At 34.9% G+C, this 72,089-nt stretch overlaps 2 protein-coding genes and 1 pseudogene across 5 annotated transcripts; 2 read left to right on the top strand and 1 right to left on the bottom strand.

The window, feature by feature from the left end:
* The first annotated feature begins 30,004 nt into the window (after positions 1-30,004).
* LOC148554008 (uncharacterized) lies at positions 30,005-38,155 on the top strand. The gene is made up of 7 exons (XM_088494942.1): positions 30,005-30,442; positions 30,685-31,167; positions 31,850-31,915; positions 32,021-32,373; positions 32,419-33,533; positions 37,235-37,462; positions 37,620-38,155. Exons 1-7 carry the CDS (start codon positions 30,005-30,007, stop codon positions 38,153-38,155), a joined length of 3,219 nt encoding a protein of 1,072 aa, XP_088351068.1.
* Positions 38,156-42,606: 4,451 nt separating this feature from the next.
* LOC148554007 (uncharacterized) lies at positions 42,607-44,293 on the top strand (annotated as a pseudogene).
* A 994-nt stretch (positions 44,294-45,287) lies between these two features.
* Positions 45,288-49,915, bottom strand: LOC107610155 (histone deacetylase complex subunit). Of its 4 annotated transcripts, none has more exons than XM_016312243.3 (7): positions 49,507-49,915; positions 49,189-49,411; positions 47,920-48,046; positions 46,671-46,813; positions 46,486-46,548; positions 46,321-46,389; positions 45,288-45,908 (listed from the first exon to the last, which is right to left on the bottom strand). In XM_016312243.3, the coding sequence occupies exons 2-7, from the start codon at positions 49,387-49,389 to the stop codon at positions 45,837-45,839; spliced, it is 675 nt and encodes a 224-aa protein (XP_016167729.1). In that variant the 5' UTR covers positions 49,390-49,411; positions 49,507-49,915; the 3' UTR covers positions 45,288-45,836. The 4 variants fall into 4 exon arrangements, with proteins under 4 accessions (XP_016167729.1, XP_088349890.1, XP_016167730.1 ...); XM_088493764.1 differs by having other exon boundaries at positions 46,486-46,545; positions 49,507-49,753; XM_016312244.3 differs by having other exon boundaries at positions 46,486-46,545; positions 49,189-49,714.
* Positions 49,916-72,089: the final 22,174 nt, after the last annotated feature.

The following is a 72,089-nucleotide window of genomic DNA, read 5'->3' as shown; positions in this document are numbered from 1 at the left end:
ATTTATGGCACTCATATTGTCACAAAATAATAGAATATTAGAAGCATTCAACTTGTAATTGTAAGACCCAGAACTTTTGAAAAATTCTATTTTGAACTAATTTCAAATCATATATTTAATTACAGTTTTAATTTTAGAAACTATTTTATTGAGAATAATTAAAGGCAGTATTGATTAATTAGATTTGAAATAAATTAATATTTTTATCCAAACTCTATAATTATGAATTATTTTCCTATTTACAATTTAAAGTTTTAGAAATCTAAAAATAATGAGATTTAGCTATTTAAATTAGGATTTTGTCTAATTTTATAATTATTGAGTTATTCTCTATATTTAAGTTATAAAGTTAGTAGTTGTTAAATAATGAAAATTTTATATGACTTAATTTAAATACTTTATATTTTCATAATTCAATACTTTAAGTTTTAGGGATAAAGAAAATTAATTATATTACTATGTATTTTCAATTAGAGAAATTGATTAAGAATCAATCAGTATTTTTATATCACAAATAATATTTTGAAGTAATTTTAGAGATTAAATTAGTTTTTCAAATTAATACTCTATGCTCCAATTTTATTAAAATGACCTTACTCAAATTAAACCCAAAAACCCCCAATTTTATACACAAACCCTAATTTTCTACCCTAACCCACCCTCACCCTTCTCTCAGTGCCGCAGCCCCTTCCCTAAACCCTAACACTCATGACTCATCAGTTTCAGACAAAAGAAAAGAAAGGAAGAGGGAAAGAAGGAAAGTGGGATGAAGAGAGGAAGATCAGTGGGTGAAGGAGCGCCAGTGGAGGGGCGCCGGAGCTGGTGGGCCGCGCCGTTGTGTTGCCTTAGCCCTCATCAGGGAGCAGAGACGCGCGCAGCAGAGGAGAAGTTGTCACAACTGCGTCGTCGTCGCGCACAAGAGGAAGAGAAGGAGAGCGACGGGGAGAAGAGGAAGGCGTCGCCGCCGTTCGCGCCGTCACCTCCAGCCCGTGTCGCCGCCGTTCGTGTTGTCACCTCCAGCCCACGTCGTCGCCGTTCATGTTTGCTCTCCCGTCATGGAGTGCGTCGCCGTCAGGAGCCATAATGCAAGAGAGAAGAAGAGTTGTCGCATTCTGCCGCCAGATCTGCTGTTGCTGGAGCCTCTGGTCCCCGGGCATGCCCCTGTTGCCGGTGAACAAAGCTGTTGTCGCCAATAGCCACTGTCGGTAAGGGTTTTAGTTTGGTTGTCGTTCCTTTTGAATTTTCGGAAGCTTTTTTATCACTGCATATTTGTTACAGTCGCCGTCGCCAGAGTTCTAGTCACCGCTGTCGCTTGGGATGGCTGTCGGGGCTACCGCCAAACTGGTTCAGCGGCCCCCGCTGTTTTGTTCTTATTAGAGTAAGTGTTTATGTTTTGAAAAAATCCCTGCGTTAGTATTGTGTTATGTTTGGTTATAAACTCTGAGGTTCTGGTAGCGTAGGGTCGTGTTCTGAGCGTTGCATGTCACTTTTAAGTTGCTGTGTTACTACGGATGAGATCAGGGGCTGAGGTCTCAGTTGCCGTTGATTTTGGGGTGAGAGAAAAGAGTTCCGTTTGCGCGTTTGGTGTATGATTTCGACTTATCAAGGTAGGGGACTTTTTCAGAAACTAAACTTTATATTTCAAAGTTGCTATATATGGATATTTATGTGAAAAATGTGCTTTTTGTGATTGTATAAGTCTTATGTATTGTTTGGTTTTCTTTGATGGATATGAATGCTTGTTTGGCTGGATTGTTGCTAGGTTTTGTGAAATGGACTATTTTTGAAGTGTTTCTTTAAAGTTATTTCTTCTAAAGTTTTGACATCGAGTTTAATCCGTTGGAGATTGATTTGAGTTTGAGTTGATTTTCTGGAAATATGAAAATGGTATGCACTTTTGGATTTAGATTGATTTCGAACTGATTTGGTTTTGAACCCGTTAAAGAGGGTTGCAGAATGGTTTGGTCGGGACCCAGAAAGGGTGCAAAGTCCATGTTTTAGGGGAGGTGCTGCCGAATTTTCTATAAAATCTGAAACTTTGTTTGAAATGTTATTTAGAAATTTTGAATTTGAGAAATCGTATTATTTGATTTATTAAGAAAATAGTATGTTTCAAATTTAATTTAATTGAGAAAAACATATGTCTTGAGTTCAATTTATTCAGAAAAATAATTACTTTATAATTTTAAATCACTTAAGAAAAGTGTTGTCCTAAGGTCGATTTTATCTATAAAAAGAGTTTATGCTTTGAATTGGACTTAAGGAATTCGTTCAAAGGAGCTTTAATGAATTTACAAGAAAATGGACTTTGATTGAATGATGTCGTTTTGTGATGTTTTTGAAAAAGGTTGAAAGAATTGGTTTCTAAGAATGAAAATGAGATTGGTTTTGGATTTTAACTTGGTTTGGAATTACATGATTTGGTTTAGAAACATCCTTTTAATAACTCAAATTAAGGAAACAGTGATTGTTAAAAATCTTTACTGAATTTATGGAAATAAGGTCGGTTGTTTTTCCCTTAAAGTCTTGAGACCTTGCCGTGAATTTTAATTAATAACTTTTAATTTTAAAGTTATTGAGCGAATGGTTTGAAAATGAATGATTTTGAGTAGTTTAGAAGAGATTTTTAATTTGACATAGTTTTGAAGTCATTTGGGAGTTTTGGAAAGATGTTGCAAAAAGTGACTTTGTTGAGAAAGGAAATTGATTTGAGAAAAAGTGGTTTTATCCCACCTACAGTGAGGATGGTGGTTTTATCCCACTCATGTATTGATAAATTGTTTAGCAAGGACGGTGGTGTGATCCTGCTTGCATATTGTTTTGTGTGCGCAGTAAGGATGGTGGTTTAATCCTGCTGATAAACCCGAATTTTGTGGTTTATCTTGTGCTTAATTTGGGAGATTTTATCAACTTATCTCACATTTATTCAATGAAATAGCATGGTTTTGTAATTCTTCCTAAATTTGTGCTTAAGAGTGAAAACATGCTTTTTAGGCCTTAAAATAGCTAAATTTAATTCACCTTAATTCCATTCGATGCCTTGATATGTTTGTTGAGTGATTTCAGATTCATAAGGCAAGTATTGGATGAAAGAAGTGAAGAGAAAAGCATGAAAAGCGGATAAATCATGAAGAAATGAGCATTTGGAGAATTGAAGGCCACGCACACGCGTCACTCACGCATACACGTGAGAAGAGATTTGCAGGCCACGAGCACGCGTCACCCACGTGTATGCGTGAGAAGGAATTTTGCAAGCGATGCGCACGCGTCGTCCACGCGCGCACGTGACAAGTGACACGTGACCTCATTAAAGTGAATTCGCTGGGGGCGATTTTTGAGCTTTCCAGGCCCAAATCCAACTCGTTTCTGAGGCTATTTCATGCATAATTGAAGATTGGACAAGGAGGGAGCAATTAGATTAGCTTAGGATCATGTAGGTTAGTTTTCTAGAGAGAGAAGCTCCCTCTTCTCTCTAGAATTAGGGTTCTTAGGTTAATTTTCCTCTTAGATTTTGGTTTAATTCTTGTTTTTATCTAGTTTTCTTTACAATTTCTTGTTTCTACATCTTTATTCTTCTTAGTTTTCTTGTTAATTTTCCTTTTATGTCACTTTTATGTTTATGAGCATTTTGTTAATTTCCCATTTCCTTTAATGCAATTTTTTGTTTTATGTTCTTTGAATGCTTTCTTGAGTTGTTATTGTTAATTTCTTGCATTAGGTAGTTGTAGATTTTACTATTTCTTGCCATTTACCATGCTTTTTTTATGCCTTCCAAGTATTTGACAAAATGTTTGGTTGGATGTTAGAGTAGTTCTTGAGCATTCTTGACTTAGAAAGAGAAATTGGGCAATCTAGAGGCATTAATACCCAATTTAGATTGGTGATCTAGAGTTGTTAGTTAATATTATTTCTATTGACTCTAATCTCCTGCTAATTTAATTAGTAAGTTGATTAGGACTTATGGATTGAGATTAACTAGTCTTATTTGACTTTCTCTCAAGTGAAGATAACATTATACCTTCTTCCTATGTTGGAGATGACTAAATAGGATTAGCTCTTGTTAATCATTGTATGATCAATGACTAGGATAGAAAGCCTAGATTCTCAATCCTTGCCATGAATCTCTCTCTTTAGTTTCTGCTTTCTTTAGTTGCTTGCTTTACTTTTGTTGCCTTTTTAATTTCTTATTTTACCAACCCAACTCCCCTTGTATCTCATAACCAATAATTGAGCACTCGATTGCGATTCCTAGGGAGAATGACCCGAGACTAATACTCTCGATTATTTTTATTGGGTTGGACTTGTGACAACTAAAAATTAAACTTTGATTGAGCATTACTTGTCAGTTTGGAACTATACTTGCAACGAAGTTATTTTCTCTAACCGAGAAGAAATTCCTAACTAATGGTTTTGCTCTTTCAAGTTTTTGGTGCCGTTGCTGGAGAATTGCAATGTGTGCTTGTTATTGGTTATTGTATACATGTCAATATTGTGAATAGCTTGATTTTGGTTTGTTTGCTAGTTTTGCTAGTTGTAGCACTTTGCTTTCTTGTTTCTTATTAGTTTTTGTTTTCACTTGCTCTTGCGACTATGAATTCTCACTACTTTTGCTATGAGTTTAGTTCTAACTATGTTGTAGGGAATGGAAGCTACAATGACAACATGCATCAAGGATGGAGTAATCAAAGGTGTGAGGAGCCTCAAACATTTGATCAACCTTCATGGAAATAACCTCCACCAATGTATTATGATCAAGAGCCATACCATGATTCATGCCAATCTAATGTGTGTGGTGACCCTCATTGTGGTTGTCAACCACAGCCACCACATACATATGACCCATTTCCCCAACATAGTCCTCAACAACCATCATACTCACAAGCCCCCTACCACCAAATACCTCCATATGACCCTAATCCTTATCCACCATACCAACCACCTTATGAGACATATGAACCATACATAGAATCACAACAATTCCAACACAATTACTCCCAAGAGCCACCTTTATATACACCATCTCTATACCCTTACCAAGATGAACCACCTTCCAATTATGAATCCTTTCTCCCAAACAATGAACCTTCTCTTCCACCACCGCCTCCAATGGATGAAGCTCTCAATGCCTTCATGCTAGAACAACGAAGAGATATTAGCTCTTATATCCAAAGGCAAGAAAAGAAGCAAAAGGAGCTAAAGAAGCTAGAAGTCATGGTTGTTACTATGGCGGATGCCATTAACCACATGGCCTCCCACCTAAGCTTATGCATCCCAAGTACTCCCATTGATGAATGTGGAGGATCAAACAAGGAGCATAGTGAGGGAGTGAACTTGAAGCTTCAAGGTGAAGAAGAGGAGTTGAAGCGAGAATTGCCACAAGGGGAGGGAGTAGAGACAATTGAGCCGGAAGGAGTGGTTGAAGATTTAGGAGATATTGAAAGTCCATGGAAATGTAGAATTATAGAGCCCTCTTCCAAGAAGCTTGATATTGATGTTGAAGAGGGTGTACAACCTCCAATACATATCATGGTTGAAGACTTTGAAGAGGTTGATCAAGAGATGGATTCAATCATTGATGGGTTTCTATCTATAATTGAATCCTCTCCCATTGGACATGAAATTGAGGTCATAGAAGAATGTACACAACCTCACATACCCTTGGTAAGCAATGAAAAAGAAATGGAATTGGAAAAAAGCTACCAAGAGGAAGAGGTTGAAGTTGAAGAAGCTTGCAAGGAGGTGGAAGTTGTCAAGGAAGAACACAAGGGAGTGAAGCTTGCAAGACCATTGGAGACACCTCTCTCCATGCCATCACCATCCTTCCTTTCATTCAAGTAGATAAATCTCCTATCTCTAAGCTTTATTATCCCACTTGAATATGGTTTGCTCGAGACGGATTGTCAACTTAGAGCTCTTTGTGGCTTTAAGAGCAAAAGGGAGATGGTTAGTGGTTGGAAACATCACTCTAGGTTCATGATGGTTGCATGTTTAAAGTTTGATTGCAAGGTTTGGTGTAGAGCTAGATTGCTTGGGTCTAGGAGGATGTTTGGGTGCTTAAGTGAGAATTCCAAGGCTAAACCACTTGGAGGGAATCACCGTGATCAACTTGAAAATGGATGTGAAAACAAAGTGTGGGATCCCAGACTACAAAAAGAGGATCAATTTTGGGAGCTCATGGTTTTTGAAGAACTCCATCAAAGCTTGGAGCTATTGGAGATTCAAGCATTGGTGGATGTTCAAGGATGGATTCAAGCACAAGCCACCTTGATTAGAGCTCCCTATAAGTCCAACTTAAGGACAATAAATAAAAGTGCTAGGTGGGAGACACCCTATCATAGTAACACCTTTTCATTTTTCTCTTTTGTAAATATTGGTAAAATTAGTTTAATTTCATGTTTTATTTGGTTAGTTGAGTTTAATTGAGAGTCTAGTATGTTAAATAAGGTTTTATGGTATTTTGGTAGCTGTTTGGAGGTTTGGAATGCTTGATTTGGTGCAAGAACTTGGAAAAAATTTTGAAAAATAGAGCACCATGACGTATACGCGTGACCCCAAGTTTTTCGACCACTCACGCGTACACGTGACATCCAAATTTTTTAGGGCCAGTACAAAACCAGAGAGTTACGCGTGTAGTGTGCTGAGATTGTGCCTTTAGCACCATTTTGCCCCACACGTACACGTGACCCACGTGTACGCGTCACTTATCTCTCTTCACTCACGCGTGCGTGTCGCCGATGCGTACGCGTCGTAACTCACTTCTGCAACTCACGCGTATGCGTGACACGAAGTGTACGCGTGACCCTGCCTTGTTTCATCACTCTTCTTTTCTTTTCTTCTTTTTATTTCTTTCCTTCTCTGCTCTTCTTTTCTTTTCTTTCCCTCCTTCAACCATCACCCAACACTACCAATCACCATCTATCACCATCTCTTTTAGTTAGTTAGTTAGTTAGTTATTTAGTTAGTTCAATTTTTGTTTAATTTTCTATTTTTCATGATAGGTGTTGGATTATTACTTTTATTTGCTGTTTATTGCTGCTTGTTATTAACTTGATGCTATTTTAGCATAATTGTTGTTAATATTCATTGTTGGATCTCTTTTATTGAGGTTACAATTTGTTACTTAGTTTTGAGTTCTTAATGCTTAACCTTTTTTAATACTAAGTACATGTGACATTGCCTTCAAGCATCCTAACTCTTTTGAATTGAATGTTTTGGCCACCATGCATTCATCATCCATTGTTAGGTAATTGTGTATTATCAATGCATTCTTTTATTAGGTGATGCTTATTTATGATTGATCCTTATTTACATCACCTATTTCATGCATTGAGATTGTGGAATTGTGAAATTGGATCGAAAGCTTACCTAGTGACATATTTTTTAGCTTTGTAAAGCTTTGTGGACCATGTTTGCTATGTGATTGATTTTAATTTCTATCTTCTTTTTCCTAAGTTTTGTAAAACCCAGTTAATTTATGGCTAATTAACTCATAAATTAAAATATATTCTAGGAAGTGATAAATGAAGTTTTTATAGTTTAATGTGATAGAGAAATTCAAAACAAGAATTTCGACATCAATTTTAAAGAAATCGGCCCAAGATTGGGCCAAATGGGCCAAACCGAGCCAACCGGACCCAAGTTGGACCCGAGGGCCCAGCCAAGCCTCATTTATTAAAGGGAGTTCAGAACTCTCTCCCTTAAACAAACACACACACGCAGAAATTAAGAAAGGAAGGGGGGTGGGGGGACATGAAACCCTTGTTCCTATTCACCTTAAGCTTCAATTGATCATAACTTTTGATCCAGAGCTCCGATTGACGAGCCGTTTGCGGCCACGCGTCGGGCTTATCGAGCTCTTCAATTCTATTCAAATAAAACTGTAAGTAAATTGCATTTGCTTAGCTCCATTTCTGCTGGTATAGTCATTTCGGGTTTAAGGTTTGAGGAACTCAATTCCTTGATGATTTTCATGTTTTAGGGATTCACTAGACTTGATTCCTTGTGGGTATTGCTCAAGGATCAGTGGGTAAAGGTAAGGAAACTCCAAACCCTTGTAGTTGTCCAATTTCATGTGCCCTAGTGTTAAAATTGTTCAATTGTATGAACTAGTTGAGTTTATGTTGAATTAGAGTTGAAATTATCAAATTGGAGCTTGATTGAAGTCTTGGAAAGGCTTGGAGTGGACTTTTGGTGCTGGAAGATCCATTTGAAAGGTGTTGGAGCCTTGAAGGCTTGAGGAAAGTGAAATTGAAAGTGTTCCAGGTTGAGTGGAGAATCGGCCAAGGTATGGTTTCGGTTTCCTGTATCTAAAATGTAATGTGGTGTGAAAACTTAGGCTAGCGACCCATATGATAGGAATTGAATTTGTGATGATGGTTAATTGGTTGTTGAAATTGTTATATGATTATGTGATTATTGGTTTGAGATGAGTATTTGAGTAGTGGTTGGGTAATTATGAATGATAATAATTGTTGGTACAATATGTGAAAGTTGTATGTGATGTGGGTTTATGTGCTTGATGGATGATAATGGTGAGACTCTGTTGATGGACATGAGTTGAATGGGTTGAGGTGGATTGCATTATTATGTATGTGGTTATTGATTTTGGAGTTTTGATGAGATATGATATGCAAGATATATATGCCTTGGTGTATGTTTGATGGTTAGTGAAATATAGTGTTTTGTAGGTTATTGAAATATGAATGTTGAATGTGTGTTGAGATTGAATTATTGAGTTGTGGATTGGTTTGAGAAGTTGGAATATGCTTAATGTGAATGGTTGATTTTTTATTGGTGTAAAAGGGTGATTTGTGGCACAAAAGGTATGTTATGAAGTATATTGGAACTTGGTTTGGCTTAGGTATGATTTGGAAATGGAATATATAGTTAGACCGAAGATCCTTAAGTTAGTCGCCTATTTACATTTGTTATGGTTTAGTTATGTTTATGCACTTTGATTATAATTTGGAAGTTCTAGGATTGCCTTCGACTTTTCCAGGACATTACATGTTAGATATTTGGGCACTGTTACCATGCTGAGAACCTCCGATTCTCACCCATACGGATTTTGTGGTTTTCAGATGCAGGACGTGAGGCCTCTCGCTGAGGCATGCTGGAGACTTCCTTTTGGCGGAGATCCTTAGTCTTTTGGGTTTTATTTTGATCATATATAATTGTTAGATACTTATATTCTCCACTATATATATATATCTTGTATTACCTCCTCTTAGAGGTTATTTTGGAGAAACAGGATTTGTATGTTGTCTTTTGGGTTGTCTTTTGGGATTTCCTTACTATATATGTATGCATACTGTATGCTCGGACCGGTTAACTTCGCAAGCCGAGTCCCGAGTCTTGATATATGTATTTTGGTACTCTTTGTATATTTCTTCGCTTTAACTCACTCCTTGTCTGTTCGTTTACGTTATCGACCGGAGTGTTGCGCTTTTGACTTAAAACGGTTTTGATTTACCCACTTTTCTTCAAAGGCTCCTAGTTATGAACATTTTTGCAATACTATACGTACTAAATTTTATTTTAGAGGTCGTAATACCTCGCCACCTCTGTTTTATGACGTAAGCATAAAACTCTGTGTGGTAGGGTGTTACAAGTTTCATAGCACCTATGTGTTCCACCCTTATGTCACCTAAGTGTTGCAAACAAACTTCAATATGTGTCATTGTTTGATGTGTGAGTTCTATATTTCATTTGGTTCACTAAGTTCTCTTGCACATCAACCAATGACCATTCATTATCCAATTCACAATTGCTTGATTTTTGCTTGAATGCTGTAATGCCTTTTTATTGCTTGTTTGGTTGTCTTAACCTACAAGTTTCCTTTGAAGTATTTCAAGCACACTAGATTGAGTGAAGTGCATGCGTCTTTTATGTAACTGTGACATAGTTCTTCAATACTAGGGTGTGAGTTCTAAACCACGCGCAATCTTAGAATTCACACACCTATTTTTCATCAATGTCACACTAATTCACTCACTCAATCCTAGAAATTTACCTCATTCCAATAATTTACGCTTCCTTGCTTTTGTATTTTCTCATATTACTGTGTTATTTTCTATTTTTCATGGGTGAGTCATCATAAGCAAAAAAAAAATGGAAGCGAAAGAAAGAACACGCAGCAGCCGGTTGATCCACCAGCTGAAGGTGGCAATTTGGAAAGTCGCCACACCCCCTTGCTCATCTCTGAATGCATCGAGGATTGTGCAAACTTTTAAGTGTGGGGAGGTCGTCCGACCGATCGGCGTTTTTGGGTGACAAATTTCTAATCCCAACACTTTTGCATTTCATTCTTAGGTCTTTTAGGATTTTTAGTTGCATTTTCTTATTTTGCATATATATAATAAGCTTAGTCAAATTAATTAAATTTTTCGAGGATTTTATCTATAGGACACCCCAATTGAGTTAAGTAAAATTTTTTTTTAGAACTTGCTTGAATTATATATATTGTGGAACATGTTTTTGAGCTAAGAACACATAAGCATGTGAGTTTTGAGCCCAATTGTGTGGTTACATCATATAACCACTTATTTCCATTCTTGTGTGTATTATTCTCTCTCTATAATTATAATCCTTGATTTGTTTGATTCTTTATGTCCATTATTTCGTGTATGAATGCATTTATATGATTGAGCCCTTTATTTCATTTGAGCTCACTTACCCAAATAGCCTTACCTTTTATTTACCATTGTTAGCCCACTTTGAGCCTATGCTAAACTCCTTTTGTTCTTAATTTTAGCACACTACGAGCCTTAAGGTGAAAAATAATAAATGTCCCTTGTTTGGATCATTGATTAGCTTAGGCTAGTGAGAGTGTTCATCATTTAATTGTGGGAAAGTTGGGAACATTGGGTAGAGATAAAGTGTATTTTTATATTTTTGTCAAAATTTTGGGAATTGGGTACATACTCATGCATTAAATGTTTAAACCATATGCATTGGTATCTTTGTATATAATTCATCAAAAAGAAAAAAAAAAGAGAAAAACAAAAGAAAAAAATGTAGAAAAAAAAAAAAATATATATATATATAAAGAAAAAAATAAAAAAAAAGAAATAAAAAAGGGACAAAATGCACCAAAGTGAAGTTCAATAATAATCAATGCATATGGGTTGTGATAAAAAAGAGAATGCGTGAGTGTATGAAAAAGTGAGAATTATAGGTAGTTAGGTTTGTTTAGAATTTTATAGGTTGTTATATAGGTTAGGTGGGAAGTTTAAATTAATCAAAGATTCAAATTTCTTGTCCACTAATCAAATACAATCCTACCTTTATCCTAGCCCATTACAACCTATGGATAAGACCTCATGATATTTATATGCATGCATGGAATAATTGTTAATTGTTAGATAAAAAACAAATCTTGGAAAGCATGATTAGGGGAGAATTGAGTGAATCAACCCTATACACTTGAGTGACTAGAGCGGATACACATCCGGTGAGGGTTCGATTGCTCAATTACATGTTTTCACCTATTATCATCTCTTTTCTTCCAAGTTTGTAAACTATTTTTAATAACTCAATTCAATTGTAGGTTTGACATGGTTGTTAATACCTTTATCCCTCATATGCATATATGCTTTCTTGGAAGTTGATTTATTTTGACCAAGTAGTTGTATTCATTTAGATAGATGGTATGTAGGCAGATTGCATATAGATAGTTTACATTGAATAAATGTCGATCCCCTTTGTCTCTTTCTTGAGTTTAGCGTGAGGAAATGCTTAGTTTAAGTGTGGGGAGGTTTGATAAACCCCAAATTTGTGGTTTATCTTGTGCTTAATTTGGGAGATTTTATCAACTTATCTCACATTTATTCAATGAAATAGCATGGTTTTGTCATTCTCCCTAAATTTGTGCCTAAGAGTGAAAACATACTTTTTAGGCTTTAAAATAGCTAAATTTAATTCACCTTAATTCCATTCGATGCCTTGATATGTTTGTTGAGTGATTTCAGATTCATAAGGCAAGTATTGGATGGAAGAAGTGAAGAGAAAAGCATGAAAAGCGGATAATTCATGAAGAAATGAGCATTTGGAGAATTGAAGGCCACGCGCACGCGTCACTCACGCGTACACGTGAGAAGAGATTTTCAGGCCACGAGCACGTGTCACCCACGCGCATGCGTGAGAAGGAATTTTGCAAGCAATGCGCATGCGTCGTCTACACGCGCACGTGACAAGCGGCACGTGACCTCATTAAAGTGAATTCGCTGGGGGCGATTTCTGAGCTTTCCAGGCCCAAATCCAACTCGTTTCTGAGGCTATTTCATGCATAATTGAAAATTGGACAAGGGGGGAGCAATTAGATTAGCTTAGGATCATGTAGGTTAGTTTTCTAGAGAGAGAAGCTCCCTCTTCTTTCTAGAATTAGGGTTCTTAGGTTAATTTTCCTCTTAGATTTAGGTTTAATTCTTGTTTTCATCTAGTTTTCTTTACAATTTCTTGTTCCTACATCTTTATTCTTCTTAGTTTTCTTGTTAATTTTCCTTTTATGTCACTTTTATGTTTATGAGCATTTTTGTTAATTTTCCGTTTCCTTTAATGCAATTTTTATGTTTTATGTTCTTTTAATGCTTTCTTGAGTTGTTGTTGTTAATTTCTTACATTGGGTAGTTGTAGATTTTACTATTTCTTGTAATTTACCATGCTTTTCTTTTATGCCTTCCAAGTGTTTGACAAAATGCTTGGTTGGATGTTAGAGTAGTTCTTGAGAATTCTTGGCTTGGAAAGAGAAATTGGACAATCTTGAGACATTAATACCTAATTTAGATTGGTGATCTAGAGTTGTTAGTTAATATTATTTCCATTGACTCTAATCTCCTGCTAATTTAATTAATAAGTTGATTAGGACTTATGGATTGAGATTAACTAGTCTTATTTGACTTTCTCTCAAGTGAAGATAACATTATACCTTCTTCCTATGTTGGAAATGACTAAATAGGATTAGCTCTTGTTAATCATTGTATGATTAATGACTAGGATAGAAAGCCTAGATTCTCAATCCTTGCCATGAATCTCTCTCTTTAGTTATTGCTTTCTTTAGTTGCTTGCTTTACTTTTGTTGCCTTTTTAATTTCTTATTTTACTAACCCAACCCCCCTTGTATCTTATAACCAATAATTGAGCACTCGATTGCGATTCCTAGGGAGAACAACCCGGGACTAATACTCTCGGTTATTTTTATTGGGTTGGACTTGTGACAACCAAAAATTAAACTTTGATTGAGCATTACTTGTCGGTTTGGAACTATACTTACAATGAAGTTTTTTCCACTAACCGAGAAGAAATTTCTAACCAACGGTTTTGCTCTTTCACCCGCTTACTGTGGTTGCAAGGATAGTGGTTTAATCCCGATTGCGTGTTCCGAGCAAGGATGGTGGTTTAATCCCGCTTGTTTATGGAACCTATGAATAAGGATAGTGGTTTAATCCCGCTTATCCGAGTCAGGTCTGGCAACATAACCGACGTGTGAGCTCATGGCCAGTAGGACAGGCATGCATCATTTGCATCTATGTGACATTGATTGGGTGTGTTTATTGTATATGTGGTTTGCCTATGTGAATAATTATGTTTAACTGCTAATTGCTATACTTGATGTAACTGCTTTGATTGTGTTTGAACCTCCTTACTTGTATTTGTCACTGAAATTGGTTGGATTGTGGTGGATTGGATGTTGATTGAGTTGTTTGGTCCTGAGACCGTGTTTGATTATATGATGGGACTGAGGCTGTGGCTGGTATGTGTTTGAGGTCTAGTTCTGTATGGAAAATCAAACTAGTTCAACATAGACTTAATGAACCTATTCTTGGAACAGGTTGGTCATTCATACTGTCTAGGAAAATTTTTAAGATTTTACAAGAAAGGAAAAAGGTTTTGGGATTTGAAGGAGTTAACCAAGTTCTCTTTAGAAAGGGATTTTTAGATTTTTGAAAGTGAACTTTTGATTTTTGAAAAGACACGTAAGACGAGCAATGATCACTATATTTTAAAAATAGTTTTAATTTTACGTATCTTATTATGGCAATTCTGTAACCCTATAGTGAGAACCAGCGAGGACGATGTTCTCACTCCCCTACAGGTCTTTTCTTTTTCAGGATATGGACAACGAAGTTTGGAAGAGCTACTTTTCTGTTTACACGATATTTTTGTATTGTTTTAATATTTATGTTTCCCTCGCCTTTAACTTTGCAAGTTCTGTAAGAGGGATAGGATTTTGGTATGAAATGCTTGTAAAGTAATAATATGTATATATATATTCTTCGTAAGTATTGTAATTTGTATTGTAAGTATGGATTTATGTTTTCAAGAATATGGTCTTTGAAAAATACGGTTTAAAGTTTTAAACAGGCTCCTATTTTAGTATTAAGTATTTTAAGAGTCGTCGTAATACCCGAGCTATCAGAGTGGCGCAGCCGGAAGCGTGACATTTTGATAGTTAGGGTGTTACAGTAATCATTCAACTAAGTTTTCAACCATAATAATTGAGATAAACATGAAGAGACTGCAATGTACTCAGCTTCAGCAGTGGATAGGGCAACAATTGCTTGCTTCTTTCTTGACCACACATTGAGTGATTTTCCAAGAAAGCAAATGTCACTAGAGCTTCTTCTATAAACTCTATCCCCAATAAAATCTGCATTGCAATAATCCACTAATTGAAAGGAATTAGTTTTCAGATACTATAAATCATAATAAGTGGTACCATGCACATATCGGATGATTCTCTTCACTGTTGAGAGATGAGATTCCTTAGGCTTTTATTAGAATCCTGAGCACACTCCAACACTTTGAATGATATATGACGTTGAGGATGTAAGATACATTAAAGAGCCATCATTCCTCTATATCTAGTTTCATCTACATTTCTAGCACGCTCATCTTTGTCTAGCTTGATGTTTGGATGCATAGGAGTTCCCATTAGTTTAGCACATTCCAATCTAAACTTCTTGACAAGTTCCTTGGCATATTTTTCTTGATGAACAAAGATGTCATCAACAGTTTATTTAATTTAAAAGCCTAGAAAGAAAGAGATCTCTCCCATCATGCTCATATCAAATTCGCTAGTCATAAACTTAGCAAAATCTACACATAAATCTTCATTAGAAGAACCAAAAATGATATCATCAACATAAACTTGCAAAAGAATGAAATGATTATTGAAATTTTTAATAAATAAAGTGATATCGGTGGCTCCTCTTTGAAAATCATTTTTAAGTAAGAATGAGCTAAACCTTGCATACCAAGCTCAAGGAGCTTATCTCAAACCATATAAGGTTTTAGCAAGTTTGAAAACATAATTTGAAAAAGTTTTATTTTCAAATCCGGGAGGTTGAGCCACATAGACCTCTCTATCTATTATTCCATTTGAAATAAGTTGAAGCCACAATGAGCCGCATAGGCTAAGAGCAATCTAATGGCTTCCATTCGTGCTACAGGTGCAAATGATTCATTAAAATTAATTCCCTCTTCTTGATCATAACCTTGAGCAACAAGTCTTGCTTTGTTTCGAATAATGCTTCCATCTTCACTCAATTTATTTCTAAAAATCCATTTTGTACCAATGACTTTCTTTCCATTCGAATCAGGAACAAAGGTCTAGACTTGATTCTTTCAAATTGTTGCAGTTCTTCCTCCGTAGCCTTTACCTAAGATGGATCAGCAAGTATTTCTTGGACATTTTGAGGTTCAATCTTTGAGATGAGAGCTACATTATTTGATTCAGCTATTTTCAAAGATGATCTTGTAGTTACACCGTTGGAGCGATCACCAATGATGAATTCATCTGGATAGCTTTTCAAAAACTTCCATTCTCTATGCCTTTTTGTTTGAGTTGATGATTCAGTTTTATCTTGATCAGCATTTGCCTCAACTTCAAGATTAGAGGTTGTGACAGGAGATAATTCTAAGTTGTTTCCTGCAATATTGTTATTCTTAATGCTTTTAGGTGCAACTTCTTGTGAATTTGAATTGGATTGATCTATCTCAGCTGTCTTTGTCACTTCAACTCCAATTTCTGGACTATCTTCAATATAAACAATAGAAAAATTATTAGATTCACAAAATGTGACATGCATAATCTCCTCCACAGTCTTAGAATTCTTGTTATAAACTCTATAAGTCTTGCTATTAGTGGAGTAACCAAGAAAAACACCCTCATGTATCTTTGGATCAAATTTTTTCAAATTGTCTTTCAAGTTCAATATAAAAACTTGCATCTAAACACATGAAAATATTTGAGGTTGGGAAGGTGTCCTTTCCAAAATTTATAAGGTGTTTTCTTCAAAAACTTTCTTATGATTGTTCTACTTAAATTGTAATAAAATGTATTTACAGCTTCAGTCCATAAGAACTTTAGAACATCATATTCACATAACATAGCTCTAGCCATTTCTTGTAAACTTCTATTTCTCTTTTCCACAACACCATTTTGTTGGGGTGTTCTAGAACAAGAGAAGTTGTGTGATATGCCTAGTTCATCACAAAATGATTCAAAATATTGATTTTCAAATTCTTTATCATGATCACATCTTCCTTAGATTTGAAAGATAAAAAAAGATCAAGATACAACAATTTCAATGGCTTTTTAGTTGAAACCTCTTCCTTAGATTTGAAAGATATTTTTGTTTGTTTACCCATTTGACAAGCATCACAAATGATGTCCTTATCAAACTTAATGTTAGGAAGGCCTCTAACTAAGTTTCTTTTAACAAGTTTAGAGATTTGAAACATGCTAGCATGTTTTAATCTCTTATGTCAAATCCATGTTTTTTTATTCCATTGAAGAAAAATAAGTTACATTTTGAATCTTAATATCATCTAGAGTAAGACCACAGACATTGTCACATCTCTTTGCAACAAACAAAACAACCCCTGCTATTTCATCTATGACCCTACAATCTAACTTCTTAAAAGTTACCGCATAACCTATATCACACTATTGACTTATGCTTAGGAGATTATGCTTGAACCCATCTACTAAGAAAATATTATCTATGCAAGTTAATAAATCTTTGCCAATCTTACCAATGGCAATTATTTTACGTTTACCATTATCGTTGAAAGTCACAAATCCTCCATCATACTTGTTTAGTTTGATGAAGAATATAGACTTTTTGGTCATATGCCTTAAACATCCGCTATCAAGATATCATAAGTCTTTCTTCCTTGTGGATGCAAGGCAAACCTACATATTCTTCAAATCCATTTGGATCATCTTATGTGAAATCTTCTTAGTTTTCCAAGAGCATTATAATCATAAACAACTTTATATAACTTATTATCACCAAAAAATTTTAGGAAAATGAAGCATTGTTGAGGAATATGACCGTCTCTATTATATTTACAGCAATGGTTCCTATTTGTTAAATTTTGAGACTTGCTGAAAATATTGGGTTTAACATTCTTGGAAGAGGAAGCTTCAGATTTTTTAATATTGTTTAAAAATAGGTTTTCTTTCCTTTTTGAATCCAAGTCCAAATTTTTCAAAATCTGATCTTTGACAATAAAGTATTTTTGTCAAGATTTTGTGTGCCTTGAACAAATTTCGCTAAATCTTCATTCTTAATTTTCTCATGCAATCTCTCATTTTCAACAACTAGATCAATTAATACTGACCAAATGCTTGAGTTTGAATTTGTTCAATTCACCTCTTAAAGCTTCATTTTCTTATTTCAAAGAGTTATCATTATAATCTTCAGTAGCCTTCAATTTTTATAATAAAAATCTATTTTCTGTTTTCAATGCCTCATTTTCTTTCTTGCATTTAGCATATTTACCAAACATTTTTTTAATTCACAGTTAAATCATCAATAATAGCATGCAATTCGTTAATGGATAAATCAGAAAAATCTACCTCATTTGTGTCTTCATGATCAGCCATCAAACACATATAAGCTTTGTAACGACCAAACTTATAACATGTCATGATCATACTAAAAGTACGATGTTACTGACCTATTTTTCTTTATTATCTATTTAAAATTAAAGGAAAACAAGTTAGTAACATCTTACTTTTAGTACGATCATGACGTGCTAGAAGTTGGGTTACTACAAGTTTCTTAATCTGAATATTCTTCATCTTCAAAATCAAATTCATTCTCCAAATCCTCCAAGTTGCAATCATCACCTTTTTTTCATCCTTCCCTAACTTTTCGCTTTTCTTCATTTGAGGATAGTCAAACTTGTAGTGAATGGGCTCCTTGCAATAGTGACAAGTAAACTTGGATTGATCCTTTTTGAAATCTTTGGATAAAGTAGCTCATTTTCCTTTGCCTTTATATCTCATTAATCTCCTCAATTTTCTTGCAAAGAACACCATGTCATCATCTGATATGCTGTCATCAGATTCCTCTTCTTTGATCATCATTCTTGACTTCAATGCTACACTTTTTTTTTGTTATCTCTATCTTGAGACATGTAAGTAGCTTCATAGACTAGCAGCTTGCCTCTTAGCTCATCATAGGTGATTTTTATCAAATCATTTCTCTCGAAAATAGCTATGATTTTACTTTCCATTTCTTAGTGAGACTCCTCAAAGTCCTCCTCACTAGAGTTTCTTCGTTATAGCCTTTTCCCACAGCATCCAGATTTTTTATGATTATTGAGAACCTCTTGAACATCTTATCAATGTTTTCACCTCCTTCATGAAGAACATCTTGTACTCCTTCATCAGCATGTCTCACTACAAGAAAAATGTTGTATACTGTTTGATTTACCATCGGATTTAGCGGTGGAGGTTGGCGACAGATATACCGAAAGATTTGGCAATAAATTCGTCAGATAAAAAGTTACCGTAGGATTTGGTTTTCTGATGGTAAATTCGCAGGTAATAATTGGAGAAAAAAAAAGAAAATTTGCTGCGAACATTACCATTGGATTTAGGGGTAAAAAATTTGATGGTAAGGTAATTAAATGAAATGTGCTGTTTTGATCACTGGCTATGCGTTATCGGAAAATTTTTCCGATGGTAAATCCTCCAATAAAATTGTCCCTCACTTCTCTCCCCTTTCTCTTTCTCTCTCGCTGTCAGCCCCCATCGTCGCCTCAACGTTGCCGCATCCTACATCGTGCTCGTTCAACAGAATCGGCATCTCATACTCCACGCTTGTTCAACACTGTCGTGGCCTCCTCCAATCATTCTTCCCTCATCTTCACCGCGTCTAAAAAAAATTGTCAACACCACCAGCAGAACCGTTACAGCCTCGTCATTCCTTCCTTCCATCATTGCCACCTCTCGTTTGTCGTCACCTTGTGTATTAAGTCCCTTTCTCTTATTAGTTTCTTTTGAATTATTTTTCAACATTTGGGGGGTTTAGAGTTTGTTTAGTTGTTTGATTTTTTTGAAATTATTAATCTTCTGAGTTTGTATCTCTGTTGTTTTTTTAATTTAATTTAATTTGTGTGTGTATTGCAAGAATTCATGGTAAAAACATGTAAAGGTTCGGTTTCTGTGATTATTTGTGGGGATCAAGAAAAGCTAGCTTTGTGAAAATAAGTAAAGGTTCAGTTTACTATTTCAGTTTCTGTGCTTGTTTTATATTTTTTTTCTAATTGTTTTTAGTTTTGTGAAGTTTATTTTCATTTTAAACTTGAGGAAAAATGCCTTCTCTTTTTTTTTTGGATAGAAATGTTTTGAGGGATTGGAAGAAAATTAAAGCAAGGTATTTGTATTGGGGGAATATGTTTGAGAATTGTGAAGTTTTGAAAAATAAAGCAGGGTCTTTATGCAGATGTATCTTGTTTCTAGGGTCTATTGTTCTGCCTAGAAGTTGCTTCTTTGTTGTTTCATAACTTCTACATTTATTACTTTATTCTCTCTGTCATGAGGTCAGTATTATTAATTTCTATCTGATGCTCTTCAATTATTAATTTTTATCTGACTTTTGATGCATTTTCACTTTCATGAAATATTAATTTATTATAAACAAGTTTTATATCTTTGCTATTGACTTGCTTAAGAGTTATTGCAGTTGGAAGCCGATGTGATTTCGTTGGACGACCCATTGTTATGTGTGGATGATCTTGTAGACCAAGGTGAAGAAGTTTTTTATTTCTTTGGGCATGTAGATCATCATTTATTTGTATTTTGTCTTAGAATAAAGATTTAGTTTCTCACAGTGGACCTTGAGAACATATTCCTCCATTGTTTTCACTGCAAAAATACGTTAGCAATTGTTGTCATGCACTAAAACTAGTAAATGAATACATCTATAGCATCTCAATGTAAAGGAACTTAGTATAAGAAATTATAAAATTTTGAATTTTGTTAGTTTAGAAATTATTAAATTTAAATATTTAAAATTATATATTAAATTATATATTAAATCTTTGCCCCAAGCTGTGAAGCTTGACTCCTTGAAACCGGGCTCTAATACCAATTGATGGTAATGCTAGAACTTGAGAAGGAGGTTGAATCATGTTAGTTTCAAAAACTAAGTTCTTTAAGCTGTTTTCGTGGAAGCTGACGTTGCAAGAGATTTTTTACGTTTTGTCTCTAAAACCATAATAGAACAGAGCAGAGAAGGAGGAAATCACACAAGCATATATCCTGGTTCGGTTTTCATGTGCAATGAAACCTACATCTAATCTCCACCACAACCATAGTGGACTTTCAACTATAATTAAACCGATTACATGCACCAATACCAATTAATTATAACATATTTCATTTAGTATCTACCACTACGCTTCTAACCAAACCTAGTAACCACCAAGTGTTATCCCAATCTTGGAAAAGGGGAACCCAACCTAGTTCAATAGCCACCAAGTGCTATTCCAACTTGACAAGGGAAATTAATCCTAGTTCAACAATAACTAAATACTCAAAAAAATTCTTTTGACTTTTTCAATGTATCTTTCTTGCCTCTTTTCTCTCATGGTTTTTTAATTTTTTTTACCTCACCATGATTTACCTTTTTTTCAATTATAGAAAGATAATTATCAGATAGCCATAACAATAAAATCTAAAATGAAGCACAAAAATAAAGAAAAATATTTCTATAGACTGCAGCATGTATGAGATGATGCTCTAAATTGTTTACTCTATTTTCTTTGCTTTCAAATACTGTTGTGAGACTAACTATATAGTGTGAGGCTAGCTCTTCAATTTTGCTTCACCGCCTCTGTATTTTTTTATTCTGCCTGTTATCCCATTTTTCTTTCTGTGTGCCCTTCTTTTCATTTTGCTTCAATAATCTGCACCGTTGAGTCAAGCATAAGCTCCAAGTTTTATTTTCAGCCTTTGATTTGAATTAGAAAAAATAATCTCCAATTTATTCTTCTTTCTCGAATGGATGTAGCAGAAAATTGGTAGCCTCAACAAGCTCACTTTTGCATGCATAAGAATGGTAACATAGCTGCTACACCTTGCTTCTGATCCAATGCAGACTTTGATTTGTCTTAGGCTTCATTGTTTGACTTTTCCTTCCTTTCTCTTTTGATGCTAACATTTCGATATCTCTTTTTCATTCTAGCTTAAACCAATTCTGAAGCTTTCTTCTTTGACATGATGAATCCTTGTTTGCCTTGGTTAGAGATAAGCAACCATTGGTCTAAAGGCATGATCAAGCTGATTTTAGCTCATCATTTTTAGTATGGGGCTTGTGAGTATGGTGGTTGATGACTATATTGTGGAGAGGGTTCATAGGCATATGGTGGTGGATGTTGATAATCACAAGGAGGTCCACCATACCCATTAGATTGGTATGCGTCTTGGAATGACTCTTGCTCATAGCACAATTGGGAAGGTTATTGCCAAAAAGGTTGATCAAATCCTTGAGGCTCCTCCCATCTTTGATTGTTCCAATCCTTGATGCATGTTGTCATTGTAGTTTCCATTCCCTACAACATAGTTGTAACCACACATAGCCAAAAAGGTGAGAATTCATGGTGAAAAGGGAAAACAAAACAAAAGCTAACAAGAAACAAAGAAAGCAAAGTCCTACAACTAGCAAAACTAACAAACAAACCAAAAATCAAGCTATTCACAATATTGACATATATACAATAACCAATAACAAGCACACATTGCAACTCCCCGAAAACGGTGCTAAAAACTTGAAAGAGCAAAACTATCGGTTAAGAATTTCTTCTCGGTTAGAAGAGATAACTTCATTACAAGTATAGTTCCAAACCGACAAGTAATGCTCAATCAAAGTTTAATTTTGGTTGTCACGAGTCCAACCCAATAAAAATAACCGAGAGTATTAGTCCCGGGTCGTTCTCCCCAGGAATTGCAATCGAGTGCCTAATTATTGGTTATGAGTTAACAGGGGCTGGGTTGATAAAAGGGCAAGAAATTAAAAAGGCAATAAAAGTAAAGTAAACAATTAAAGAAAGCAAGTAATAAAGAGAGACATTCATGGCAAGGATTGAGAATATAGGCTTTCTATCCTAGTCATTAACTATCATACAATAATTCACAAGAGCTAATCCTATTCAGTCATCTCCAACATTGGAAAAAGGTATAATGTTATCTTCACATGAGAGAAAGTCAAATAAGACTAGTTAATCTCAATCCAAAAGTCCTAATCAACTCACTAATTGAATTAGCAAGAAATTAGAGTCAATGGAAATAATATTAACTAACAACTCTATATCACCAACATGAGTTGGGTAATAATGACTCAAGATTGTCCAATTTCTCTTTCCAAGCCAAGAATGCTCAAAAACTACTCTAACATCCTACCAAGCATTTTGTCAAATACTTGGAAGGCATAAGATAAAAGCATGGTAAATTGCAAGGAAGAATAAAATCTACAACTACCCAATGCACGAAAAGTAAGATTAACAACTCAATTAAACAATAAAGGAACATAAAACATAAATTGCATTAAAAGAAAATCCAAATCCAACAAGAGCTCATAAACATAAAAGAGGCTCAAGGGGAAATTAACAAGAAAACTAAGAAGAACAAAGATATAAGAACAAGAAATTGTAAAGAAAACAAGATGAAAACAAGAATTAAAACCTAAATTAAAGAGAGTTTAACCTATTTCTAACCTAATTCTAGAGAGAAGGAGTTTCTCTCTCTAGAAAACTAACTAAAGTATGATCCTACCTAATCTAATTGCTCCCCTCTTTGACCCATCTTGAATTCTGCATGAAATAGTCTCAGAAATGAGTTGGATTTGGGCTTGGGAAGCTCAGAAATTGCCCCCAGCGAATTCACTTTAATGAGGTCACGTGATGCTTGTGACACGTACGCATGTGTCACGCGTACGCCTCGTCTGGCTTTTTCTTGACATGCGTACGCGTCGCCTGGACGACCTGCTCTTCACACGTGCACGTCCGTCACGCATGCGCGTCGCTCTAAATACTTCAAATGCTTATTTCTTCATGAATTCTCCACTTTGCATGCTTTTCTCTTCACCTCTTCCATCCAATACTTGCCTTATGAACCTGAAATCACTCAACAAATATATCAAGGCATCAAATGGAATTAAAATGAATTAAATTTAGCTATTTAAAGGTCTAAAAATCATGTTTTCACACTTAAGCACAAATTTAGGGAGAATTATAAAACCATGCTATTTCATTGAATAAATGTGAGATAAGTTGATAAAATCTCCTAAATTAAGCACAAGATAAACTACAAAATTGGGGTTTATCAATTTTCATTGGGTTGAACCTTTGATTGTGAGCATTGTAGAATGTTTGTTGATGCTCTAAGCTATGGGCTTGTATGCTTCTTGGTTTTGCACCTACTAGACTAATTAAACTTGCTAGCACATATTTGGGCTTTTAAACCAATAATAAATGTTTGTCATCATATATCACTATATCAAAATCAATTCTAACTCAACAATAAGTAATCTTGTTGAGATCATTAGCTTCAGATATGACGATGCTCATGATCTCCCATTGCTTGGTAAGACTTCTTAAGATTTTCTTAATAAGTTCTACTTCAGATAAGTGTTTTTCCATTGCATCATGGTTACTAATGATTATGGAGAATCTTTCAAGCAAAGCATCAATTGATTCATTTTCCATCATGAACAACATTTTATATTCCTTCATAAGCTTGTTAATACGAGTTTCTCAAACTTGTTCAGTTCCTTCATGAGTGAGCAGCAACTTGTCCCATATCTCCTTTGCGGTTTTGCACCTTGAGACTTTTTTAAATTCTTCAAAGCTAATAGCACAATGTATCATATTGATAGCTTTGGCGTTAGCTCCACTTTCTTCTTTTCTTTAGTCATCCATTCAGAATCTTCCTTTGGAACAACATTGCCTTCGATGTTGCATTTGGTATGAATATCTGAGCAATTCACAATGATCTTTCATATGTTGTAATTAGTTGATTGCATGAAAATTTTTTCCAATAAGAATAGTTGGTTCTATTGAAGAAAAGAGGTTTATAATATGATTGTCCTTTGGTCAATGTGTAAGTCACAAAGGTTTCCATGGATCTTTTACTCCAAGCTATTAAGCTTGCCCCTTGAACCTAAACTCTGATGTCAATTGAAGGTTTTCAAGTGAGTTAAGAATGGGGGTGAATCAAGAAAACATAAGTGATAAATACTTTTTCAGATTATAAAGCAAAAATGATAAATAAGAGATTATTTTCATTTTTGTCTCGTCCCACGGTAGGAGAATAAAACAAAAATATAAGTTGCAGATTTTGGGGAAAAAGAAGAGTAACACCACGATATATCATGGTTCAACCATGAAGTGCAACGTGACCTACGTCCAGTCTCCACCACAACAATGATAGAATTTTCACTATAATCAAGATTGATTACAAATACAATTTCCAAGAAACTTACACTCTTGTAAACCACCTAAGCTACCCCAAGCTTAGTAAATCGCCTAACTGCTAACCCCACCTAGTTAAAAGGAGCCAAGTGCACTCTAATCCAACACACTTTCGAAATCAAAACTCTCAATCAAAGGTTAAATGGCTTTTGTATGCACTACTTTCTTTGTCTTTTATATCTCTCAAAGTAAGTTTGAATCTAGACAAAAAAGAAGTAAGAACACACTCAAAAACAAGGAAAACAATGGCTGTTTTTTATAGTCTTCAATATGCACGAAAGTAGTTGCCTTCATCCTTGACGATTCATCAATATATAGAGTTTCATATCTCTTCTTTATTGTAGGAATAATTTTCCTTTTACATCAACTAGATGTTGTACTATTTATGTTTGAGGCTATTGGCATTGAATGAGAATACATTCCTTGTTTAGCTTGATAAAAAAGTAGCAGTTATTCAATCCATATATGAAGTGATTCTTGCTTATAAAGAATCAATCATGTGTTGTTTTTACTTGAATCATGGATTACTTGATTGTGATCTTTGATTGCCAATCTATTAATATTTACAATGCTCATAAAGAAAATAAGTATATTAGGATATTATTAATTATGTTTATCATCACAAGGAACCAAATCAATTCCTAACTCAACAGTTTGGTTGAAGTGAAAGGGGTGCATTGTGGGATAGGGTTAGAGTTTGGGACTTCTACTAGGAAGGTGGTGATAGAAGTACGTAGGTTGGGGTGGTGGTGAGTTAGAAATTATGGGTAGAGTAAGGACAAAATTTGAGGTTTGTTAGATTAGGTTAAAAGGGTAACTTGAGAGTTTTTTTTTTTTTAGGGTTTCGATAGTTTTTGTCTACTAGAGACAATCTTTCATGAATACACGTTAGTTTTAATTTTTGTATGGTAAGATTTTTCAACGTTATAATCTTTTACGATCAGTTTTAATACTTTAGTCTAGATATCGTTATAACTATAGGGTTCATTTCAAAACTACTAATAATTTTTCTATATATAAGAGAGTAATAGCGAATACTATTTTGCTCTAAAAAAAACAAATAGTACAACACTCTCTAAATATTAACTTGTTAGAATAGGTAAGAAATTGAATGTGAAATAAAAAATAAAATGCCTTAAACCCTAAATAATAAGTCCTAAAACTGAAATATTAATATAAAATATAATGAATAAAGAGTTAAAATTTATAATTATAAGAAATATAGCACTAGTTACTTAGTAAAAAATACTTAAGAATTAGCTGAGAATGATACAATGTATCTAAAAAGATTTTGTGGGTAAATCATATTTTTAAATTTATTGACTTCTAATATTACTAAATTATCCTATTTTAACTTTCGTTTTCAAAATGTCTTTATATAAATCGATGTAACTTAAAACGATTTATCAGAGAATTGTAGTAGGAAAATGACATTTTAAAGTAAATTGATTTACTATTACTAAGTAAATCATTTTAACTTAAATTGACTTAGTAGGAAAAAGATGTTTTAAAGTAATTCAGTTTATCTTAAATTGATTTACTAGGGCTACAAAACGTGGATAAATCAACTTAAGTTAAACTGATTTACTAGGAGGACAAACATCTATATAAATCATTGTATGATAAAACGGTTTACCTTGAGGAGAGGTTATATAATTAGCTTTTACTCACTTCGATTTATCATTCGAAGCTCTCTACTCTAACTTCCTTCAAAGAATCCAGCGAGGACCAAAGACAATCTGACGAGTGAAGTATTGGTGATGGAAAATAGGGATTAAAGGGATCGTCTCTACCAATTGGATAATATTTCTCATGTTGTTGGACGTATACACGAATGGGTTAATATTTAAAATTTGTAGTGAAATCATATTAGATTAAAAGTTAATTATTAACGAATAAATGATTATGATTACGTTGATGTAGATATAGATAAGACTAGATAGAGTATGATTTGTGGTGTATGTTATACACAGTTATTGGTCTTGATAGATTTGTTATAGATAAGGGTGAATTTGTCTTATATTAGTTTAGAGTTGTTATAGATGATGTATACTTTGAATTAGAATTTGTAATTAAATTAGTATTTATCTAATTAGATTAGTTCTTAAATTTAATGGTTGAATGAAATAATTTTTTATAGTTTGAATGTTTGTTGTAATTAGTTACATATGACATATAGATTGTGAAAAAATTATTGTGTGATGTAGCTAACTCATTGTATTAAGACCATTAGGAGGCAATAGGATATACCTTTCCATGACTATGTCATTCCCTACTTGTAGGTTGCGGGACTATACCACCTAGCTAGACTCAACAACCATTGTTTTAAGCTTTGAGCCACTGATTAGTGAATTCATTGAGAGGTGGTGTCCTAAGATGCTACATTCCATATGTCATCAGTGAGTGCACTATTACACTGCAGAATTTGGCTTACTAGCTCAGGCTTTCGATTGATGGTGAATATGTTAGTGGGTGGCTTACAGATTTTGAGTAGCATATTCCTGGTGGGAGACCAACATGGGTTTGGTTCCAGGAATTTTTTGAGGAGCTTCCTCATACAGAGTACATCGATAAGTTCATTATCGCCTATACATGGTTTTAGGAGAGGTTTGTGGTGCTCCTTTTCGATCCAAGTGAGAAAACTATTAGATTATATGCTCGAGCATACCTCATGATGTTGTTATCCTCTCAGTTGTTCGGAGACAAGTCCAGGGCACGAGCGCATATTAAGTGGTTGCTTTATGTAGTCAGGCTTGAGGATCTAGGGAGATATAATTAGGGTCAGAAACACTTTCATGGCAGTACCAATGCACATGCCAAGTAACCAACTGAAATATCGTACAGCTTGCTAGTCTATTGCAGCTACTTCAATCGTGGATATTTTGGCAATTCCTCACACTGAAATTGCATGGCTATGATACATTGATGTGACCCTTTGCTTGACAACTCATTGTATGACTCCTCCTAATCTCCGTAAATTTGTGCCACTATCTTTTCTTTTGCCAACCAAACTCTCTTATAACTTGGTTTGAGACCATAACTATCTTCTGCTGCATTTTGTAGCACCTTCATCGAGATACTCACATCTATCCTAACCATTAAAAACATGAACAAACATATCATTTAGTGGTCAAGCTGCCTGTGACGCTCGACACATCAGTTGCCAAGTATGTGTGAGGCCTCCCAAGTACCTTTCATTTGTCGATGGGTAATTCGAATCAACCAATTGTAAATTTTCTCAAACTCTTTGCACTTTCCATGGTACTTGATGTAATCTGACTCTAACACATGATACTCAACCCCATAACAGGTGCTATAATTCTTCATACTTAACATAACTTTCTCTTTTCTAGAGAATGATTGACCAAGATAGAACTCGTTTGGATTTGACATATCTTGTGGATCAACACAACCTAAACTATACTCCATGTCCGAAAATTCTTGCTGTGTCAATGCCTCCAACTTCAGCGTTAAAAAAGTGAGGTAGATATTGCTATGTTCAAGAACTTGACTGACCCTCTCACCTTGCTAGAATGTCACTAAAATCCTCATCACTATCATGGTAGGCTCCTCGTCCTCATCATGATCTTGTATAGCATCTTCTCTCTAATTTGCTTCTACAACTTCAACAGTCGGGATGATATTAGGAGTAATCGTCATCACAATTAAAATCTCACCAAATGTACAATTTTCTCTGATGTCATTATCGTAGTTTAAATAAACAACAAAGAATGAGGATGCCACCAACACTACATTCAGCGCAGCCATAGGCCTTGAAGTAAAAGTTCCACCCAAAGAAAAAGATTAAGGATTTGGAATTGATCCTCCAAAAATTCCAACCACATCAACAAGCTTCGCATGCAACTCAGTACCCTTACCTCAGTAACATTTTTATGACAGCAAAACAACACTTGAAGGTCATCATCTTTCTCTGTCACAAAAAGAGTTATACTTCACAAAATCCTTACAGATTGCAATAAGAATCCTATAATACAAATTTTTCACTTGCTTTACTCCATACACCCCAAGCTTCTGTGGTATAGTATTTTGCAATTCTACAAAATCGATAGATTGTCGAACGAAGACTTTAGACGATTGTTCCTTGTAAATCGGTTTAAGTAAGAATGATTTATATAGATTTAGGGACTTTTAGTAAATCGATTTAAGTTAAATTAATTTACACACGTTTTGTAGCCCTAGTAAATCAGTTTAAGACCGAATTAGTTTAAAATGTCATTTTCTTACTAAATAAATTAAATTTAAAATGATTTACTTGGTAAAGGTAAATCAATTTAGCAGTTTACTATGATTCCTTGTTAAGTGTGTGTTTGGATTAAAATTTGTAAATGGGAGTTTGTACAAAATTAATTTTACAAATTTGATTTTAATTAAAAATTGGTTGGTGTTAATATAGTTTATGTTGTTTGTCAACTTTTATATTAAAATGGATTGTAATAAGTTAAATGTTATTTGAATTATATTATTCAAAATTATTTTTAGATAAAAAATTACTGAAAAAGATATGAATGTAAATAATTATTTCATATTATCTTATCATTTTATTTTAAATATTTAAATCAATTCTAATACTCTTTTTTTTAATAGTTTTGGTACTTTTTAGTACTCTTTTAGTTATATTTTTTTTTACTTATGATTCTAATATTACTTTTATGTTAGTTTTTTATTTAATTTATTCTTTTTAATGAAATTAATAGAATCACAATACAAAATAATAAAATAAAAAAATCTCCATATAAGAAAGAAATAACAAGAGCGGTAAAAAAGAAAACTCATGAAAAAAATAACAATAACTCCATAAAAAATAATAACATGCATGAAAGAACATAAAAAAAACACATTATAAAAAAAATAACAAAATTCATCGTATAAACGTTAAGAGGTAGGATTGATAGATAGAAAATAATTTTTTTTTAATATATACATCGTTTTAAGTTACATCAAGTTATATAAAGATATTTTTTGGGATAAGTTGGATTTTCATTGTGTTGGTATTGAGGAAGCAGTAGGACACAAGGGTGGCATTTGGTTTCTATCATCTATTGCTAATGCTTCTTGTGTGGTTATTGACCAAATTGACCAATGTATCACAGTGAAAGTGAGTGTGGGTAACTTAGTTTGGCTTTGTAGTGCAGTGTATGGGAGTCCTCAATTCGAAAAAAGATGTATGCTTTGGGATCATTTGCGTTCTATTAATTCAAGCCATAATGGACCGTGGATGGCCGTTGGTGATTTTAATGAGATTGTGACACCAGATGAGAGTACAGGTGCTTATTTTTCTTCTCACAGAGCTAGTCTATTAGCTACTACTCTAGATGACTGTGAGCTCTTTGATCTTAAAGTGACTGGTAGGAGATATACTTGGTATAGAGCAGTTCAGGCTGGCAGGGACTTGGCTAAAAAGTTGGATAGAGCTCTAGTTAATGAGGCATGGATGACAATATTTCCTGAGGATTATTTTGAAATTCTTAGCAGGCTTCATTCTGATCATTGTCCTATTTTAGTTCGTTGTCATGGTGGCCCCAGAGTGAAAGGTTCTCGTCCTTTTAGGTTTCAAGCTGCGTGGGCAACACATCCTTCTTATAAACATGTTATTAGTAAGGCTTGGAATCAAGAGTTTGGAGGCGTTACTGAAAGGCTTAAGATAGTTCAACAGGCTTCTTTAACTCAAAGATTTTTGGAAATATTTTTATGCGAAAAAATAAGCTAGAATATCAGATTGATCAAATTCAACGGTGTTTGGAGGTTACCGATGTGTTAACTCTGAGAATTAAAGAAGATGAACTGAGGGAAGATTACAATAGGCTTTTATTGCAAGAGGAACTTTTTTGGTACCAGAAATCTAGAGAACAGTGGGTCAAGTATGGGGATAGAAATACTAAATTCTTTCATCTTTAGACTTCGGTGCGTAGAAACCATAATAGAGTACATGGATTATATGTTAGAGATGGGTCTTGGTCTACTGATCCAGATATTCTCCAGGAAGAAGCCCTCTCATTTTTCAAGAATCTCTTTGGTACAACGGAAGAGGTTGAGGTTGATTGTTTAGGCGATGTTCCGATGCCCACTCTAAGCACCGAGGCTTGTGCTAGGTTAATTGACCCTATCTCTTTTGCGGAAGTCAAGTCAGCAGTATTCAGTATGAGCCCTTTTAAGGCTCCTGGTCCAGATGGCTTTCAAGCTTATTTTTTTAAAGAATATTGGGAGATAGTAGGCACTGAGATTTGGAATATTGTCCGGAGTGTTTTTTTGGGAGAGTACTTAAATCCTAGCATCATGGAAACTCTGATTGTGCTTATTCCTAAAATTGATGACCCTACCTTTATGAAGGATTTCAGGCCTATTAGCTTGTGTAATGTTGTTTATAAAATTATCACCAAAGTATTGACTAATCGACTTCGGCCTTTTCTTCCAGATATTGTTAGTCCTTTACAAGGAGGTTTTATTCCGGGTCGTGGTGCTTCTGATAATATTATTGTGGCCCAAGAAATTCTGAATTTCATGAAGCACACAAAATCCAAGAAAGGTACTCTTGCTTTTAAAATTGATCTTGAAAAAGCTTATGATAGGGTGGATTGGAGGTTTTTGGAGAGTACTCTCATTGCTTTTGGTTTTTCTATCATCACTGTTAATTTGATTATGAATTGTGTCCGTGCATCATCTCTTTCTATTATGTGGAATGGGAATAGATTGGATAATTTTGCTCCTAGAAGGGGGCTTAGACAGGGCGATCCAATGTCTCCTTACTTATTTGTGCTTTGTATGGAAAGACTTGCTTGCTATATATCTCATAAGGTGGTCGAGGGTGTGTGGAAACCAGTTTCTGTCACTAGGGGTGGCCCAAAATTTTCTCATTTGATGTTTGCAGATGATTTCTTACTTTTCTGTCAGGCTACAAAAAGTCAGGTCCAAATGGTCATGCATTCTCTTAACATTTTTTGCAAGGCATCTGGCATGAAAGTGAATCTTGAAAAGTCTAAAGCTTTTTGTTCTAAAAATGTGACTGCTCGTAGAAGAGATATTTTTACTAGTGTTTCTTCAATACGTTTTACTTTGGACTTAGGAAGATATCTTTAACCTTAATCATTCTCGTACCAGTAGGGCTTCTTTTCATTCGGTGATTGAGAAGGTGAGGGGAAGATTAGCTAATTGGAAAGGAAGGCTTCTAAATAAAGCAGGGAGACTTTGCCTGATCAATTCTGTTGCAGCATCAATTCCTGTCTATCATATGTAGGTATCTTTTTTTCCAAATTGGGTTTGCGATAAATTGTCTTCTATGATGAGACAGTTCCTTTGGAAATGTCAAGTTGATGCTAGAGGTCTTTCTCTTGTTAATTGGAGGACCGTGATCACTCCAAAGAAATTTGGTGGCCTGGGTGTTAGAGATCCTGCGTGTGTTAATATATCTTTACTTGGTAAATTGGTTTGGCAACTTTTTCATTGTCAGGACAAGCCTTGGGTTGCTCTATTGAGGGCGAAGTATCTGAGGAATGAGGGAGTTTTAGATCGCCCTGTCCCTTGCAATGCTTCTCATATTTGGAAGAGTATCTCAAAGGCTTTTGGTGCTCTTAAGGATGCCTTCTCTTAGTACGTTGGGTCACTTGATCAATCTTTTTGGTTTGACAATTGGAGTATTGAGGGCCCAATTGCTCAAGATGTCCCTTTTGTACATATATCTGACTCTGATTTAACTATTAGAGACGTTTGGAAAGATGGTCAATGGAATCTTCATGATATTTTCTCTATCATTCCAGAAGATGTCAAACAACGTTTGAATGCTTATAATCCAGATTTAAATGCTGGAGAGAGTTCGGGTTGGTCGTGGGGTGTGGTATCTTCTAGACTTTATTCAGGTAGGAGTGGGTACAGTTGGCTAGCCAAAAGAAAGTTTGACTGGAATGAGCATGATAATTGGTTGTGGGTATGGCGATTGCATATTCCTGAGAAGTACAAGTTCTTGATTTGGCTCAGTCTTCATAATGCTATTCCTACGGCAGAGTTTCGTTTGGGTCGTGGCTTAGCTTTATCTAGCACCTGTCATCGGTGTCAGAATGGTTCTGAATTCATTCTTCATTGTCTTCGGGAGTGCCCTAGTGCCAAGGAGGTCTGGAACCTTTTAGGCCTGTATTCAGATAACTCGAATTTACGTGATTGGCTCTACAGAGGTGCAAGGAGTAGAGATGTTTTTCTTTTCTTTTCGACCATCTGGTGGATTTGGAGAAGCAGAAATCATGACTTATTTAATATAGATGATTCTTGGAGTGCTAGTAAAGTGGTGAGTTTGATTCGTAGTTCAGTAAGGGAGTTTCACACTATTTTTGCTATGCATCAATCTTTGTCTCCTCCTTCGCTTTGTTTGCATTGGGTTCCACCTCCAGTTCATTCTGTTAAATTGAATTGTGATGCTAGTCGTTTTGCTCCTTTTAGCTATGCTGGTTTTGGTTGTATCATTCGCAATCCTGATGGATGTTGGTTGAAAGGTTGCACTGAGAAAGTCGAAGTGTGCAGTGTTCTTTTTGCTGAATTGTTTACAATTTGGAGAGGTTTACTTCTTGCTTGGGAGAGTGGATTTCGTGAGGTTATTTGTGAAACAGACTGTTTAGAAGCTCTTTTCTTGGTAAACCAAAGAATGCTTGGTAAGGATATTCCAAAATGGGATTTGGCAAAGCATATACAGGAGATTATGAATTGGAATTTGAGAGTCTCTATTCTTTTAATTCAGAGGAATGCAAATAGTGTTGCAGATTGTATGGCTAAAGCGGCTGCTTCTGGCGCGGACATTCACTCGAATTGGAGCCAACCATGGAGTGAGCTTCAACATCTAATAGATTTAGATATGAACCTAGCCAATTAATTTGGTTTTGTCTCTTTTTTTTTTTCTTTCTTTTTTATTTAGTCACAAAAAAAATTTATATAAAGATATTTTATAAACGAAAGTCAAACCAGGACAATTTGATAATATTTGAAGCCAATCAATTAAAAAAACGTGATTTGATATACAAATAATTAAAAAGATTTTAATTATTTCATAAAAGTCTTATTTCTTTTAAGATTTTTTTCATTTTTCTATTGGATTAATAATTAAAATATTCTTAAAAAATTACATGCAAATTAATTAGATTTCTAAAAGAATAGAGGTTTTAAATTTGCTAATATTAAATTAAATTAGTCCTTTTATGAATTAATTAAATGACGATAAATAGCAAAATACGTCAAAACACTTTATCATCATGTAATAAGAAATGGCAAATGATTAATCTGACATATAATTAAATTTTTTAATAACTAATTTGAAACGTCTAAATTTCAATAATCAAATTGATCCAGGAGTAATCGGATCAATTCAACTATTAACCTTTTTCTGTCATTAATAAGTGTTATTGAAAGCCTATTAACATTTTCTATTTGATAAACAGAAAGAAAACCTTAGGTAATCACAACGCACTCGTTTACCCCATCCAGCTCTTGTTTAGTCCATTCAAACATCCGAAGAGCTTCAAAGTGAAAATGAAATTGATATTTTTTGTTCTTCCAATTTGTCCGGAAGCTAGAGGAAGCAGCGAGTTCCTTGAGTTATGACAAGTTTCGAAGAAGTGTGGCTTATTACTTTATTGGCTTTGTATGTCTCTGGACCCCGTTTTGACCTTGAAATAGTGAAATCTCCTGATTTCCACTCGCATGGAAATTATGTGTGACCGTTCGATATAAGGTGCACCTGACTTAAAATTTAAAAAAAAATAATATTATCTAATACAAATTAGGTTTTTTTAATATTTTTTATATTATATTAGTAAATTTTAGAAGGATAAGGGCTGTGTTCTCCGCCAACAGTACTTGGAAGTTACAACTTACAACGGTGGAATTTAAAAAAGAGGTAAATTTTAATTCCAGCATGAAGTAAGCTCTCGTTGCAGTTCGTACATTCTGGATATGTCGCATTGTCCACTACTCCACTTCTCTATTTATTTTATCAGGAATGCTAGGAGCATCAATTTTTGTATTTTGTAATTATTATTTAATTATCAATAGTATTTTTAATGGTGTGAGATTAAATTCAATAGTATAAAATTATTTAATTTTCTTTTAATGATAAAATGCTGACCAACTTTTTAAAAAATTGTTGCCCCAGCAACTTTTTCTTTTCCTTACTGCAGACGGCACTCCGTATGAAGTCAATTTATGGCTTATGCTGGACACACTCCATCTTCAATCACAGAATTCAAATGCAATCTTCAAATTCATAATTAAATACTTCTTCTTCTGATTCATAATTAAATACTTCTTCTGATCCCATGGCCCAAATTAAAGAGAATGGATCCTTTTAGTTTTTTTTTTTTAATTGTTTAGTAAATTGTAATTTTTCAACTTATACTTATTAAATAAAATCAAAAGAAAACATGTAAAAAAAATATTAAATAGTGAAAGATCATATTTTATTAAATAATTGAAAAAAAAAATTTATTATTCGATGTATAAGACCTTACGACATGGTCCCGCATACCATAAACCAACCACCATAATTGCTACCCGTTGAAAATCAAATTTAAAATGGATTTTTGTTCTGTGTTGTTAAGAAATCAGAACTAAATTGCCATTTTTTTATTATCAAAATCAAATTTTGGTTAGGACACTTTGGGGTTAGGTTATTAGGTAAGCACAATTAGAACTACTTAGGTAAACCCGCTATTATGGTATAAAGACATAGGGTTTAATTGAGTATCATTTAGACATTTAGTTGTTAATTTTTTTTAAGTGTGTTTAGTTAAATTTTAGTAGTAAAAATATTAGAAAAATTAAAAAAAAATATTTTAGAAGTTACAATTTAAAGTTTGTTTGAGGGAGCTTTTATGAAAAGATTTTTTTAAGTAATTTTTTTTAAAAGGTCTTTAAAAAAATAAAATAATTTTATATTGGGTAAAGTACTAAATTGGTCCCTTACGCTTTGGGTGTAATTCTGTTTTGGTCTTTAAGGTTTAAAGTGTTCTATTTGAATCCAAAAAAGTTTCATTTAGCTTCAATTTAGTCCCACTGGAGGTCAAAGATAAATAATTAACGAAATGTCCTACATGACAGCAGTATAAGAACAAGGTCGATAATCTAAAGAATAAGTACAAGTTCTAGAGGCACAAAATCAACCGTGGATGCTTCAATACATTTATTTATCATTTTTCTTATAATTAAAATGAAATATTTTCTATAAAACTAAAAAAAAATGTTAAATACATATATTTATGCATCCACAGTTGATTTTGTGCCTCTGGAGCTTGTACCTATTCTCCAAATTATCGACCTTGTTCTTATATTGCTATCATGTAGGACATTTCGTTAATTATTGAAACTTTTTTGGATTCAAATAGGACAATTTAAACCTTAAAGACCAAAACAAGATTACACCCAAACGTAGGAGACTAATTTAGTACTTTACCCTTTTATATTTAGATATCTTATATAAAAATATAATTTTATTTGACAATTATATTTGGGTACAACAATGTAAAAATATTTTTTTGTTTATGTATTATGTTAAAAATATCTTTTTTTTAAAGTAAAAAAGATCTATTAAAAAAAGATGTAAATTATAATTTAAAAAAAATAATTTTTTTAGTACTTTTAATGTTATTACTAAAATATTTTCAAACAAACTTAAAAATAAAAAATAATATATTTTTTATTAAAAAAATATCTTTTTTAACAAGTTAATAACACCCAAACAAACTTTTACATTTTTTTTCTAAAAGAGATTTTTATTAAAGATATTTTTAATATGATAAATAAATCAAAAATATTTTTATATTATTGTACTCAAATATAATTATTAAATAAAAAAATATTTTTATATAAAATATTTTAAATATAAAATTACTTTTATTTTTTTAAAATATCTTTTAAAAATACTAACTTAAAAAAGATCTTTTTATAAAAATTCATTCAAATAAATCCATATTTTCACAACATACAATATGAAGATTCATGCGGATGAGAATAATTTGTTAATTATTAAATGAAAAAAACAATATATTTTCCCACTAAAATATGGTATTTATATTTTTTATTAATAATACTTGAAATAAATACAATTTCTTTGCATAAGATTTATATGGATTATAGCATTATACATTTTTATCAGCCGTATTTTCATTTTTCCATTTAACTCACCACAAAAAGGCAACTTTATATCTATACAAGAGATTTTTTTTTTCTTTTTGAAGTTATGAAGTAAAGATACTTTTCGGTCACAACGCATGAAGACATTCGTCCGACACGCGTGTTTTTCGCGTCCAAATGTATTCTGTCTTAAAAAATAAAAAAAAAATCGTTCGAACGCGGTCCAGACATTGCCGGATACGACCCGAATAGTATTTTAAAAAGTTCACTTCAGTTTTACGTTTTGACAAAAAATGCATTGTTTTGGTAAGTAAAAAACTTAACTTTTCACCTCTACTCCCAGACTCGTCTCTGGCTCCACATCCACTCACCCTCTCTTCATCACTGCCGGTCTGCCGCCACCTCCAGTCGTTGCTTCCACCTCCGGTCGTCATCGCCGTGGGTGTTCGTCGTCCCTATCCACACCCACTCACTCTCAATCTCAGCATCTCCTCTTCACTGCCGCCACTTCTGCGGTGTTTGTCAACGTTGTTCACTGCCGTTCGCCGTCTCTCTGGTCGCCACTTCTGCCGTGCTTGTCATCTCCTCTTTACATTTATTGTTTATAACTTTTATTTATAAGTGAAGATAATTGAATTATTACTAATTTTTGCTTAACCACTAATTATATAGGTATTATAGCCACCAATGATTGAGGGAAGATCCTACACGAGTTTCTCCTTATCAAGATATTGAGATCACTAATGAGAGAATTAAATGCTTGAAGAGGTATTTTTCTGATGAAGAAGAGAGGAGAAAAGTAAACATTGAATTTGCAAGCTTTTCTAATGGTAGAGGTGTCTTTGATGATTATGACTCTGTGAATGATAGAGGCATAGTTGATGCAAAATCTTGGTGGCTAATTCATGGTGGTAAAGCAAAACTTCTTCAACCAATTGCTCTTAGGCTACTAGGGCAACCATCTTCATCTTCTTGTTATGAAAAGAATTGGAGCACTTATTCTTTTATCCATTCCCTAAAAAGAAACAAGTTGAAGCCTAAATGTGCAGAAAATTTAGTATTTGTCCACACTAATCTTCGTCTTCTTTCAAGAAAAACTCCACAATACAATAAAGGAGAAACTACGATGTGGGATATTGCTGGAGATACTTTTTCACCAATTGATGAAGAAAATGGTGTTCTTGAAGTTGCTCACCTTTCTCTTGATGAACCGGAGTTGAAAAGAGTGACTTCTTCTAATGATGAAGATATCAGCCATATATGATGGAGAAATAATATGATTTTAGATAACTTTTTTTTGTGTACATGTGATGTACAAAACTCTTACTATCTCTATTAAGACATAGGAATTTAGGATTTTATATTTTGAATACCTATACATTTTAAGAAAAAAATGCATATCATATGGTTGTTTTTAAAAATATTTATTAGTTTAATATTAAGGAATATATTATATTATTAATATATGCGTGTCCCCGTGTCCGAAAACTTTTTAAAATTCGCGTGTCGCGTGTCTTGTCGTGTGTCGTATCCGTGTCTGTGCTTCATAGTTTAAAACTCATGGTTCATATCACTTTTTCTCATGTGCATTTGTTGTACATTAATATTTTTTTTCTTTGATATGTGTGCTCTTTAGATTCCTTTTGAATTTTGTTTATTGTGTTAGATGAATACAAGGTAATGTGAAAAAGGATTCTGGTTTCTGAATTCTCAATTGTAAAGTCATATATATAGTATGGTTCAATCAATTGACTAAAGCTAACTAACAAATACAGTTATGATTAACTGAACTAATCTGCTACTGATGTATAATGCCTAATATCCCCCTCAAATTGGATCATACAAGTTGTATGTTTCCAATTTGGATATGAGAAAACAAAACTGAGGTGCTGGAAGGGCCTTAGTGAACACATCAGCCAGCTGATGTTTGCTTAGTACATGCACGAGTTTGACAATTCCTGCTGTAACCTTTTTCCTGATGAAGTGACAGTCAATTTTTATATGCTTGGAGTGCTCATGCAGTGCTGGATTTGTGGCCATTTGGATGGCAAAAATATTGTCACAAAATAACATGGCAGAGTTGACTTCAATATTCATGAATTTGAGGAGTGCAATGATGGAGATAATCTCATGTGATGCATTCGCCAACGCCCGATACTCAGCCTCCATAGAGCTTTGAGAAACCACATCTTACTTCTTGCTTTTCTAGGACACAAGGGAATCTCCCAGAAAGGTGCAATAACCCGTAGTGGATCTGCGAGTGTCAAGGTAGCTGCCTCAGTCAGCGTTAGAATATAGTGAGATGTTGAACTTCGAATTTGCTGAGGAAAGAATCCCTTGCCCAGGGGATGCTTTCAAATAGCGCAAGACGTGATGAATAGCATTTAAATGTGTCACTCTTGGATCAGACATGTATTGTGCAAGCTTTACCACATGCTTACCAAGGGGATGCTTTCAAATAGCGCAAGACGTGATGAACAGCATTTAAATGTGTCACTCTTGGATCAGACATGTGCTGTGCAAGCTTTACCACATGCTTACCACGTCGTTGACACATTGCCAATTCTCAAATTTCTCTGGCTCAGTGTCCAGATCTGGTTGCGGGATCGAGCTAGTGATGAAACCAAGTTTTCACTTGCCGTTGAGAGCCTTCCGCATTGCACGACCCCACGAATAGTAATTGTCTTCAGCAAGTCGCTGAGTGACGAGTATCAAACCAGGTTGAACAAAGGAAGAAAGGAAAAATGGATCTGGAATCGTGGAAGAGGCAGATCAAGAAACTGAGTTCGCCATGGATCTTTGAAGACGAAAACGATTTTGGACAGCTTCTTAGAGTTCGTGATCGAGATTGCGTGCTTCTAACGAGAACAAGGGAAAAGAATCAGGAACAAAATTGCGAAAAAAATTGTGGAAAAAAAAGGAAGACGAAGATGGGAAAAATTGCAGAAGGTGCTAGAAGGGAGAGAAAATATCTTCTGATACCATGTTAGATGAACACAAGGTAATGTGAAAAATGATTCTGATTTCTGAATTCTCAATTGTAAAGTCATACAAGTATATATATATAGGGTGTGGTTCAGTCAATTGACTAAAGCTAACTGACTAATACAGTTATGATTAACTGCAGTGTTTTCAAATAGCAGTTATGTCGACGCCATAACGGTATGGCGTGGCGGGTTTTGACCCTACCGCAATATACTGGGCGCCACGTTGGGGTTGTAACGGGGGGTGCCATGGCAGCCGCAATTGCGGTGGCGCCATGGCGGAACGCGATTCGAATGGCGGAAATAGTGGGGGTTTTCGGATTTCCCAGAAAAATCTGAGGGTGGTTTGGGCAATTTAAGAAACCTAAGTCAGATCCCACTAACCACTAACCCTAATAATCAGCCCCTCATTCAAAAACTCCCTCCTCTGCCTCTGGTGCATGAAATTGACTCTGCAATATTCGCACAGATAGACCAGCAAGTGCACCGTGTCGTCCAAGTAATACCTCAGGTGAGTGAGGGTCGATCCCACGGAGATTGTTGGTTTGAACAAGCAATGGCTACCTTATAGATCTTAGTCAGGTGGATGGAAAATATAGTTGTTGTGAAAAACGCATAAAAATAGAATAAATAAGGTGTTACTAGATAGGTGTGAAATCAGTGATGAGAGAACGGTTGAGGCTTTGGAGATGCTTCCTCCTTCTGGATCAACTTTTCTCACTGTCTACTTCAACTTCTGATGATTCATTCCATGGCAGGCTGTAAGTGACTAACGCCAGGTCAGTGGTCATTAATCTTCTCTGCTTCAGATCAAATGCCAGGTCAGTGGTCATCCAATCTGAACGGGGGTAAAGCTCTAGCAGTCCATTCCCTTGATGATCCTACTCAAAGCGCCACAGACAAGGTCGGATCTTCTGGATCAGAGAATGGTGCTTCATGATTCTAGCCTCTACCACAAAGGCCCTAATCGCCCCGTACCTCGGCTTAACTAATGTCTCCAAGTCCCTAACAATGTCGTGGATTAGCCGTCTAAGAGATGTATAATCAAGCTTGTAAGGACTCGCAAGAACCCATGTAGAATAGGGATGACGGTCAAGTTACACTCCCAATTCATTACGATGAAGAATGAAGATACATCTTAGAATGGAATCAAGCATAGATTGAAATAGAATACTGATATTATTAATCTATAAAAGTCAGCAGAGCTCCTAAACTTCACCTAGGAGGTTAGTGACTCATAGCTTACAGAAAAGTAATGAAAGGTTTGAATGGGCAAAGATGGGAGAAGAAGATCCTAAACAAGGGTGATCTCCTCCTATATATACTAATCTGATAACTAAGGATTACAGAAAATAGGATAAACTAGGTTGATAGTGCGAAAATCCACTTCTGGGCCCACTTGGTGAGTGTTTGGGCTGAGCTAAGGGTGACTCCACGAGCTAGTACCCTTCTTGGGCATTGAACGCCAGCTTTGGACTCCTTTTTGGGTGTTGGACGCCAGCTACTCCCTTTTGGACGTCCAACGCCAGGAAGAGGGTGAAGTGATGGCATTGAACGCCAATTTTGGACCTTCATTTCCAGAGCAAAGTATAAACTATTATATATTTCTGGAAATCCCTAGATGTTAGCTTTCCATAGCCATTAAGAGCACGCCATTTGAAATTCTGTAGCTCCAGAAATGCTCCTTCGAGTGAATGGAGGTCAGAATCTGACGGCATTTGCAGTCCTTTCTCTGTCTCTGAATCAGACTTTTTTAAAACTTCTCAATTTCAGCCAGAATTCACCTGAAATTATCATAAAACACACAAACTCAAAGTAGAATCCAAAAATATGAATTTTGCACTAAAACCTATGAAAACATAATAAAACTCAAACAAAACATAACAAAAACTATATGAAAATGATGACAAAAAGCGTATAAAATACCCGCTTATCAGCCTCTTCTTCGAAAAAAACCTTCTCTTCATCTCTGTGACGCTGATTTCTGAGCCACGCTGCCACCCATTGCCGCCGCTCGTCGCGCCGCCCGTCGCCGCCACTGCTGGTGGCACCGATCATCACTGATGCTCATTACCTGCTCATCACTGCTAGTTTGTACAATGTGTTTCATCTTCTCTGGTCCTATTTTTTTCTTTTCTCTCTTCCCTGTTGCCCCTTCTTTACTAATAATCAGTGTAGAACTTCTCTTCTTCCAATTTTTTTCCCATTCGGACTTCAATTCACTATGTCCACTTCTAGACAAGCCCTTGATTTTAATGCTCCTACCCCTGCCTCTGCTGGTCCTACTGTTGGTACTGTCCCTGTTGGTCCCGCAGCTCCTTTTCGTTCTAATAGAGTTGACCCAGGCTAAAAATATATTAGTACTGTAGAAGAAGAAAATACTAATGACACTGTATGTAATTTTTGTGGAAAATTATGAAAGGAGGCATCACACTGGTAAAAGAGTACTTAATGATCAAGCCTGGAAACATTGCTGGATGTAAGATGATCCTAAAAGATGTTATTGCTGAATTATGGGAGTATTACAATCAGAAAAAGAATCGAGGAAGACAAAGTGCCACACTAGAAAGCACCGAAGAACAGAGTGTCAATGCTAGGGAACTTGACTTAGAGAGTTTGGGGTTCGAATTGTCGGAGGAAGATACTCAATGGATTGATGAACCTCATAATCCAGCTCCAATGGCAGCAGCTAGAGGGGGGTGCAAGTAGTGCTAGCAAGGGTGCAACTAGCATGAGAGGTCCAATAGACTTGTTTGTTAGAAGACCTGAAACTGCCATTGCAAGAAACAAAAGAGAGAAATTGAGGCAGCAAAACATCAAGGAAGTATGTAATAAGGAAGCAGTTCGTAGAGTTCATCGATACATAGCACGGTGGTTCTACCAAGCTGGGATTCCATTGAACCCAATAAAGTTGAAGAGTTTTCAAGAAATATTGTGGGCTGTTGGAAGCTTTGGTCCCAATTTACCTGCTCCCAGTTATCATGCTCTAAGAGGCCCACTGCTTAATGAGGAGTTGGAATACACCAAAGGATTGTTGAAGGGTCATAAAGAACAATTGAAAAAGTATGGTTGCTTTATTATGTCAGATACTTGGATGGATAAGAGGCAAAGAAGCATTATTAATTTTCTTGTTGATGATGTTGTGGAGGAAATTGGTGAGCACAACGTTGTTCAAGTTGTAACTGATAAAGTGGGAGCAATTATGTTCTTGCCAGTAAGTTGCTGATGGAGAAAAGACCAAATTTTTTTGGACCCCTTGTGCTGCCCACTGTTTGGATTTGATGCTTGAGGACATTGGGAAGTTACCATTAATTCAAAAAACCATAAAAGGGCCATTTCTTTGGTTAGCTTCACTTATAGTCACTCTAGCACGTTAGTTATGTTGAGACACTTCACAAATAACAAGGAGTTGGTAAGGCATACAGTCACCCGATTTGCCACGTCATTTCTCTCTTTGGAAAGGCTTTATGAGGAGAAAGGAAATATGAGAAGAATGTTCACTTCAGATGAATGGGCAAAGAATAAGTTGTCAAAGGAGACAAAGGGGAGGGAGACAACAAAGATTGTTATCATGCCCTCCTTTTGGAATCATGTCAAGTACATCCTTAAGATCATGGGCCCTCTTACTCGGGTGCTTAGACTTGTTGATAGGGAGAAAAAGCCACCAATGGTATATATTTATGAAACAATATTGAAGGCAAAGGAATGCATCATGAAAATATTTCTTAATGATGAGAGCAAGTACTCCGTTGCATGCAGCTGGCCATTTTCTAAATCCCGAGTTGTTTTATGATAACCCCTCGGATTGAGCTGGATTTAGAAGTTACAAAGGGGTGGTTTGAGTGCATCACTAGATTGGTGCCAAGTCAAGTGCAACAGAAGATATTGGAGGAGCAAGCACTATACAAGGTCGGCTATGGACTTTTTGGATCAGATTTTGCAAAATCTCAAAGGAAAAAGATTTCACCCGGTAAGATTGTTATAAATTTTACAAAACTTTATAAATTTAGTTCGATTAAAAGCTTAGACAAATTTATTTTAATTTTATAGCATTTTGGTGGCGGACATATGAGCATGAAGCTCCAGACATGCGAGACCTTGCTATCAATAAGATCTTGAACTTGACTTGTAGTGCTTCGGGATGTGAGCGCAATTAGAGTATATTTGAGCATATTCATACTAAGAAAAGAAATAGGCTTGATCATGAAAGGATGGAGAGTTTGGTCTTCATAAAGTATAACCAACAACTCATCGAGAGGTACAACCTTAAAGATGAAGTTGACACTATTGCACTCAATGACATTGATGAGTGTAATGAGTGGTTAGTGGGAGAAATTGGGACTGCCACCTTTTGAGATGATGATAATGTGGATGATGATGCTGATTTGGTTCATCAAGATGACAACACTTTGAGTTAGAACCTTGTGTTTGAAGCAATGGGAGGACATGAGCCTACGACAAATACTAGAAGACAATAAAATAGAAAAAGAAAAGAACCTGCAACTACAAGAGGTGGTGCAAAGGGTAGACCAAGTGGGTCTAAGGCTTCAAAAAAAGGAAAAAGAAACGCAGTAATTGTGGAAGAGGAAGAAGAACCAGAATTTAAAGATGAAGAGGATTCTGAAAATGAAGAAGAACAAGAAGAGATTCAATTCAATGATACCGAATTAGAGGATGATGAGGGGGCAAAGGGACACGATAATAATCGTGTTAATTTGGATGAATTTGATGAGATTTAGAATGTAGATGGTTTATAGTTTTTATATTTTATGTCTTCTATTTTATGACTTGCTTATGACTTTTGAATTATAATTTGAACTTGATGTTATGTTTATTTGCTAAATTTGCTACTTTATTTGCTATATTAATTGGATGTTTTATGACTACAAAGTTGCTTATATAGATATATTTTATAGTTTATTATATTTGCAATTTTTCTACATTTTTTTGTACATATGTGTATTTTTTAGGTAATTCGCCATTTACGCCATTTTTCGCAACGCCATCTGCTATAACTTTATGGCGGATTTTTGGCTCACCGTCATGAGCCGCCATCCGCGATAAAAACTATGATTAACCGACTAATTTAACTTAACTAATCTGCCACTGATGCATAATGCCTAATATTGAAAAAGAAAAACAGAAATACCGAGTCAAATCGACAAAAGCAAATATTTTGGCAACACTTCTAGAAAATTACCAAAAAAGAAAAGAAAAAATTTCTAATCCCTGATTCTACAACCAATCTCAAAAACAATAACTAATAGCAACCTTAGCAAACATTTTAACGAAGTCATTACAGAAAATAACAATTTAAAATCATCATGAATTAGTCCTCAAAAAACAGATAAGCAAAGGATTAGCACTGGCACTGGTCAGCGAGACCAGTATGTATGATCATAACAGAATCAATTTGGTTAAGAAGAACATAAGTTACGAGAACTAAAATATATATACATTATGGTCTCAGAAAACCCACTTCCCAGTTGAGAAGAACATTGAATCAAGCTTAAGGAAACAAAGTTGTGGAGACTTCCCTAAGGATAGATCCAGTTGCAAGGTCACATATATAATATGAGAAATACTAAAAGACCATCAGAATTTGTTGTTTTTAGCCATCAGTTAGCCATTAATATTGAAAAGTATCGAATAAAATATGTTGTTGAATTACTAAACTAAATGAATTGAGTTGATGGCTAAGTGATGATCAAAAATAATAAATTTTGATGCCCCTAACATTTCTCATATAATATATATCTACATAACTTGGCTGCTACGACAAAGTAAGAACCTCTATAACCCCAGTACTAACCTACTACTATATCAAGGATAAAATCACCGATAATATATTACATAGTACGAATGGAAGTGGATATTACACACATTATCTCTGTTAGCATAGACTATAACTTACAAAAATATCATAACTTCTCACTCCATTTGGTTCCATGTCACCATGTGTCAATCGCACACAGTCTTGAGCCTCTTTGCAGCTTGAACAAATCCCACAATGACCTGCAACTCGTCCATTTGCTTCAGAAGAAAAAACCACAACGTTAGGACCCCAGTAATTGCCAAATACTCGTTCAAGTACTACATCAAACTTCTGGAAGATTAATCATATACGGTGCATTCACATTTGAATGCAACGGTCCAGTTAAGAGAAAAATAACCTCAAGCCCGTTAGTTATATATTTAACCACAGCTTATTTGTCTTACATATTTTTATATTTTACTATTTAACTTCACAACAAATTTGTATATTTCTTATGGTTGAGATTCATCCAGTTAAGAGAAACTCCAGGCGATTTAGGTCCATGCAGAGTTCACTACAAAAAAACACCATCTTTGGAACAGAGTCATATTCCAATAATTACCAATGAAACAACATTTCACTGATGATTAGCAAGAGAAAAATGATTCAATCACGAAATATTTTAGGTACCTGTGACATGAAATGCCTCTGAACAACGTCTACCAGCTGCTCTTTTGATGGGTTTGGGACGGCATCCACCTAATCCATTTTAGGAGTAAGTAAACACGAGACACACTTCCAACCGCATCTTTTGCCGGGAAATTGTAACCAAAACATGTAGAGTTATGAATTTACCAGATTAAAATGTCGCCAATATCTCCACAATGCAGCCATCTCCAGCTTACTTAAATAAACCTTCTAAAGAGAAATAAATAATAAAATAAGAGATAGATAATGTTAATAAAAATATTAACGAATAATGAAATTTTACCGTGCAAAGTGGGTGGGATATAAATTATGAATAAGAAACAGTAAAGTACCGTGGACCCATTCGGCGTAGAAGCAGAAGAACCCTTAGACAGTGAATCACCAGAGAAGGACCTACTCATAGTCTTATGTGATGATCCCAATGATCTATGCATTCTGTGCCTCGATTTATGGGACTTACGTCTGTCGTCGGATGCTGATAAATCAAAGAATGCACAAATAAAGATGAGAAATTGCGGTGGGGTCAAAAAATTAAAGACACTAGAAATTTAGAAATAACTAAAAGCAAAAAGAAAAGCCACAATGGATCAAATGTTACCAAACTCCATCACTTTCTAAGCCCACGACAAGGAAGCCGAAACAAGAATTAATGTAATTAACAAATAAAATATCAAAGCCTTCCAATATGTCTATTGCTGGTTGTATGCGTGTAAGTAGGAATTACACAAGCATATTACATTACATTTATAGGAGAAGAATCTTACGAAATTGGAATTGATTTGAAATCAAATCTTTTGTTTAGAATAGATAACTAAACTCAAATTCCTTAATTTTTTTAAGGAAAAATATAGGGCACCAATATATTATCTGTCAATTTATTGTCAACAATAATTAATTATTATATTTTAAACACGTGTATAAGGAGACACATCTAGAAAATATATCTATAAAGATACTTTTATTAAACACAGCTATAAAAAAGACATTTTTGTTAGACACATCCACAAAGACACTTCCATTAAATACAGTCATAATCAAGAGTTGGCAGAAGTTGGTAGAAATACTATTAGTAACGTAGCGGGATTGTTTTTTTAAAGGATTTAGTTGGAATTGAAATAATTTAATGTCTTAAAATATTAAACAATATTTTTACAATTTAAGTATTAATATCACTCTGGCTGCCTGGGCAGGTGCTAGGCAGACCAAACCGACCACACCTGCCGCCCAAGTCAGCCGACAGGGAGGATCGGGCCAACCGTGCTAGTAACTGTGGTGGTATTTGAAAACTTCCGTGACAAATAAAAGTTAACAATATAAAATTATATCATTATATTATTTTTTAAATTAAATAAATTCTTATTCTACATCATTAATTTCAAACACAATAATTCATTTCCAATTCAATTCATTTCCAATTTCAATTCATTTCATTGCAAATCGAATCCAAAAATATTTTTTCCAAACACACTATATAAGGATATATACTTATTTGAGAGTTTTTATTAAGTTAGCCTCATAATTGAAAACACAATCCTAGTACATGCAGGCTGCAGCATGCAGTAGCTGCGAATGGAAACTTACCCATATCTGATCCATTCCAGGATAAGTTTTCAAATTCAAGGTCATTATCTTCCTCATTGCCAGTGGGTGCTTCAATCACACTAAGAGCATTCCGCTGTAGCTTCACTTCAATGCCATTTGTAAGAACCTGCATCCGTATACACCAAGCACAAAATAACAACTAGCCTTTTGGATGGTCACATAAGCAACTTTGGAATTCAAATTTCCAAAAATAGCACCGCAAATACGAGTTAGGCTGAAAAAAGTGAACTGTTTACATGATATAATAATATGAAAAGGTGATTAATAAATAAAGAAACAAAGAAAGAAAATGAAGCATTTTATTTTATTTTATAAATATATCACTTATTCTGATCCAAATAAGATAAATATATACATCTTAATTATCCACAACGAAGGAGTTCTAAATCATGATTAATAAATATATTATTTACTATTTTTTTCTATGGGAAAGAAAAAAAGAGGCCGCACAATCAGAATTCAGAAACATGCATGAACCTTTTATGAGCCAGGTATTATTTTTTCCCTTCCCCGAAAAAAAAAAAAAAAAGGGAAAAACAACAGGGGAAAAAGTCCCAAACAATTTGTCCCCTTTGGACTGAGAAAAATCTAGCATGGAATAGTATGAATCTAATTAGGAAGTAGTACAGGAAGGATGAAAAGTACTCAATTCGAAGCTAAGACCTCAAATGCAATACCAAAACTAAAGCAATGATCATTTAATTCCCCTCCTTCCATGAATAAAACCAAAGAAAACACTCAATGAACAACTGATCCCAAGAACACCTCAAAATACATCAGATCCAGCAATGAAATAAAACATGCAATAAACAACCACAGCTAATTATCAGAAATTGTAACTCAAAAGCAATACAAAAGGAATAATTATATTCAAGCAGCAACCTTTAGAAGCCAATAATAGTTGGAAGATCTCAATTGAAAAATATGTGCATGCGCTTAAATGATTCTGATTAAGAATTCATGCTGTAGGGTTTAAAAAATATGTAAACCTCATTGTACATATTTCAATGAGATAGGCACCAGAAAATCAATAGCAGATTAAGAGCAATAATTTAATTTGATCACAGATTAAAGTGGTGGCCAAATAGCAATCAAATTATGAACAAAAAAATTGATTGACACAAGACATTAATAAGAAAGAAAATGAAAACCATAAACAATGCAAAGATAAACCAGGTTAGTAACTCAAATTTAGAACCAGGCAATTGCGAATAGCAATAACCGTAACCATTGGTGAAGAGAATTTACCAGCCAATGCCAACCGCCTAGTCCAACGGCCTTCTTGACCACGCCTTGGAGACCAACGAGCACCGATTTCGTGCGGTTATTTCCGGTAACCACCACTTTCGTGTGACGAGGAAGCACCGAGAGCTCCTCCTCGCTGCTATCTCCATAGCTCTGTAACTGCGGGACGCCTCCATTCATGGAACCTTCCATTGCTTCAAGCATTTTTTTTTTCTTTCACTTTCAACTAAAACAACCAATTCAGCCAGTTAACCTGAAAATAAAATTGGACGAAACGAGCAAAATGAGAGGGAATGCTCCAAAATCAAATATCAAAATTACATTCGTACGGAAGATCGTGCGTTCCTGATGATTTGTGTGGGGATTTCAGCAGCAGAGGAGAGAGGATAGAGGAGAAATTTGGAAAATTCTGCAGAGAGAAAAACACAGGTAAAAACACACACAGAGAGAAGAGTGTGACTGATATTGTTTATTGGCTGTGTTGGAATGAATTCCAACGAGACAAAATGTTCCAATGAGAGGATGCCACGTCAGTACGGGAGGGTGGGCTCTTTAATCATGCGCTTGGAGGGAGCTGAGTTTACGCATGACCAACAAATACCAATACCACTTGCGGGTTTTGCTTTTCTCTAGTTACTGTTACTCCCTCCGCCTCAATATGTCAATTACCTTTCTCTCCCCCAAATTTGTCTCCTACTACTGCGACTATTATTTGTTTTATTTTATCCTTATCATAATCTTAATATACAAAACAAGAATGTATCCCACGTGAGAGTTTATAAATTCACAAGGATGTGATAATCTTTTGTTAAATTTGAAATGATTATAGTTATGGACGGGGTAAATTTTGTGTAGATATACACAAGACTCAACACTCAACAGTCAAGAACCTTGTGTACATAGTACTACATGCCAATTAAGAGAGTTGCTTGCTAGTGAAGGATTGTTTGTCCTTTATTAACATGAAGGACTTGAATGATATTGACACGTCAAAAATTTGAATTATTACTACCATCAAGTTGTGATTTAGTACGGCAATAATGTGTGGTGTGTGATGAACCTACAGTTACAAAGAAAAAAAGCACAGAAGTAGAAAATAGAGTGACTGGAATGGACGTATGTGAATCAAAAGGAAAAAAGAGAGAAATGCAGGAAGAGGAGTGGGGAGTGGCGATAATGTAAATACGAGAGAAATGGGAAAAAGAACAAAAGAAGTAGCGTAGAATGGAGATTGGAGAACGTAAACGGACACCAAAAATTTATGGGAGGGACCCATTTTGCACAAAAGGCTGTCCTTGCCGTCGGTGTTGTCCTATCCAGTCCAACACGGGAAATTGCAACTCACGCTCCTACCTCACTTTCACACTATCGAAATAAACATAGTAAAAGCACCCAATAATTAACTTTACCTTAAAATTTAAGTACGGGTACTAATAATTTGTTAAATAATTATGTGTGCTAATTTATCTCGTCTCTTTTTCATTTTTTCTTTGCTCTCCCGCCTTATTTCCAGCGCCAGTGCGCCTTATTTTCCCGCCACAAGAGCGAAACATGAGCCGTGGATCTAGGATGAGCATTTTGCACAATCCCAGATTCCCAGCGTTAGATTTCGATAAGAAAATACTTAAGATGGAATCATAATAATAAGGCTTGGTTTGGTAAAGCTTGTTGAAGAGGTATTTATGCTTTTTAAAAGCTCAAACTCCTCATTTTGTGTTTGGTAAATAAAAAAGATCATGTGCTTGTGCTTGCAGCTTTTAAAAGATCAGGATACTTTTGAAAGCATCTAAGATAGAGCTTTTCAAAGTTAGCTTGTGTTTTTCAAAATTTAAAAATCTAATATAATCTTATATGTTAACTAATTTTTAAATTTAATACTTGCATTTATGTCTATTATAATATTTTTAAATTTTAAAAACTATTTTACCAAATGCAATTGTTGTTGTTTGTGATTATTAAAAGCAATTTTTAATTTGATTTACCAAATATAAATGTTACAACTTTTAAAAAGACATCTTTTAAAAGTTAGCTTTTATAAGCTATTTTTGAAAAGTAAAAATTTTACTAAACTAAGCCTAAGTGAAACCCACAAGGCTGTACAGATAATAAGGAAAGGATTTTTTCAGATTTTTTTTACTCTATTATTTAGTAAAGTGTAATTTTTAGTTTATATTATATTCTTTAAGTAGAAAAAAAATATGTAAAAGAAGATATTAAATAATAAAATATTATATTTTATTAAATAATTGAAAAAAATTAAAAAATCCACTTCCTTTCCTCATAACATGTGTCATGCTACTCGTTTTTATCATTATCATCATCGTGATAACTTATAATTGAAGTTGAAAAATCTTAATAAAAATAAACTGAGATTTGGAAAATAGTAATACAAAAAGGGGAGCAATGCTACTAAGGCTTGGTTTGATAAAATTTTTATTTTTTAAAAGTAGCTTATGAAAGCTGTTTTTTAAAAGACAGCTTTTTAAAAGCTACAACACTTACGTTTAATAAAATCAAATTAAAAATAACTTTTAATAAGCACAAGCACCATAATTATATTTGGTAAAATAGCTTTTAAAATTTAAAAAAATTATAATAAACATGTTTATAAATGAAGAATAATTTATTTTTTCAAATTCTTTAAAAATTTATATAATAGTTTAAAATAAAATAATTTTAAAATAAAAAATTTATAATAAACATAAATATAATAAATAAACTCTTTTATTTTTTAACTTTAAAATTTTATATAAGTATCATAAAAATTTATTTTATCCTAAACATCATCATTAAAAATACTAAATTACCTAATTCAAATTTTAGAAATTAATAGTTTAAATATTTACTTAATTGTACTAATATAAATAAAGTTATCATTAGTCAATAATAAAATTTGTATGTAATCCAATGTTAGTATTGGGTATCCATTAACCACCTATATATATTGGCTCACCTTTACCAGATCACAAAAAAATGGGACACATATCTCAAATAAACTACTCTTATGATTATATATCTATATTTACATATGTATATACATGTTGTTATTATAATTTTGACTAATGTTCATGTAAGGAAAATTTTATGATTGATTTTCATAAACCAAGTCAACCTCTTCACATCTCAAAGAGCAGATAAAAAATAAACAAACATGATAATCTACTGAAAAAATATAAAAACAACATACAAAAAAATAATATAAATAAATAGAAGTTTATACCTAATATGTGATAGAGATGTATTTGTGTTGAAATTTGTGAAGATTAGGCTGAAAAATAAAAAATATATGAAGACTGTGTTAGAATTTGTGAAGGTTAGGATGAGAAGTGAAAAATATATGAAGATTTCAATAGCAATATAATAGCGAAAAATATGTGCGGAAAAATAAATAAAATTTGATGAGCACAAGCCAGCTTTAAAAAGCTCCCGTTTAGGTGCTTTCAAAAGCACTCCTAACTTTTAAAAGCCACAAGCACAAGCACTTGGACTTTTTAATATACCAAACACAAAATCAGGTGCTTGTGCAAGCACCTCTTAAAAAAACTTTACCAAACCCAGCCTAAACTGAATAATAAACGATAGTCCTGTTAAAATTTTGGAAACAATGTTAAGGCAAAAAAATTGGTTGCATGTGACTTACTATTAGGGGTGGAAACAGGTCACCTCAGGTCAGGCTTTGTTCTTAACAGGTCTAGCCTGTTATGTAGTTAATTGACTTGAGTTTGGCCTGTAGCCTGCTATAGGCTCTTTACAAAGTATTAGACTTGATCTGTTATTCAGCCTAGCCTGACTTAAAACTTGTTAAAAAGCTTGATAATTTTTTTTTTACAAAAATAAAAATATTATTTAAAAAATTTATTTTTTAATAAAAATATTTATATATAATATGTCATATTTAATATTTATATAAAATTTTAATCTTTTAAAGTATTTAAAATATACAAAAATATTTATAATAAAATATAATAAATTTAAAATATCTCATAATTTTGTTAATAATAAAAAATTATTTATATATTTAATTATATTTTAACAAGTCCAGACAGACCTGACAGACCAATAAGACTAATTAATAAGCTTGAGCTTGGCCTATTAACATATTAAGTCTTTTAAAAGAACCTTAACCTGTGCCTATGTTATAACAGACTAGGCCAGGTCAGGCCAAACACAGGTCAGGTTGCAGATCCCTGACAGGCCGACTAGCCTTTTTCCACCCTACTAACCATGGAAGAGAACCGTACCGTAATGATGCAGATCATGGGTAACTTAATTAGATTATTATTCAAATTTTTTATTTATTTAAATAATTTTTTTAGTTTTTATTTTATAATATTTTAAAAGAATTTAACATTTTTGTACATTATCTCTCAATTTTATATTTATTGTCTGTAAAATAGAAAGTTATTTTCTTTGTTTCAATTTTGTAGCCAATACTAGCCCTAGCATAATTATAAAAAATCGTATTTTATCCCAAACTCACAACTACTATCAGCATTATACTAGTTTCAGTAATAGTAGATATTAGAGAAGTATGAATAAGATTAGGGATGTCAACGGGGCAGGGCGGGGGTGGGGGATGCTTCCGTGCTCTCCATTCCCGCCCCTAGATTTGCTCTTCATTCCCGTCCCCGTTACCGTTCCCCGTCATGGAGAAATATTGCTCCCCATCCCATTCCCTACAGGGCCCATTCTCCGCAGGGACCCCATTCCCCATTTATCGGATAGTTCTAACTAATTATTAATTTCCATATGAATAGAGATGCAAGTATTCATTCTATACAAAAATAGCAAGATTTTATACAAAAAGTCTAAACGACAAGATGATGACTTCATTCAAAATGACGTAGTGGGGTGACGCAACGGTGAGCCAGAGGACAGAGTAGTAGACGAGGTAGGAGACGCGGCAACAGAGAGAAAAATGGACACGACAACATAGTTACATAAAATGACGCTGCAAATAGAGAGCACAATGCAGTGAGGGTAATGGCAACATGAGGTGTGACGATGCGGTGAGAAGGGAGAGTGGCGAGAGAGTGGCTGCAGAGAAGTTGGATGGAGTATGGACAGCGTTAGGGATCTCCGAATTGAAGAAGAGTTATGCAAATGAGGATTAGGAGTTTTGGGTTTCTATATGTGTGTGTGTGTGTGTGTGTGTGTGTGAAATGACTAAAACACATATATGAGAAATAAACTATTAAAGACAATTCAGTAAATTTATGAATTTCGGAAATTAGCGGGGATCCCACTCGGGTCCCTGCGCTTGCCTTGGAAAAATTTTTTCCCATTTTCATCTCGCGAAAAAAATTTCCAACAGTCGGATCCCCATTCGGGACAGTCCCGCAGGGATCCCCGCGTCTCGGAGAGTTTTGCCATCCCTAAATAAGATGATTTTTGTATTGAGTATGGAGATTTCCTACAAGTTTAGAATCTTTTGTTATATATAGTAGTAGAGCACACACAATAGTTACTTGCCACCAGTTCTTGGTTTTTGATTTCACTATGCTAACCTTTCTCACTTATACCACTAACACCCCCACCCTTCAAACTTTGGGGAAGAGAATTATTGACCTTAAGTTTGCATTTAAACATATCAAACAATCTTAAGGACAACAATTTCGTTAGTACGTCTGTTATCTGACCCAATACTAGAATATTAAGCACATAGGGTTCTTTATCGTTGACCATCTCCCGAAGTGAATGTAAGTCCGATTCGAGATGTTTGCACCTGCTATGTAATACTGGGTTAGCTGCTAGCATACATGCACTTTGGTTATCGCAATACATCGTTGGTGCAATCACTTGAGGAACTCCAAGCTCACTTAGCAGTTGTTCCAGCGACACTAATTCAGACTGAACAGAGGCCATTGCTCAGTATTCTACCTCAGTGCTGTTGTGGCTTACTTTCGACTGTTTATGACACTTCCAAGATATAAGATTCAAGACCAAATAGACACAGTAGCCTGTGACGGATCTCCGATCATCAATATCACTCGTCCAATCAGCATCTGCAAAATCCAAGAGTCTAAAGTCGAAGCATTTTGAGAACACAATTCTTTTACTCACTGTACCTTTCAAATAACGCAATGTTCGCTTTACTTCCTTCCAGTGCTTGTAGGTAGGACTATGCATAAATGGTGAAACTTTATTCATTGAGAATGCAAGCTCTGGTCTCGTCATGGTCAAATACTAGAGAGATCCTACTATGGTGCAATACAATTGCGGATCAAAACACAGCTCAGAGTCATTGGCATAGAGTTCATATTTCCAACCACTAGAGTAGGCATAGTATTTGCAGTTTCCATGTTAGCCTTCCGCAAAATGTCCATGGCATACTTTTGCTGAGACAAATGTATGCTTCCCCCTGCAAATAGTTAAACTCTATTCCAAGAAAAAAACTAAGATCACCAAGGTTTTTAAGAGGAAACATTGTATTAAGTTGTTTAATTAACATATCAATCTGAGTAGCATTATTGCCAGTAACCATAATGTCATCTATATACATAAGCATGTAGATTACTGACTTTGGATTTTTTCTCACAAAAAGAGAAACATCAGACCGGGTACTCACAAAACCAAACGTTGCTAATGTGTCTTTGAGTGTTAAGTACCAGGTCCTAGGTGTCTGTTTTAAGCCATATAATGCCCTGTTCAGTTTGCACACCAAATGAAGATTGAAGTCCTCATAGCCTTGTGGTTGAGTCATAAACACCTGTTCCATCAAAATTCTATTTAAAAACTCTTTATTAAAATTAAATTGACGTAAGACCCAACCTTGAGTGATAGCTAAGGTGAGGACAACTTGAACAGAAGTTGGTCTAATCACATGGCTATAAAATTGCTCATAATTTATTCCCTCGCTTTGGTGAAAACCTTTGGTGACTAACCGAACTTTATAGCGAATAATATCTCATCTAGTGTTCCTTTTAATTACAAAGACCCAATTACTACCAATTATAGTAGCATTGGGTGAGGGTGTAACTAAATTTTATGTATTGCACTACTTTAATGTCTTAAAGTCAGCATTCATTGTCTCTTTCCAATGAGGAGTTTGAAGAGCTTGAGTGATAGTCCTAGGCACTTGTTGCTTAAGATCAACCTCAGTGTGTGTAATAGGCTTTGGATTTGTATATGCCAGCCTTAGCCTTTGTCACTATAGTGTGTGTATTAGTGGTGGGTTGAGGAATTTGATTAGAGAGGTGATCATGTCCTTGATCAATGTCTTCCTTCTGTGTTGGTGCTATAGTGTCAGGTACAAGATTATTGACTTGATTTGTGTCATGATCAAATGCCACTTCAATTGTTGAGTTATCTACATAGGTCCCATTGTTATGTGTATGTTCAGATGGTAAGTGTGTTGATATTGTAGTATTTGGAATGCTAGATATTGGATATAATCTATAATATGCATCATAAACATAGTTAGGAGAAGATTAGTGTTAGTCATTCTATTGGAAATATTTGGAAACATATCACTATAAGGAAAGTTAAGTTCATCGAATATAACATGTCGAGACATATGCACTCTTACAGATTTACTCATACATTTATATCCGTGAAATTGAGTGTCATATCCTAAAAATAAGCATTTTTCCGATTTATATTCAAGTTTATGCTTATTATAGGGTCTAAGATAAAGGAAACAAAAGCATCCAAACACTTTTAATACAATGTGATATGGTTTCTTATTATATAGTTTTTCAAATGGTGCCACTAGGTAATCTATTCATTATATAAACTGCAGCAATAACAGCATCTTCCCAGAAACTCATGGGAAGAGATATTATTGCCAATAGAGAAAGACCAATTTCTACTATGCTTACATCTCCTTTCTACACTCCCCATTTGTTGAGGCGTGTAGGGGCGTGATAGTCTATGCTTAATGCCCTATTCATTTAAAAAGTTAGTGAAAGCAATGGATAAAACTCTTTACCATTATCAATTTGTAATGATTTAAGTTTGTGTCTAGTCATAGTTTTCATCTAATTTTTAAAAATATGAAAAGCAGATTTATATGTTAGCAAGTAAATATCTGTATATTTAGTACATACATCTACAAAACTTATATAATATCTCAAACCAGTTCTAGATGTTATAGGCCTATAAGGGATGGTCCCCAAATATCAGCAAATATCAATTCTAAGGGAATGTGATAAGTAGTTATGGGAGTAATTAAAAGACAAAGTATGGATCTTAGAGATAAAACATATTTCACAAATTTTATCATGTGGCAATTTAGAAGGCAAAATAACATCACAATTCTTAAAAACACAAAAAATATTATTTATTGAAGTATGGCCCAAGCATTTGTGCCAAATTTCTACATCATTGGCTTTCATATTGGATGCAGTCAAAGTAGCTTTTGAAGTATCATTTCTATGTGTTATATCGAAAAAGAATATTTTCGATAAAGATGTTATTAAATTCTTTGACAAGCCAATGTTCGACAAGTTTAAACTTCGATCATTACCAAGTGCTAAAATAATATTTCGATCAACCTCCAAATACATGTTACAATTAACTTTGGATTGGAGTCAATTACGTACTCTATTATGTACTCTCTATTAATCGATTGATACAAATACGAAAGTCGAAGTGGCAGACTCGACTGTGGTCAACTGTATCGAAGAAGAGGTCAGCAATGCAATTTGTTAGTCGAAAAAATAACAAAGTTGTGAACTTTGAGGTGGAGTCATCGAGGATGGTCAATCGATGAACGAGAGAATGTTGATCGACTAGGACTCATTGAGAGAAAGTGAAGCAATCGAAGGAAGTTAATAGGTGAAGATAGTTGGTGGCAGTTACAAACAACACTCAAAGAGCGGAAACGGTTATCCATGGATTAATGTACGTGGAAGTTTCATTTTAATTGGATTGATTGAATAGTCTTATAAATAGGAGAAGACTCAAAGGAACAAGGGTTGGAATCTTTTCAGAGAAAACACTCATACTCACTCACATCCCCAGCAACTTTCTGAGTCAGTCAAGAGTCCTTTTCTTTGAAGGGTTCCTTCCATGTCTTTACTTTTCATTTAAATTCCCTGCAACTTTCTTTTCATGCAATTTATCTTTCTTGCAATGTCCTTTCCTTTCCTTTAAATTCAGCAACTTTTACCCTTTTTCAGTCTTTACCTTTTAGATTGCCATTTATTTTTCCAAACACTTTTTCTTTCTATAATTTGATTTCCCTTTTATTCAAGTCATTTAAGTTTTATCGTTCATTCCGAATTTCTGCAAAGCTTGGTTCTTTCTTCTTCGTCATTGTCAAAGGCATAGATTTTGATGCAAATAAAATTGGTACCCGCAAAAGAAGAGTAGGTTTCGCTCCCAGACCATTAGAATTGAACTACCATCGATTTTCTAAAAATCGACAAAACAAATTGGCACACCCGGTGGGATAGTTTTAAAATTTAATTGTGTCAAAATTTGTTGCTTTCAACTATTATATTGTGCATGCAGTGTTGATATTTGGTGCATGCGATTAAGAAGTGGTAGAATTATTACCATGTTTGACGAAGTTTCAAATGATAATGCAGAAACAAGTAATAATGCCCCAATAACTGCTACACAAATTTTTGCAAATTTAATTCCATATGCAGAGTATAATTCTGGGGATAATATTGCAGTTATTGATGCAAGTGTTGGTGATAGTGGGCGAAATTCACGCCCTAGGATCACCCCAATGCAGAATCAACCGCAAGTAACCGCAGGTTGGTTTCCATTTGGACTTCCTCCTGGCTATACGCCTCCTATGGGCAGTTACACATTTCCAATCAGATTTGGAAATGTGCCAGGTACGGTTTCTAACCAACCTTCTTTCTCATATCTCGACGTTAATCGAGATTACCAAGTGGGCTCCTTGTCGAATAATTCAGAATCGATGGCTGAGTTTCGACAATATATTGACGAAAGCCATCATGATTTAGTCAACCTGTTGACTCACTAGATGACTACTATTCTGAATCCTATCATGGCTGACAATGAGTCAAAATATGATCGACTGGTTAAACAAGTCGAGAGAATTGTTCGAATTATCGATTATGATGAGGGGCAGCCTATTCCCCAAGATTTAGTAGTAGACCAGGAGAATGTAGGATATAATGAGCAGAATGTGTTTAACAATCCTGAAAGGGAAGAAAATATCCCTTATCTCGTTCGACGAGATCAAAATGCTGATGAAGTTTTGAGTAGACTTCACACACAGCGTAGATATCATTACCAGGTGACAAGGATTGTCGAGGATGTCCTCAATAAAATGGGTATCAACGTGGGACTCATGCATCAACCATATTTTATTTTTGCTTTTCCTTCTGCAGTGAAAATGACAGAAGTAGTGCCAATGGATGTAAAAAATCCTAAAATAATTACAAAATTTGCAGGATAGGCTGGTGGTGCACGAAATTGTGATCTCAGGCAACGGCGCTAAAAACTCTGTACGCACGTTTTAATAAATCATTTTTCATTCACAACTTCGATACAACTAACCAGCAAGTGCACTGGGTCGTCCAAGTAATAAACCTTACGTGAGTAAGGGTCGATCCCACGGAGATTGTTGGTATGAAGCAAGCTATGGTCATCTTGTAAATCTCAGTCAGGCGGATAATAATTGATTATGGAGTTTTCGAAAATAAATAATAAATAGACAGAAAATAAAGATAGAAATACTTATGTATATCATTGGTGAGAATTTCAGATAAGTATATGGAGATGCGTTCGTTCCTCTGAACTTCTGCTTTCCTGCTGTCTTCATCCAATCAATCTTACTCCTTTCCATGGCTGCATCTTATCCTCTTGTGAAAATGGTCCAAATGCTCTGTCACAGCACGGCTAATCATCTGAGGTTCTCGATCATACTGGAATAGGATTCACCCTCCTTTTGTGTCTGTCACTACGCCCAGCACTCGCGAGTTTGAAGTTCGTCACAGTCATTCAATCCCAGAATCCTACTTAGAATACCACAGACAAGGTTTAGACTTTTCGGATTCTCATGAATGCCGTCATCAATCTAGCTTACACCACGAAGATTCTGATTAAGAGATCCAAGAGATAATCATTCAATCTAAGGTGGAACGGAAGTGGTTGTCAGGCACGCGTTCGTGGGGGAATGATGATGATTGTCACGTTCATCACATTCATGTTGAAGTGCAAATGAATATCTTAGAAGCGGAACAAGTTGAATTGAATAGAAAAACATTAGTACTTTGTATTGATTCATGAGGAATAGCAGAGCTCCACACCTTAATCTATGGAGTGTAGAAACTCTACCGTTAAAAATACATAAGTGATGAAGGTCCAGGCATGGCCGAATGGCCAGCCCCCAAACGTGATCACAGGATCAAAAATACAATCCAGGATCTTCCAAAAGATGATAAGATCAAATACAATAGTAAAAAGTCCTATTTATACTAAACTAGTTACTAGGGTTTACAGAAGTAAGTAATTGATGCATAAATCCACTTCCGGGGCCCACTTGGTGTGTGCTTGGGCTGAGCTTGAATGTTACACGTGCAGAGGCTCTTTCTGGAGTTGAACGCCAGTTTGTAACGTATTTCTGGCGTTCAACTCTGGCTTGTGATGTGTTTCTGGCGTTTAACTCCAGACAGCAGCGTAGAACTGGCGTTCAACGCCCTTTTGCGTCATCTAAACTCGGCTAAAGTATGGACTATTATATATTGATGGAAAGCCCTGGATGTCTACTTTACAACGCAATTGGAAGCGCGCCATTTTGAGTTATGTAGCTCCAGAAAATCCACTTTGAGTGCAGGGAGGTCAGAATCCAACAGCATCAGCAGTCCTTCTTCAACCTCTGAATCTGATTTTTGCTCAAGTCCCTCAATTTCAGCCAGAAAATACTTGAAATCATAGAAAAACACACAAACTCATAGTAAAGTCCAGAAATATGAATTTAACATAAAAACTAATAAAAACATCCCTAAAAGTAACTAGATCTTACTAAAAACATACTAAAAACAATGCCAAAAAGCGTATAAATTATCCGCTCATCAGCTGGAGAGTCAACTGTCGAGCATATAGCTCGCTATATGGTCGAATTAGGAAATTTGGCAAATAATAAAAATCTGAGAATGAAGTTTTTTCGTGCTTCATTAACAAAAAATAGTTTCACTTGGTTTTCAAATCTGAGACCCGGTTCGATTTTAACGTGGGCACAATTGGAAAATGATTTTTATGCTCAATTTTATTGGGCAGAATTGAATGTCTCATTGACAAATTTGCTTGCAATATAACGAGATGATGGAGAATCGATAGATGACTATATAATTCGATTAAAAAATGCTCGCAATCGATGTTATGTGTTGGTCCCTGAAAGCAAGATCGTCAAAATAGCCATCAAAGGTCTTGGCTTGTATATGCATCGAAAATTACTCAATATGCATATTCCTAATTCAGCCTATTTGGCTGAGAGAGTTCGACAAGTTAAAAAAATAAAAGAAGAAAAGAAGAAAGAAAGAGAAATTATTGAATATGAGTTTGTCGAAAACAATATTCAATGATGATAAGTATTTTTGCTTTTGTCCATCTAGCAAAAAAAATCATCAAAAGTAATATTTTCAACAAGTTATTGTTGAATTCTTCGACAAGTCAATGTTTGACAAATTCGAACTTTATCAAGTTACAGGTGTATATTGGAACACTTTGGAAGGAGTTGCGTACTCTGTTAAGGTATGTACAAGTATATCTGTAAAAAGAAGTTCTTGAGAAGCGGTTATTGGCAGTTGTTAGATATAACTGTTGAAAAGAGAAAAAATCTTTGTTCAACTTTGAAACTCTATAAAGTTGATCAAATTTCAGATAAGAAAAAGTTTTTCTATTCACTTTGGAAATTGTGAAGTTGGAAATTTGAAAAAAAAATTGATTATGATATTTTCGAATCATCAAATATGACAACTCTCTGAGCACAATGATCAGAGAAGGAAAAGGAAAATTACCATGATTTGGGTAATATGTTGTCATAAAAAATTTGATGAGGTATCGAAAATGAATATGGCTGAAAATATTCAACAAAATGTTGAAGATCCAATAGTTCGACAAACAGCCACTTTGTCTCAAGAGTTCGAAAACAAATACTTGGGGGCATTTCTTATATCGAAGATAATTTTTCTTCAATAAATTAAAAAAAAAATATTATCCTTAGCTCTTCAAGAATGGCATGATGCTTCACTAATATTTTGTCAAGCACTACGTAAAAATATTTGTGAAAATTTGTACAATATATGAAATTGATCAAATAATTATTTGGGGTCAGTTTCAAATTGATCAAGCCATTGAAGATCAGTTTCAACAAAGAAGAGCTATTGGGGTTGGATGGATTAAGAATTGGCAAGAGTTTGGTGATGGAGAAAATGAGAGAATATCAACAGCAATAGGCTCGATGCAGTTATTTTGGTCAAAGCCGTGATAGAAATACCATCTTTTCGAGATCGAATTGGTGGTAACCGAGGTGGTCGGTAATTGGATCAAGTTAATACTGGTGTTCCTGTTATCTCCCGATGAGGGGCAAAATCTTCTCCTTTAAATCGAATTATCTTTCTCGGGGCAAAGCAGTTAAAACTCAATTTCTAAAAATGGATTCAACTATGTTGATAAAGAATATTTTGAGGAAGAAGATGAAGAAATGGCTGGTACCATCGTAAAAAATATTGAATGATAGTAAGTATTTATATTTTCTTCCTTCTAGTCTTACCCACTTATTCATATTATTTGCATGGTTTTACATTTGCCTTCCTAATTATGTGCTTTGATTGAAAACATGCTTCTTTGATCTTATATTTGCTTATTATTAATCCTCTCTTATTACCATTAGATGCCTTGATATGTGTGTTAAGTGTTTTCAGATATTATAAGGCAGGAATGGCTTGGAGGATGGGAAGGAAGCATGCAAAACTGAAAGGAATACAAGAAGTTGAAGAAGTTGCTAAGCTGTCCAGCCTGACCTCTCTGTACTCAAACGACTATAACTTGAGCTACAAAGATCCAAACGACGCGGTTCCAGTTGCGTTGGAAAGCTAACGTCCGGGGCTTCGATTTGATATATAATATGATATAGTTTCCCTGACACTAGGCGATGCGACCGCGTGATCCATGGGCCGCGTCGCAGTGACGAAAAACCAGCGTGGCAAAATTCGAAACCAGCGAATTCTGGACTGTTTTTGACCCAGTTTGCGGCCCAGAAAACACAGATTAGAGGCTATAAAGTGGGAGAATACATCCATTCATAAGAAGGCTCTCATAATCCACTTTTCATGTTTTAGATGTAGTTTTAGAGAGAGAGGCTCTCTCTCTCTTAGGATTAGGATTTAGGATTTCTCTTAGTTTTTAAGAGTGACTCTCGATCCAGATTCAATATTCCTTTTTCTTCATATTTCTCTTTTACTTTCAGATACTCTAATGCTTTTATTTGTATTTGACTTATGTTGCCCAATTGGCTTATGAACTTTTCCATGTTAGATTTTACTACTTTGAATGTATTTTATCTGAGGTAATCCAGATATTTGTGATTTTAATTTAGCTTTCTACATTCTTGACTTTGGTTAAGAAATTAGTAACTCAGGATAACTAAGTCTGGACTTCCAATTTCTCTTACCTTACCAAGAGTTTAGTTTCCAGTTATTTATGTATTTTACTTGTTATTTAAATATATCTGTGCCCATTGCCCAAACTCAACATTCCCCAAAAACACACTTTTTCATAATCAATAATAAGAACACCTACCTGCAATTCCTTGAGAAGACGACCCGAGGTTTGAATACTTGGTTATCAATTTCAAAGGGGTTTGTTACTTGTGACACCCAAAACGTTTGTACGAAGGAATTTTTGTCGGTTTAGAGACTATATCTACAACGCGACTGTTTCTATGGCATTCTTTACTGGCAAAAATCCTAACGTCAAAATGGCGCCGTTGCCGGGAAATTGCAAACGTGTGCCTTATTATTGGTTATTGTAAATATTTTATTTTTGCTTGTTTATTTATTTTTATTTTTATTTTTCTTAAGTTAAGAGGTTATTGGTTTTTATTTTTAAAATTTTTTATCTTATCTTATCTTATTTCAAAAATCAAATTTCAAAATTCAAATTTAAAAATTTTCAAAATTCAAATTAAAAAAATGTTCAAATTTCAAATTTCAAAAATTCAAATTTCAAAAAATTTAAATTTCAAAATTTCAAAATTTCAAAATTTAATTTTTAAATTAAAAATTTAAACAACCTTTTAATTTCAATTTGTTTTTTATTTTTAATTTCTATTTACTATGAACTCTCACCCCTTTGGCTATGAGTCTGGTTACAATTATGTTGCAGGAAGAAGAAATTACAATGAAAACAGGCATCAAGGTTGGAACAATCAAAGATGGGAGGAGCCACAAGGATTTGATCAACCCTCATGGCAACAACCACCTCCAATGGACTATCAACAACCACCACCATATGCCTATGAACCATTTCCTCAACATAACTTTGGACCACCAAACTCACAAGCCAACTACCACCATTCACCTCCATATGACCCTAACCCTCAACCACCATACCAACCACCTTATGAGCCATATGAACCATATATAGAACCACCCCAATTCCAATCCAATCACTCCCAACCACCACCACTTTCTTTTGTAGCATGTCCAAGTCTGGCAACCCGAGAAGCAGAGGATCGCCTAAGGGAAACAGTAATTAAATTTCAGGCAACCGTTCAACAATTGGAGCAAGCATTAATTCAATGGGCTTCTAGACGCTCAAATATACAAGGGTCAGCCACAGTCCCATGTGAACAGTCTAACGAAGAGCGTAGCATTCAGGAGATACTAGAGGCTCAAGTGGACAAGACAGAGCAGGAATTCATACTAGAACAAGTAGAAGAAGCTGTCATTGTTCAAGAAGAAGAGTTGGTTGAAGACTTAGGAGATGCAGAATCTCCATGGGAAAGTCCAGTCATAGAACCCCCTTCCAAGACGTTTGAAATTGATGCTAAGGAGGGTGTACAATCTCCAAAGCATATCACAGTTAAAGACCTGGAAGAGGTTGATCAAGAGATGGAGTTTCAAGAAGAAGAAGCACGATCTCCCATGCCCTTGGAAAGAAATGAAGAGAAGATTGAATTGGAAGAAAGCTACCAAGAGGAAGAGGTTGAAATTGAAGAAGTTTGCAAAGAGGTGGTAATTATCAGAGAAGAGCACAAGGGAGTGGAGCTTGCAATTTCATTAAAAATACCTCCCCCTAAGTTGTCATCATCCTTCACAACATTCAAGTGGGTAAAATTCATATCCCATAGCTTTCTAATCCCACTTGAATATGGGCTACTGGAGACGGATGGTCAACTTAGAGCTCTTTGTGGCATTAAGAGTAAGAGGAAGATGGCTAGTGGTAAGAATTGTCCTGCAAGGTTCATTATGGTTGGAAGCTTTGAGTTTAAACGCAAAGGTTGGTGTAGAGCTCAACTGAATGGGTCTAGGAAGTTGTTTGGCCGCTTTAGTGAGAATTCAGATCGCTTGCTACCCGGATGGAATCATAATGATCAACACAAAGACGGGTGTAAAAGCAAGGTTTGGGATCCTGGACTCTGTTCTGGCATTTGTCACCCTGGGAGCCTAAGAATCTGTTTGAAGCTTCTTAAGGGCTTTACATGCTTAGTTTGGGACCCCGGAGGCTATTGGAAGTACAAACATTGGTGGGGATTCCTGGAACAGTACAAGCACAAGCCACCATAGCAGGAAGCTCATCAAATGTCCAACTTAAGGACTCTAACTAAAAGTGCTAGGTGGGAGACAACCCACCATGGTATGATCGTTCTTTTTCATTTTTATTTAGTTTTATTTGTCTTTGAATTTTATTCTATTTTATTATATTGAGCCTGGAGTTTTGCATCACATTCATATTAACACTGCATTCTGCATTTTTCAGATTTAAAAAAAAAAAAGCGAGCACGCGACGCGACTGTATCAGCGACGCGTCCGCGTCGCAAGGAGATGGGAGACAATATTAATATGAACAGAGAGTTTCGCAGGAGCAGCGCTGGAGGCGTGCCAATGGCACAAATCACCCCACGCGACCGCGTCATATGGGAATAATGGCCTCCCACGCGACCGCGTCACCCACGCGGCCGCGTGACCTGAAATCGGCGTAAAAAGGGTGTATGGCAGAGAGTTATGCTGGAATTGGGCTGGACCCGTGCTAGTAGCACAAGCCCTGCCACGCGAACGCGTCACCCACGCGAACGCGTCATATTGGAAATAAGGCCACCAGCGCGATCGCGTCGACCACGCGACCGCGTCACCCTAGATTTTGGCAATACTGAGTTTTGAACAGAGAGTTGTGCGACCGCGAGGCTGCACTCGCGCCACTAGTACAAATCGAGTCACGCGATCGCGTGCCCCACACGTCCGCGTCACCCAACCATATCGCACACCACGCGACCGCGTCACCCACGCGATCGCGTCGCCAGCGTCGCACAACCTATCCAGATTAGTGCCAATTTTCTTATCTTTTCTTTTCTAATCCTAAATTCTCCCTTCTCTCTCATTTCTCACTTTCTTTTTCTACTTCTCATTCTTTTTCACTTTCATTTTATTTTATTTAATTGCATACTCTCATTCATTGCATATTTTTATTTTTTCTAAATTTATTATTGGTGTTCAAATGTTCTTATTCAACTGTTACATCTTTTCTGGTATTTTCTTGGTGCTTCATGACTTGTTTTATTCTGATTGGGTAATATTATTTAAATCAATACTAATTTTTATATTACTGATATTCCTTTTGCATTGACATGAATTTACATTTTCTTTCATTACCCACCTTTTTTCCCATGGTTGCAAATTTTGCACCACTGGCATGCCATGGCTTCTATTGTTTTCTCCCTTACATGTTGAAGCTTCCATGTAAATGAGACCCTTATCATTTGGAATTAACCCACCCATATTTCTTTTATTTTCTTATCTCTATTTCTGGGTTACTCTTCTTCCCTTTTTCTTTCAGGATGGCCACCCGGAAGGGAACTGGAAGACGTTTACATGGGGAGACAGACAAGTCCATATGCACAAATCTTAGAGAAAAGCAACAGTTGAAACAACCCGTCCACCTGCAAATCTCAGTATGCACCGAGGACGGTGCAATCTTTAAGTGTGGGGAGGTCGATACCGATCTCCGTGGGTTAGTATTTTCTTTATTTGTTCATTGTTGCATCTGCATATTTGATTGCATATTTATTTGATTTTGTGCATTTAGTTACTACTTGGTTAAAATAATAAATCTCTTTTTAAGATCCTATTTTTGAAAAAAATTTCACTAATTTAAATAAAAAAATTTTTAAAAAATTTTTATGTGTTAAATTTGTTTGAAGTTGTATTTAGAACATGGTTTTTGAGTCAAAGAACACACAACCTGTGAGACTTTGAGCTTATTTACATGGTTACATTATTTAACCATAAATATTTTATTCCTGTGTGTTCCCTTCTCTATGATTGTAATCTATATTTTGTTCCAACCTATATGTCCATTATTTAGTGTGTTTACATGTTTGCATATGATTGAGGCCATTATTTGATTTTAGCTCACTTATCCCAAATAAGCCTACCCTTTAAATCACCCTTGTCAACCACTTTGAGCCTTTTAACCCCCTCTTGTTCTGTATTTTACCACATCACTAGCCTTAAAGCAGAAAAATAATTAAATATCCCAATTGAATCTTTGGTTAGCTTAAGATAGTGTGTTAATTAAGTAAGGAGAAACTGTGGGAACATGGGTTAATAAAGGAAAAGTATTATGTTTCTAATTTATTTGAATATCAGAAATTTGGGAACCTACTCATGAAAAACCAAAATAGAAAAATAATAGAAAATCCACGTGCATTGATAAGTTATGTTTGTTTCTCTACAAAAAAAAAGAGAGAAAAAAGAGAAAAATCCAAAAATACTCAATAAATAAGTAAGCAAGGGGACAAAATTACCCCAATATTAAGTTTAATAAAAGATCAATGCACATGTGAAAAAAAATTAAAGAAAAATTTGGTACATGAGTATAGGAATCATACAAAAGTGAGAATTATGGGTAGCTAGGTATGATTTTAAAGTTATATAGAGTGTATGTATGTTAGGTGAGAGCTTGGCTAGTCAAAGATTCAATTTATAGCTCACTTAGCCATATATATACCTTTACTCTTACCTTAGCCCCATTACAACCTTGAAAAGACCTCATGATATTTGCATTGATACATTAAATATTGTTGATTGGTTAGGTGAAGAACAAATTTTAGAAAGCATGACTAGAGAAGAGTAGAGTGAATAACCCTATACACTTGAGAGATTAGAGTGATATACACTACCAGTGAGGGTTCAGTGCTTAATTCTATGTTCCCTGCTTTCATAAGCTATCTTCTTACAAGTTTACTTGTCTTTTACTGTATAAATTGAATTAGTGAAATCTGATTTATGTTTGTCTTGAAGAGCTTATTTACTTTTTAACCAAGTAGGTAGAATCATTTCACATTTAGTTGCATTCATATAGATAGGATTGCATTTCATACATTCCTCTTCACCTTTATAGCTTCTCTTGAGCTTAGCATGAGGACATGCTAGTGTTTAAGTGTGGGGAGGTTGATAAACCACTATTTTATGGTTTATCTTGTGCTCAATTGAGTGGATTTCATCAACTCTTTACCCACTTATTCATATTATTTGCACGGTTTTACATTTGCCTTCCTAATTATGTGCTTTGATTGAAAACATGCTTCTTTGATTTTATATTTGCTTATTATTAATCCTCTCTTATTACCATTAGATGTCTTGATATGTGTGTTAAGTGTTTTCAGATATTATAAGGCAGGAATGGCTTGGAGGATGGGAAGGAAGCATGCAAAAGTGGAAGAAATACAAGAAGTTGAAGAAGTTGCTAAGCTGTCCAGTCTGACCTCTCTGCACTCAAACGGCTATAACTTGAGCTACAGAGGTCCAAACGACGCGGTTCTAGTTGCGTTGGAAAGCTAACGTCCGGGGCTTCGATTTGCTATATAATATGATATAGTTTCCCTGACGCTAGGCGACGCGATCGTGTGATCCATGCGGCCGCGTCGCAGTGACGAAAAACTAGCGTGCCAAAATTCGAAACCAGCGAATTCTGGACTGTTTTTGACCTAGTTTGCGGCCCAGAAAACACAGATTAGAGGCTATAAAGTGGGGGAATGCATCCATTCATAAGAAGACTCTCATAATCCACTTTTCATGTTTTAGATGTAGTTTTAAAGAGAGAGGCTCTCTCTCTCTTAGGATTAGGATTTAGGATTTCTCTTAGTTTTTAAGAGTGACTCTCGATCCAGGTTCAATATTCCTTTTTCTTCATATTTCTCTTTTACTTTCAGATACTCTAATGCTTTTATTTGTATTTGACTTATGTTGTCCAATTGGCTTATGAACTTTTTCATGTTAGATTTTACTACTTTGAATGTATTTTATCTGAGGTATTCCAGATATTTGTGATTTTAATTTAGCTTTCTACATTATTGGCTTTGGTTAAGAAATTAGTAACTCAAGATAACTAAGTCCGGACTTCTAATTTCTCTTACCTTGCCAAGAGTTTAGTTTCCAGTTATTTATTTATTTTACTTGTCATTTAAATATATCTGTGCCCATTGCCCAAACTCAACATTCCCCAAAATACACTTTTTCATAATCAATAATAAGAACACCTCTCTGCAATTCCTTGAGAAGACGACCCGAGGTTTGAATACTCGGTTATCAATTTCAAAGGGGTTTGTTACTTGTGACACCAAAAATGTTTGTACGAAGGGATTTTTGTCGGTTTAGAGACTATATCTACAACGCGACTGTTTTTATGACATTCTTTACTAGTAAAAATCCTTACGTCAACAGGAAGATTAGAGGTACAAGAAAACTTAGAAGAAATGCAACAATTTGGAGATGCACTATAGTTATTACTGTGCAATTGAGATTCATACACATGAATTGATTTAAGAACATAAAGATGATCAAATCTATAGATGCCATTCTTAGAGATTCCCTGAAAAAAAGGGGCCCGAGTTACCTGATCACAGATTGTACAATGATAAAGCCTGCATTTAAAATAAACTCCATTTTCTTGTGCAAATTTTGAAACACTAAGCAAATTTTGTGTAATTGTTGGAACAAAGAAGGGAATGCCTACACCATTACCTACAAAGATTTGTTCATGATCAAGATTGTTTGGTGAGCGAGAGAGCAAATTATTGGGATCAGAAGTAACATGATAGGAGGCTCCAGAGTTTGCATACCAAGACAAATCTGCAATCGAGGAAGTTATAGACACGTATGCTCTTGGTTGACAGAAAAAGGCTGATGGTGATGGAGGAATGGTGTTTGAGTATGAAAATTGTGTTGGAGGTAGTGTAGTTGGTTGAAATTGCTGATCAAAACGATGATAGCAACTCCATGTTGCATGGCCAGCCCTGCCACAAATTTTGTATGTTGTTATTGGTGGTTGCCATGTATTCCGTCCACAACATTAAAATCTACCACCACCGTGGCCCCTTCTTGAATTGATTTCACGATTTGATGATGAGAAGGACATTTGAGTAAAGTGTGCAACTAGAACAGATGAAGTTGGTGACTTGAAACGATCAAGCATGTTATCATACGCTTGAAGAAAAGATTCAGCCTAAGCGATAGAAAGGTACCCAATCTTTACATAATAGAGGTTATATAACCACTATAATCCTCAAGAAGCCCATCAGTAATAGCTTGGATGTGATCACCATCATCCAATTGGTAGCAAGAGCATCAACAATTTTGTGAATTTTAGCGAGATAATCACTAATTGTACCTGTTTTCATTAAACATTTTAGCTGCGATTTGAGACTCTGGATCCTTATCTTGAATGTTGTGGAGAAGTAATTGATTATTGTGGCCCATGCGTCACAAAAGCAATCACAGTGAACAATCTTGTTCATGTATGGTGTAATCATTAAAGTCATGAGCCATGTGGTGAGGGAAAGATCATCGTGCTTCTATGTCTTGAATGCTTCAGTTTCTTGGAGAAGAGTTGTTGATGCAGGTTCAGATGAAGAATTAGTTTTAGCTGCTGCTTTAGGTTGAGGTTTCTTGACCGATTCGAAATGGGTGGGAATATTAGCTTAATCGAAATGATTTTTCATTGAGAGGCTCTGAATTGTGAATCATGCATGATGACATCATGTGTTGAAGTTTGTATCATTAAGCTTTTCACCAATAAGAATGAGGGCTTGTTTTGTTGAACAAGAAGTAGAAATGATGAAGGCCATAATAAAAAATTTGATTATTTGGCTCTAGATAGTAGATACCATATGATGGTTTCATAATAGCAACTTTTCTCACTAACATTTCTCACTTATACTACTAACAAGCGTAATTGATAAAGAATCTAAAATACATGGAAATTAAAAAGTACATGAAAATGAACTAGTATAATTAGAGCGAATACATAAAAATTAACCACCACAATTGAATGTACATTGACATTTGTTTCAACTTCATAGTTGGACCGTTCCACAAATATTTGTTTGACCAATTTGTCTACATAAATTATATATACATTTAGGTGTGAGATCAATACTTTTACATATAATAATGAGTAAAAGAAAATTAATAAGTGAAAATTAGACTAAATAAATTGGTGTTGGATCAATTTGTCATCTCATTGTAGATCCTTATGATCTCCTCTTTAATGATTGACCTCTAACTATGTCATTCGCTCCAAAAGTGTTTGTAAAAAAGAAGTAAGATCCTCAAAAGTTTATTTCAGTTACACAAATATTTTTTTTCAATTATGTTGAATTTTTTTTTTTAATTTTACTCATACAGCCTGCGAAATTTGAGTGCCTACAAAATTGAGAGATAATATAAAAAAATATAATTTATTTTATAATGATATAA

Source organism: Arachis ipaensis, chromosome B7 (genome assembly GCF_059453495.1).
Source record: "Arachis ipaensis isolate K30076 ecotype BB chromosome B7, ASM5945349v1, whole genome shotgun sequence".
NCBI classification, from domain to species: Eukaryota; Viridiplantae; Streptophyta; class Magnoliopsida; order Fabales; family Fabaceae; genus Arachis; species Arachis ipaensis.
This window is presented reverse-complemented; position numbering and strand designations above follow the sequence as displayed.

What these genes read in the sequence shown, in the direction of transcription:
- LOC148554008 (XM_088494942.1), top strand. Translation starts at nt 30,005, where the DNA reads ATGGCCGTTGGTGATTTTAATGAGATTGTGACACCAGATGAGAGTACA. An exon ending in TTCATTCGGTGATTGAGAAG is followed by an intron (nt 31,916 to 32,020) that starts GTGAGGGGAAGA and finishes TATCATATGTAG; the next exon opens with GTATCTTTTTTTCCAAATTG. An exon ending in TGCAAATAGTGTTGCAGATT is followed by an intron (nt 33,534 to 37,234) that starts GTATGGCTAAAG and finishes CTCTACTCCCAG; the next exon opens with ACTCGTCTCTGGCTCCACAT.
- LOC107610155 (XM_016312243.3), bottom strand. Translation starts at nt 49,389, where the DNA reads ATGCTTGAAGCAATGGAAGGTTCCATGAATGGAGGCGTCCCGCAGTTA. An exon ending in CTACGCCGAATGGGTCCACG is followed by an intron (nt 46,549 to 46,670) that starts GTACTTTACTGT and finishes ATTTCTCTTTAG; the next exon opens with AAGGTTTATTTAAGTAAGCT. An exon ending in AGAGGCATTTCATGTCACAG is followed by an intron (nt 45,909 to 46,320) that starts GTACCTAAAATA and finishes TTTCTTCTGAAG; the next exon opens with CAAATGGACGAGTTGCAGGT.